At 42.5% G+C, this 72,089-nt stretch overlaps 1 protein-coding gene across 1 annotated transcript; it reads left to right on the plus strand.

Moving 5' to 3' along the window:
* The first annotated feature begins 14,517 nt into the window (after nucleotides 1-14,517).
* On the plus strand, nucleotides 14,518-56,545 carry mei4 (meiosis-specific, MEI4 homolog (S. cerevisiae)). The gene is made up of 4 exons (XM_063057289.1): nucleotides 14,518-14,563; nucleotides 17,046-17,300; nucleotides 23,736-24,334; nucleotides 56,465-56,545. Exons 1-4 carry the CDS (start codon nucleotides 14,524-14,526, stop codon nucleotides 56,543-56,545), a joined length of 975 nt encoding a protein of 324 aa, XP_062913359.1. The 5' UTR covers nucleotides 14,518-14,523.
* The last annotated feature ends 15,544 nt before the right edge of the window (nucleotides 56,546-72,089 follow it).

The following is a 72,089-nucleotide window of genomic DNA, read 5'->3' on the forward strand; positions in this document are numbered from 1 at the left end:
CACACAGAATATGCAAAGTCCCTGAAACTGAGACTACAGCCATGGAGCCATTTCAGCGCTGCATCTGGTCCAGGAGCCCAGTGGCTGCAGTCCATAGCCATAGAGCCAGTTCAGCACTGAGGCAAGTGAAGCCGGCCCAGGAGCCTGATGGCTGCAGGCCACAGCCATGGACCAATTCAGCACTGAGGGAGTAAACCTTACCAAGTAGTGAGCTGAATATTGTTTCACCTTTTGCCCTTGCCCTTGATCTTTTTAATCTAACTCAGCACTTAAATCAGCCAAACATCAGTTTGCTTTTTGCTCTCAGGCCTGGGCCCCACTGCCTCAATCCAACCTCAAGACCACTCCAGCAATGGCCTAACATCGGTTCATTTTTCGCTCTTGGGCTTGGGCCCTGCCGCTTTGACCTAGCTCCAAGTCTACTCTAGCAATAGCCGCCGTGGCTGTAACTGCGTTTTCGAGAGTCCAGTTCGCTGAATCTTTCAGGATACCACAAAAATGCCAGGTTGTACAGGCAGTTGAAAAGCACAATGCCCAAAGGGAAATCTCTGGCTGTGGATTGCAGTAATCATAATTCAGGACCATGTAATTAATAGAATAGTTAGTAGTACTGTTTGCTGCCTGTAAAGCATCACCGTGTATTGCCAGCATCATCTTTAACAGCCAAATGGTAAGCATACCTTCACTCCATGAAATTTTGTGAGCGCAGTTCACTACAATCTGAAAGTTTGCCCCCAGTATATTCTACATGCTCCAGATAAATTTCTGATGTATTTGTATTTTGCCCACGTTTCCCACCTCCCCCATGCCTCTAAATTTGTTGCATGTAAAGCTATAGTACAACTGGTGAGGTTCATGTGCTTCCTACTATTCATCTTACAGCAAACTTTCACCATGTGCAAAATGTGTGTTGCAAATAGTGCAAGTTCTACAACACCCTCTGTGTGAAAAATCTACCCCTCAGATCTCCTTTAAAAACTTGTCTCTCCCCTCAACATTAAACCTGTCTTGTCTACTTGTAGACTCTCCTGCTCTGACAAAAAGATTCTGACAATGTATACTAATGCCCCTCACAATTTTATAAACATCTATAAGGTCTCCATCCCTCCTTAAGAGAGATTGGACAGCTCTCCATTCCAAGCAACATCCTGGTGAATCCTTTCTGCACTCTCCCCATTGATAATTTACAATCCTGTTGTGCATATCATTCTAATATGCATGTCCTACAGCTCTAACTAATGTCCCAAAGGTTAAACTCAATACCCAATGCCTTCGTCACCACTGTGATCCATTTTCAGGGCACTATGGACTCTCTGATCATCAATGCTCCTAAGGCCCCTGCTATTTACTCTTTACATTTTACCAGAATTTGACCTTCCAAAACACATTATCTCACACTTACTTCTCTACGCTAAAGTCTATCTGCACCATTTGTTTCCTAAGAAATGCAATTACTTCTTACTTGCAATTTTATTCCAATCTGATAAAAACAGTAACTTGTTTTGTTCTTCAAAATACAACATATTTATTTTTATTTTATTTAGAGTTACAGTGTTGAACAAGCCTTTCTGGCTCATAGAGATGCAGCACCCTGCAACCCACCAATTTAATCCTAGCCTAATCACTGGATAATTTACAACGACCAATTAACCTACTAACCGTATGTCTTTGGAATGTGGGAAGAATCCAGAGCACCTGGAAGAAACCCACGCACTCATTGAAAGCTTGTACAAACTTCTTATAGATGGTGCTGGATTTGAACTCCGATGCCCCTAGCTGTAATAGTGTCGCGCTAACCGCTATTCTACTGTAGTCTGTCTAATAATTTATTTCGAAACGCCAGAATAAGAATCCAGCTTCCGATGGAAAACCTATGGAATTCGGAAAGTTGTTATCAAATCAGGTATCCCCAACATTGCCACTATAATTGGTTGTCAGTATCCTTTTGTTGCATATTTTCTTTCATGGTATTCTGTGTTAGGTCCTTAAATGAAGACCTTCAATGCCATAAGTAAGTTGTCATTATTATATTCTTCAGATGTAAAAATTTTATGTATGTTGTTCAATGCTGATGTTGTTTCAATCTGACAATTTAAATTGAGCTTCACAGTACAATTCAATTAAAGATTAAAGATTAGCTTTATTTGTCACATGTATATCAAAACTAACAGTGAATTGCGTCGTTTGCATCAAATCAAATCAACGAACATTGTGCTTGGAAATCCCCAAGTGCTGCCACACTTCTGGTGTCAACCCATGCCCACAACTAACGCTAACCTTATGTTTTTGGAGTGTGGAAGGAAACGGGAGCACCCAGAGGAAACCTACATGGTCATGGGGTTTCAGTGGTGGGAATCGAACACTGATCTTACAGCTGGCACTGTAAAGTGTTGGGCTAACTGCTACACTACCTCGCTGTTCTCAATACAAATGCTGCTTTTCTGCATTGTAAAATTGCTTCCAAAGGTTATCATGTCTGACATACAAATGTGTTTTAACAGAAACAAGATGAAGAGTGTTGAGTCAGGAGAGGGGCTCTGACATGTCTTGAGAGTACATCCCAGATAAGCCTGAGCCAAATCCAGCTCTCAAACTGGTAATATTTGATTTCTTTCACCTGATGCCCTCAAATCGTATTTCAGTGAGATTGCATTCTTCTACCTAAATGATATTTGAAAAAGGCTGTTATGAGCACCATACTTGATGGAATTTAAATGAGGGGCTAGGCACTGCATTTTACACCGTTACCATGGAGAGCATTCTGACTGGATGTATCACTGCCAGGTATGGAGAGGCTACTACACAGATCAGAAAAAACTGTAAACTCACCCAGCTTCATCATGGGTACAAGCCTTCCTGGCATCTGGGACATCTTCAAAAGATGATGCCTTAAGAAGGCGGCATCCAACATTATGGACTCTCATCACTCAGGACATGCTTTCTTCTTATTGTGACCAACAGAGAGGAGGTACAGGAGCCTGAAGGCACACACACAATGTTTTAGGAACAGCTTCTTTCCCTCTGCCTTCAGATTTCTGAATGGATAATGAATCAAACCATGAACACTATCTATTTTTGTTCTCTTTTGCAGTACTTATTTAATATGATATATATTTCTTCATGTAATTAATAGTTTTTTATCTATTGCACTGTACTGATGTCACAAAACAACAAATTTCACAATATTTGTCAGTGATATTAAATCTGATTCTGATTCTCTATATATCTGCTGCCTTGACAATTTTAAGGCTATGCCTCCTTTACATCAGGTGGAATTGGGACTATGCATCTTTGCACTCAGCAAGGATACTTCTGTGTCTGCAGTGGTCTTGGTGGTTTTCTCTGTTCTCTGCAAAGTTAGGAATCTGCGATCTCTGCACTCAGTTATAAATGTCTGCTGTGAAATAGATTTTGTGTGTCCAGCATGACAGCTACAGTTAAGTATGCCTTCTCTGTATTTGGCAGTGTCAAGGCTAACTATGAATGGGTATGCATTCTGAGAATTCTGCAACATTAGGGACGTGTTTTCTGCACTTGGCCCCATAAGAGTCATGCATTCTCCACCTTGAATTCACTGCATTCAGCAGGAGCAGTGCCTTCCCTGAACTTGACATGCTAATGCACTACAGTCTCTGCACTCGACTGCATCAAGGTCGTGCATTCTCCAGACTCGGCACAGCTGGTGCTACACATTGTCTATATTCAGCAACAGCTATGTATTCCCTGCACTCTACTGGAGTAAAAGCTAACATTCTCAGCAAAAAGTCATATACAGCAGGCCCTTTGGTCCATCACGTCCAGGTCCACCACCCAGCTATACTAAACCCATCTCCATCAATTTAATCTCTTCACCTCCCCATTGCCATCCATCCCACCATGAAGCTATAGTTTGTATGGACTACACCAATTTTAACTAATCCTAACTGCTTTCACATGGTCTATGTCCCTCTGTTCTCCGCCTATTCTATACATACAAGAACAAAAGAATAACTTTGGAGAGGGTAGGATGGCTCAGGGATAGTCATAGGGTGGTAAATCTGTGGAATTTGTTGCCATGAGCAGCTGTGGAGGCCAAGTCTTTGGGTGTATTTAAGGCACAGATAGACAGGTTCTTGATTAGCCAGGGCATCAAAAGGTATGGGCTGAAAGCAGGGGAGTGGGAATGACTGGAAGAATTGGATCAGCCCAATGGCGGAACAGACTCGATGGGCCGAATGGCCTACTTCTGCTCCTATATCTTATGGTCTTATAAAGGAGGGAACATGTGCTTGGGGATTAAGGATGAGGGCAAGGTCCTAAATGAGCACTTTGCATTGGTATACACCAAGAAGGAAGTGGGGGATAGTGAGATCAATGTGGATTATGCTAATATGCTAGACTATTTTGAGATAAAGGAAAAGATAGTACGGGCTCTCTTGAAAAACATTAAGGTGAGTAATTCCCCAGGGCCTGAGGGGATATACCCAGGTTATTGAGAGAGGTAAGAAATGAGATTGCTGGGGCCTTGACCAAGATCATTGTTTCTTCTCAAACCACATTCAATTCTGGTCTCTCCACTACAGGTAGTACATGAAGGCTGTAGAGAGGGTGCAGAAGAGGTTTACTGGGTTTCTACATGAAGTAGAGGACATGTGGTAGAAGGAGAGGTTGGATAAACTTGTATTTTTTTTCCTTTGGTGCAGGCGGGGACTAAGGGGTCATCTCACAGAAGTTATGAAATTATGATAGGCACCTGGAGAGGACACAGCTGGTATCTTTTTTTAGAATGTTTAACATTTAAGATAAGGGGATAAAGCTTAAAGCAGATGTGGGAACAAGTTTTTTTGCACTGGAATGCACTACCTGGGTTGAGGCAGATACGACAGAGGCATTTAAGAGGCTCTTATATAGGTACGTAAATATGCAGAGAATGGATGGATATGGACTACATGCAGTCGAAAGGAATTCGGTGCCATGAGCTCAAGTTATTTTGGCACAACATTGAGGGCCAAGGGGGCTGTGCTGTACTGTTCTATGTTCTGCTCATGTGTCTGTCTAAGTTACTTTTAAACATTACTATTGTTCAGGTAGTTCTGATAAAATGTGACAGTCACATTCAAAGCCCAGATTTAAACATATTTTCCTGATCATGATCATGCTATGACCAATGCAGCATACGTAAGTAAATCGTGTTTCTTCATCCATCAATCATGTTATACCAGGTTATACCAGAGCTCAAACAACAGGAATTCTGCAGATACTGGAAATTCAAGCAACACACATCAAAGTTGCTGGTGAACGCAGCAAACCAGGCAGCATCTCTAGGAAGAGGTGCAGTCGATGTTTCAGGCCGAGACCCTTCATCAGGACTAACTGAAGGAAGAGTGAATAAGGGATTTGAAAGTTGGAGGGGGAGGGGGAGATCCAAAATGTTAGGAGAAGACAGGAGGGGAAGGGATGGAGCCAAGAGCTGGACAGGTGATAGGCAAAAGGGATACGAGAGGATCATGAGACAGGAGGTCTGGGAAGAAAGACAAGCGGGGGGGACCCAGAGGATGGGCAAGGGGTATATTCAGAGGGACAGAGAGAGAAAAAGGAGAGTGAGAGAAAGAATGTGTGTATAAAAATAAGTAACAGGTGGGGTACGAGGGGGAGGTGGGGCATTAGCGGAAGTTAGAGAAGTCGATGTTCATGCCATCAGGTTGGAGGCTACCCAGACGGAATATAAGGTGTTGTTCCTCCAACCTGAGTGTGGCTTCATCTTTACAGTAGAGAAGGCCATGGATAGACATGTCAGAATGGGAATGGGATGTGGAATTAAAATGTGTGGCCACTGGGAGATCCTGCTTTCTCTGACAGACAGAGCGTAGGTGTTCAGCAAAGCGGTCTCCCAGTCTGCGTCGGGACTCGCCAATATATAAAAGGCCACATCGGGAGCACCGGACGCAGTGTATCACCCCAGCCGAATCACAGGTGAAGTGTTGCCTCACCTGGAAGGACTGTTTTGGGCTCTGAATGGTGGTAAGGGAGGAAGTGTAAGGGCATGTATAGCACTTGTTCCGCTTACACAGATAAGTGCCAGGAGGGAGATCAGTGGGGAGGGATGGAGGGGACGAATGGACAAGGGAGTCACGTAGGGAGCGATCCCTGCGGAATGCGGGGGGGGGGTGGGAGGGAAAGAAATGCGTAGTGGTTTGCCTCCAACTTTCACCCTGCCCTCAAGTTTACCTGGTCCATTTCCGACACATCCCTCCCCTTTCTAGATCTTTCTGTCTCTGTCTCTGGAGACAGCTTATCCACTGATGTCTACTATAAGCCTACTGACTCTCACAGCTATCTAGACTATTCCTCTTCTCACCCTGTCTCTCGCAAAAACGCCATCCCCTTCTCGCAATTCCTCCATCTCCGCTGCATCTGCTCTCAGGATGAGGCTTTTCATTCTAGGACGAGGGAGATGTCTTCTTTTTTTAAAGAAAGGGGCTTCCCTTCCTCCACTATCAACTCTGCTCTTAAACGCATCTCCCCCATTTCACGTACATCTGCTCTCACTCCATCCTCCCGCCACCCCACTAGGAATAGGGTTCCCCTGGTCCTCACCTACCACCCTACCAGCCTCCGGGTCCAACATATTATTCTCTGTAACTTCCGCCACCTCCAACAGGATCATACCAGTAAGCACATCTTTCCCTCCCCCCTCTCTCTGCATTCCGCAGGGATCGCTCCCTACGCGACTCCCTTGTCCATTCGTCCCCTCCATCCCTCCCCACTGATCTCCCTCCTGGCACTTATCTGTGTAAGCGGAACAAGTGCTACACATGCCCTTACACTTCCTCCCTTACCACCATTCAGGGCCCAAAACAGTCCTTCCAGGTGAGGCAACACTTCACCTGTGAGTCGGCTGGGGTGATATACTGCGTCCGGTGTTCCCGATGTGGCCTTTTATATATTGGCGAGACCCGACGCAGACTGGGAGACCACTTTGCTGAACACCTACGCTCTGTCCGCCAGAGAAAGCAGGATCTCCCAGTGGCCACACATTTTAATTCCACATCCCATTCCCATTCTGACATGTCTATCCACGGCCTCCTCTACTGTAAAGATGAAGCCACACTCAGGTTGGAGGAACAACACCTTATATTCTGTCTGGGTAGCCTCCAACCTGATGGCATGAACATCGACTTCTCTAACTTCCGCTAATGCCCCACCTCCCCCTCGTACCCCACCTGTTACTTATTTTTATACACACATTCTTTCTCTCACTCTCCTTTTTCTCTCTCTGTCCCTCTGAATATACCCCTTGCCCATCCTCTGGGTCCCCCCCACCTTGTCTTTCTTCCCGGACCTCCTGTCCCATGATCCTCTCGTATTCCTTTTGCCTATCACCTGTCCAGCTCTTGGCTCCATCCTTCCCCCTCCTGTCTTCTCCTATCATTTTGGATCTCCCCCTCCCCCTCCAACTTTCAAATCCCTTACTCATTCTTCCTTCAGTTAGTCCTGACGAAGGGTCTCAGCCTGAAATGTCGACTGCACCTCTTCCTAGAGATGCTGCCTGGCCTGCTGCGTTCACCAGCAACTTTGATGTGTGTTGCTTATACCAGAGCTACCTGCATATGCAGAGTTTTCCATGTACCTACTATTACAAATATTGCTTACATTTTCTCCCTCTCCCCTTAGATCTCTGCCCTCTCATATTTGATATTTCCATCCTGGGGGAAAAGACTCTGACTACCTGCTCTATCTATTCCTCTAATCATTTTATGTACTTCTATCAGGTCACCTCTCAACCCCTAAAGCTCCAGAAAAAATAATCAAGTTTTTTCAGCATCTCCTTATAGCTCTCTAATCCAAGCAGAATCCAAGTGAAACTCTTCTGCATCATTTCCAAAGCCTTTGAATCCTTCCTGCAATGCAACTATAATTGCATGCAAAACTTCAAATGTGGCTTAACCAACTTTTACACTTGACATCCTGACCAATGAAGACAAGTATGTGTCATACACCTTCTTTACCATCCTGTCTACTACCACTGCCACTTCCTTTGTAACTTACAGAGGCAGTGACAAAACTTCATTAATTCCCTGATGTATATGTGGAGAGTTGCATTTAAACTGAGGTAATTATATGTTCGAAAGCACCAGTACAGTTTAGTCATAAACCCTGATTGAGATTTAATACTGGCCTTCATTTTTAAATATGAGTATCACTTCACTGTCCTCAGAGAAAACATCAACATCTTTAACAAATGGAATGACTTTATAACACATTATTTTTGTACTCTGTCATAACAAAACTATGTAACATATGGCACACATTAGGAGTAACTTTTATGATGTCATTGCTAAGAGAATACAAATCTGTTTAGGAAACTAATTTGGTTGGCAGTCTCAGCAGGTGTTTGTAAACTTATGTACTTCACCAGACAGACTATAACTTCCATGAAAGATAAAATGCAATTGAACAGTTCACCTGAATACAAATGTGGAAACCTTGCAGTAAGTCACTCCAGGAACGAGCAACATACACAAAATGCTGGAGGAACTCAACAGGTGAGGCAGCATCTACATGAATAAATAATCAACATTTCAGGCTGAGACCCTTCTTCAGGACCGGAAAGGAAGGGGAAAGATGCCATAACAAAAAGGTGGGGGAAGAGGAAGGAGGATAGCTAGAAGGTGACACATGACACCAGGCGGACAGGAAAGCTAGATGGTTGAAGAGGAAGTAATCTTATAGGAGAGGACAATGCACCACAGGAGAAAGGGAAAGAGGAGGTGACCCAGGGGGAGCTGATTGGTCGGTGAGAAGAGGTAAAAAGTCAGAGTGGGGAACAGAATAAGAGAGGAAAGTGAGGGAATTTTTTTTTACCTGATGGAGAAATCAATGTTCATGTCATCAGGTGGGTGGAATATAATGCGTTGTTCCTCCGCCCTGAGCATAGCCTCACCATGGCACAAGAGAAGGCCATGGACTGACATGTTGAACATTGCAATTATTATGCAGAAATAATTGGAAGATTGGGAAGCCCAATTTTATTCAATGTAAATAACACAATCGTGGTGATAAAAGAAACAGGTTACCTGTCTATATTATTTTTTGAAAATTTAAGAGCAAAACATAAGTAAACAAACTGGGGATGATCTCAGTATAACAGTAGTATAGTAGAAGAAGATGGCGCCAGCAAACAACTTGACCGGGGCGACATCCTTCAGATGGTTCAAAAAATTACTTCCACTTCTTTTTCTTTCAAATGTGGTTCTGCTACTACTAGAGCCTGTGATCTACATTTTGTGTTGTGTTTTCGGGCTGAATGAATGGTTTCAAGTGAAGTGTGTGACTTGAGGCCAGGAAGCCTGGAGACCGTGATCGACTCCATTTCTTGCCGATCTCACTGATGAAGGGGGTTGATGTTTATTCTTTGACTGGGTTCCATGGTTTTCTTTGCTTTGTGGCTGTCTGTGGGGAAGACAGATCTCAGGGTTGTGTACTGCATGCATACTTTGATAATGAATGTATTTTGAATCTACAAAATGAATCAATATTTTCTATTTCTAAAATAACACCTTCATGAATAATAGAAATGATAGTGGTCATAAGCTAATGCAATAAAATTGTTAGAACATCTCCAGACCAATAATCAATTAAGCTGGCTGTTACGTACCCCATAACTGGGTTGCCAAACCAGCAGAAATGGAACACTCGTTGGAGTCTGTGATTACTAGGAACTAATAAAGTTTTATTAAAGAAATAAGTAATACAGTGCACTAACCGCAAGGATATAAATGTAACAGGTTAGCAATGATAGTGTACACATATACACAGAGATAGGGTAATAGGAATCAACCAAGCTCTATCGCAGTCTAGGGGTAAAATGATCAGTCTTAAGGTGAAGCAGAGTTCAGTTCAGTCTAGTGCAGTTCGAAGTAATCGCTGTTGTTGTACCGTTGGGGGGGAGGGGGAGAGAGGGAGAGGGAGAGGGAGAGAGGGAGAGAGGGAGAGAGAGAGAGAGAGAGAGAGAGAGGGAGAGAGAGAGAGAGAGATGCAGTTGGTTTCAGGCAAACCTTTTGATGCCTTCTGATTCAGCTGTGGTCACCAACTGTGACCCCTCTGTTCCGGATGCGATCATTCTTCCATGGTGAACCCGGCACCCAGGCAAGGGCGGACGCACACCAGGTTCCCACCGATCGTACCTTTACGCCCTGTGAGCCTCTGACCAATTCCCGCGAACCATCCTCTAAACTCTCACCAACTTGTGGGGGCACACTGCTCTTTCCAGGGTCTTGTGGCGTGTGTCGTACCTTAGCAAACCTGCTCTTTTTATCCCCCTGCTGGGGTATCACCTGTCCATCAAACTTCAAACAGTTCAGGTTCAAAGCAAACGGTCTGTCAATATCTGAATTGTGTTTCTTTCTCGTTAATCTCTCTCTCTCTCTTCTCTCTTATTAGCATTTTGAATGTTTCTCCATTGTCTTCCGTTATCTCTCTCATTAGCATCATCCGTCCGGTAGCTCTGCTTGGCGTCACACATGGCATGGTCAAAAGGAAGGACGTGTGAAATATCTTGTCAATATCCATCAATAAACCTGAAGCAATGGTGATATTGCAAATAAGACTTTACATTTATATAAAAGTTTAAAACATTCTACAATATTCCAAAGCATTTCTCAGCTAGTAGAGTTTTTTTGAACCACTTACAATTTACCTGCTAGTGCACACAGTAAGACCCCACAAAGCACTGTTGCCATACCCAGGGTAAGGAAATTAGGCATGTCCCTGTTAACCCTCACTGATTTTTATTGTCACATTACACAGTACAATGAGGTAGTACAAGGTAAAACAATAACAGAATGTAGAATAAAGTGCAACAGCAGTGCAGATAAACAATAGATTGCATTGTATAATTATCTGATTACTATGAATGTATACAAGACAAGCTTTTCAATTTATTACAGTACATGTGACAATAACAAACCAATTCAAAAAACACAACTCTTTACTCTTTTCTTGCAGGATACAAATAGGTAGTTCTCTGAAAGTGGAAACACAGGTAGGTAGGGTGGTGAAAGTGTATGTTATCCTTGCCTTCATCAGTTGAGGCATAGGAGTACAATTGCACAAGACATTGCTTAGACTACACTTGGAGTAAAGTGTGCAGTTTTGGTTGGCACGTCATAGGAAAGATGTGACTAAGGCAGAGAGAATGCAGGAAAGACTAACAAGGCTGTTGCCTGTATTGGAGGCCTTGAATTACAAAAGGAGATTGGATAGTCTGGTTCTTCCAGCATTTTCTGTGTTGCTTAGTTAACTGGGCCTATTTTCCTGGTGCAATGGAAGCTCAGAGATGACAAGATAAGAGGTATATTAAAATTATGGTTGGTATATTTAGGGCAAGTAGCAAGGTCTATTTCTTATAGTATGGGTGTCTGAAACTAGATGGCATAGGCTTAAGGAAAGAAAGAGGTGGACTAAAGGGGGATCTAAAGAGGAATTTTTCACACAGAGTAGTTGGCATCTGGAATGAGCTTCCAGTGGAGGTGATGGAGCCAGGAACAGGGCAACACTTAAGAAGTTATGGTGAACCAATGAGCCTGTTCTTCTGCTTTATGTGTAACTCCGCGATTCTCTGACCTATGGGAGATCTGCTCAGAAATGTGAGACTGAATGGCATGCAAAAGGTACTGACGATGATGTCATATCATATGTGAGCCAACATAGCAAACGAGTGTGCTGCTGCAGCAGGCAGTCAGATCATTTGTTTTCAAGGGTCAGAAAGCCAGCAAGGCCATTTCTAATGACACTGGTAACAAAGAACGGCAAAAATGTTGCAGCTGCCAAAAATCCTTTTATGGTGTGTGTGGCCTCCGTTGGTCATGGTCGACCATGGGTACTGCGCCTCTGGTAGTCACTGGCAGTGGCCTCTCCAGGGCGCAAGCCAGGGCAGAGTTGATATGGAGATCCGTCTATTGCCCATGCAGTGGGACCCCCCACTCCATGCTGATGACAGGTCCAAAGGAACGACGAAAGTCGATACAGTTTGGTGCCAGCAGCATTGCAGGAGTTGCCGTGCCGGTGCTAAGTACAGTAGTCAGCCGCCTTCGGGACTCCGACTCCATATTTTTCCTCAGGGTTTACTCCCAAAGTCCTTCCCGTGAGTGGGTATAGCCGCAAGGCAGCGGAGGTTTGAAATCGGAGTTTTCCCTCTCCCTTTATGGTAATAGACAGAAAAATGGGTAATGATAAAAACAGTGGGACCAGGAACATAAAATCTTTCCTTCCATTGTGTGAGGAATTTACTGTTAATCTTTGCTGTCTAAAATATACATATACATTAAATGTCAAATCGAACTTCCCTCCTCTGAAATGCTAACTCAGTAAATTCCCCAGTAAATAGGAGCACACGGAAGTTTTCAACAGCAATAGTGGAGCATGAAATAACTTTAGCCGGAAGTTTTTATAAGCACATTAGAAACAAGAGAGTAGCTAGGGAAGGAATAGGTTCCTTCATCAGTATTTAGCAGGGAAGGCAGTGGGTGAGGGGGAAGGAGAGGGGGAGAGGGAGAGAGAAACACACACACACTATGACCCAACTTGTCCATGCCGACCAAAATATCCATCCTAGTTAGACCAATTTGCTTGCATTTGGCCCACATCACTCAAAACCTTTTCTATCCATGTAGCTGTATAAATGTATCTTTAAACATTATAAAATTGTACCTGCTTCTACAGCTTACACTAGCAGCTCATTTCATATACTCACCATCTTCTGTGTAAAACGGTTTCCCCTCGGGTAACTTGGAAATCTTTCCCCTCTCATGTTAAATTTATGCACCCTCATCCTGCTAGCAACATCCTCATGTGTCTTTTTTTTCTGCATCCCTTCCAGCTTAATGACATCCTGCCTCTAGCTGGGTAACCAGAACTATACACAATACTCCAAGTGTGGCCTCATTGGTGACTTGCACAGTGGGGACCTGGCGTACCAACTCCTGTACTCAATGCCCTGATCGATGAAAGCTGGAATGGCAAATGCCTTCTTCACCACTCCCAAGAACTATGTACCCTTAAGTCTAAGTCTCTCTGATCTACAACACCTTACAGGTTCCTCCCATTTACTGTTAAGACCTGACCTGGTTTACTGAAATGTGACACCTTGTTTGTCCAAGCTAAATTCCTTTTGCTATTCCTTGGTCCACTTCCCCAGTTTATCTAGATATTGTTGTAATATTAAGTAACTTCCTTACTGTCCAATATATCGCCACCAATCAGGAAGGACGAAATGCCAAAAAATATCAAGAGCACATTGGGGTGGATAAATCTTCAAGGCATGGTGGGATCTATCCTGAGTTGCCAAATTAAGCAAAGGAGAAGATTTCTGTAGCTCTGTTGGACAGTTTTGCCGGGGTTGAGGTACCAGAAGACTGGAGAATGTCTAATGTTGCCTCCTTGTTCAAAAAGGACAGTAGGGATAAGCCTGGAAACTATAGGCCAGTGATTCTTACATCAATAGGAGGGAAGTTGTTGGAGAAGATTCCGAAGAACAGGATTTATGTCCACTTGGAAAGGCAAGCAACAATTGAGAACTATAAGTCATAGTTTTAAGGTGAAACTGGACAGATTTAATGGAAACCCGAGCAGCAACTTTTTCAACCAAAAGGATGATCAGTACTGTATATGGAATAATTTGCCAGAGGACCTCTTTTTCCCTTATTAGGGAGAGAGGGAGTGCCTGTACTGGGTGAACGAGTAGTCTTTGGGGTACAGTACTGCTTTGCTGCATGTTTAAGTGTTCGGTGGGGGGTTGCTGATGCTTTTTTTTGCCAGTGGGGGAGAGGGGGTTGGTGCTTTGCTGCGGCTTACACGTGGGAGGGAGGGAGGGGAGCTGTGGGGTGGGCTTTGGGGTTCTAACATTTAACTGTCATTCATTATTTGGGGCACTCCTCTGTTTTTGTGGATGGTTATGAAGAAAGGATATATATTGTATACATTTCTCTGTTTTTAAATGTACCTTTGAAATACTAACATGGATAGGAAAGGTTAAGTAGGATATAGGCAAATGGCACCAGCTCAGTAGTCATCATGGACTGTGTTGTGCTTTCTGTGACCACATGGGTTTACTCTAGACAAGCTGGTTAACAACTGCATAATGTAAATATTCATAAAGGAGAGTTGGCTGGCAATGGAAGAATAATCCATAGTTGCACAGAGAACCAAGGAGAAAGAAGGGGATAAATGGGATAGCTCCCATTAATGGCCCCGAATGGTCTTCTGTAGTTTTCTTCACTCAGGTCACCGGTCTCCATAACCACAAGCCACACAACTAGCCGAAGCGAAGCCAGGGGAGACCCCCGTTACTTCGAACGCTGATTACCTGAGGTGAACGTGGATTGAGACGCTGCCCCGTCAATGCGACCGTCCATCAAAGCGGCAACCAGCCGCAGCCGCGGGAACCGCGAAGGGCGCGGACGGGGGTGACGTCACACTTCCTACGTCATTGCGGGCGGCCCATGGCCAGCTGTGGGAGCACGAGAGCGGGTGCTTGGTGTCGCCATGGCGGCGGTTGCGAGGCATGAGGACCGGGCCTGCCAGAGTGAGTGGTGTTGTCTCAGTGCGGGGTCGGGGGGTCGCCTCCTCGCCACTCCATCACGACTCTTTCCTTTGACTCTTGTCGCCGTCTATTGCTTTACGTGGATTCCCAGCATTTGATGCTTCACTCACCCGAAGGTGCTGCTTTGCTCCTGGATTGCCAGAGTTGGGTGCGAAAGAGTCTTTGCCAATTCTGGGTTCCTGATAAGAATCTTTGCCACTTCTGATCTCCGAGATTTCTCATAGTTTTTTAATGGTATTTTCCACTCGTTGTTCCCTTAACCTCGCAAATCTCCCTAAAATCTTGCGATATCGCTAACTCCCCCCCCCCCCGTCATTAACCTGTTGGCTTGCTTCATGTTCTCAAGCCAACGAGAATATTTACAGCATTGCTTGTTCTTGTACTCATTTAAATACTTTATTGATTTTTTTCTTTGCTTTTCACTTCTAAATTTCCTACTTTATCTTGCCTACATACAGGTTATTTCACCTTAGGTTACAAGAAATTAGCCCTTACGGAATTCACAAACCTTGCTCTAATGGAATTTTGTGTGGGCGAAAGATTAAAAAAATACAAGATCTGGAAAAAAAATCAATGGATTTTGTCTATAATTTTTATTTGCTTTTTTTTTGCAGAAAATGAAGTCGTTTTTTTTTCGCATGTTTGGTTCATTTCAGTTTCAAGTAGTTTTTCCCAATAGATTTCCATACAAGATGTCTAAAATAAGGCTAGCAAGTCTAAGTGCAAGTTGTAAACCTAAATGACCATTTATTTGTTGTGAGTTATATCATTAAATTAACTTTCCTGCATTTTGATATGCATTTCTAGTGGACTAGGTGATAAACTTATACTTGCTTTTAAGCTGCCAGCAACTGAAGAAATTTGCTTCAGGAACTGAAAGGCAATCTCTTTAAGTGGCCTGCCATGGTAAACCAGCAGCTGTGGTACTCATCATTACTGATAGTAGTAAAACAACATGTAGGGATGAGTCTGTGTCTGTAAATTAGATTCAACAGGAAATCAGGTTTCACTTTACAGAAAATCACAATGCAGATAGATTTTCCAGGCATGAATAATGTGGAAGTTGCCTGTACCTTGGAAGTACAGAGCATTGCCAGAAATAAAGTGCTGCTTTGTCATTGAAATCAGTGAATGAAGTTTTATTTTAGAGTGATCTTTGAAGCTAATTTATGTAAAAGCATTTGTGTATGCGGAGTAAAAATGCTTTATTCAGTATCAGTGCTTTCCTATATCTTTTTAATTAAATTTTATAATATGAATCTGGCTAAAAGCAGCTGAAAATACTTTTATGCAATGGAAAATCACCTAATTGATGTGCAGAAAGCACAGCTGTAGTGATTTTAGGTTACAAGAAGCCCTTTTTTCCCCCACATATAATAAATCGCAAATTTAAAAAAGTAATCTCTTTGTCACAAGAAAAATTTTCAAGTGGAAGTTAGAAGCAGATTGGATCTGTTTGCTTCCGCTAATGCCCCACCTCCCCCTCGTACCCCATCTGTTATTTATATACACACGTTCTTTCTCTCACTCTCCTTTTTCTCCCTCTGACTATACCCCTTGCCCATCCTCTGGTTTTTCCCCACCCCTCCCCCTTTTCCTTCTCCCTGGGCCTCCTGTCCCATGATCCTCTCATATCCCTTTTGCCAATCACCTGTCCAGCTCTTGGCTCCATCCCTCCCCCTCCTGTCTTCTCCTATCATTTTGGATCTCCCCCTCCCCCTCCCACTTTCAAATCTCTTACTAGCTCTTCCTTCAGTTAGTCCTGACGAAGGGTCTCGGCCTGAAACGTCGACTGTACCTCTTCCTAGAGATGCTGCCTGGCCTGCTGCATTCACCAGCAACTTTGATGTGTGTTGCTTGAATTTCCAGCATCTGCAGAATTCCTCGTGTTTGTGTTCCTAATCTCATTAAAGTCACTTTAAGCTTCAGTTCCTACACAGCATTAGGGAAATAAAATGATGTATATCATGTGTGTCATAAAATGCACAAATGGTTTGGATTGAATTGCCAAAAGCAAGCAATGTTTTCAATTTGTTTTAACTTTGCATACTTATAGAACTCATAGACTTTTCAACTAACTAGTTTAGGATGTCATAGGCCATTGAAATGCATTCCTATGTGTTAGCTGTTCAATGTGCAGCACTGCTTAACAATTACTAAAATAGAAAATTTGTGCTCTGTATGTGGAGAAATGACATTGCCTAAAATTATATATGGCAAGATAGAGTAAGACTTTCTTCATGTTAATAGTGCATTTTTATATGTTGAAATGGATTATCACTAATCTTAACCATGATTTTAAAAATACCAGGCTGGGATCCTGTCTGAAATTTAAATAAGCTTTGCCTAGTAGGCAGTAGCTATTCAGTCTTAATGCAATTTCATAACATTATTTGAAGTTGATATTTCAGTTCTCGTTTAAATTTCTGTGATTGTTGAATATATCCCTTTGCCTTAATGACAGGACAGCAAATAATTGAAGATGTACTGCCATGGTACCTAAAAACATCAAAACTAGCACTCGCTCTGGCTATAATTGGCAGCACGCCCCCAGAAAAGAGCAGCAGAGAATATGCAGAGCAATTGGCTAATAGCTTATGTCAGAAGGGAGTCGAATGGAAGTTAAAGGCTGAAGCTTGGAAAGCTGAAGCATTACACCTGCGTCAGAAGTTATTTCTAACTCAAATGCAATCTGCAGCAAGGTCAAATGATGGCACTGGTAAGTACGTCATAATGCTTTATGCAAGTAATATCATCATCTTCAATGTGTTTCAATTGGGAAATAATGTTTTTTTTTGCAAGAAATTCAAAATTATTTAGTACTGAATATTCAACATTTTGCACCTTTATGATGAACAGATTCTTATTATACCCGACAGCTTTAAAAATGGGAAATGAATAAAATTCATGAGAAAGGTATTGCTCAGCGGGGCAATGGATAGTCCAGTTGGTAAGAACAGGATGCACACGCCTTCATCAATTGTGGAATTGAATTTAGGAGCCGAGAGGTAATGTTGCGGCTATATAGGACCTGGGTCAGACCCCGCTTGGAGTACTGTGCTCAGTTCTGATCGCCTCACTACAGGAAGGATGTGGAAACCATAGTAAGGGTGCAGAGGAGATTTACAAGGATGTTGCCTGGATTGGGGAGCATGCCTTATGAAAACAGCTTGAGTGTACTCGGCCTTTTCTCCCTGGAGCCTTGGAGGATGAGAGGTGATCTGATAGAGGTGTACAAGATCATGAGAGGCATTGATCGTGTGGATAGTCAGAGGCTTTTTCCCGGAGCTGAAATGGCTGCCACAAGAGGGCACAGGTTTAAGGTACTTGGGAGTAGGTACAGAGGAGATGTCAGGGGTAAGTTTTTTACGCAGAGAGTGGTGAGTGCGTCGAATGGGCTGCTGGCAGCGGTGGTGGAGGCAGATACGATAGGGTCTTTTAAGAGACTTTTGGATAGGTACATGGAGTTTAGTAAAATAGAGGGCTATGGGTAACCCTAGTAATTTCTAAGATAGGGACCTGTTCGGCACAACTTTGTAGGCCGAAGTGCTTGTATTGTGCTGTAGGTTTTCTATGTTTCTAAATGCATTAAGTTATATTGTCCTGTGTTCTACCATACAGAATTATGGAAGCTTTTGTTCTTTATAAACCAATGTATATTTTTAATGGAGAAATGCATTATAGATATTGTTGAAAAAGATGGAAAAATTAGCATAGATTAGGGCTGGAGGAGTGGGAGGAAAGCAACAGAATGGGAGAGACAGTGGGTGCAAATCATTTCAGCAAATGTTGGGTTAAGTTAAAAAATCATAACTTGAAATGTTGACCCTGGGGGTTTTTTAATTGGTGTACTCAGCAACAATGCTTTCAGCCCAGCTATCGATGGCACTTTTGACCTTGGTCACAGTGTTTTGAACTCTTAAGAATTTCATGTTTCATTCGTGAGTTGTTTTCATGTGTGTTTTTATTATTTTTCGTTCTATGTGCTTTGTCTATTTTATAAGATGATGAGGATTTAGTATTCAATGATGTTTCAATAATGTTTAACCTAGCAGAACAATGGCATTCCTTCAATTATGTCTTCCTTGTGATGATGCTACTCATTGGTGATGTGTTAGCTTTTAATCTCTTAAATAACATTAACTCTCTGATAACATAACACTCTAAGAAATCATTGGGAAACCACTTCCCTCAGGCCAAGCTACATGTTGTACTCCTAATTAAATTCTTGTTTGCGGAACAATCTACAATCAAGTCCATTACAATTCCATCATTTTTTCAAGATCATTTGTAGTATTCACGTTTCATTTTTTTATGAACGAACAAGTGCATAGACACTTTGTTCATTATCAAATTGCACAAGCAACATATAAACCATTGAACCAGAGATTAACATTTAAAGACCTGGATACGGTACTAAAACGGTTGCAGGAGCAGAGGCTAGGAGGCAGACAAATCATTGGAAGTGGCTGGATAAGTTAAGAAGGTAGTACATAAGGCAGTCACAATTACAGAGGGAGAGAGTACGAAAGTAGCTAAAACTTTTTTTAGGAGATGTAGCACAGTAACAGGCCCTTCTGTCTCCATATGACCAATTAACCCGTGCATCCTTGTGGGAGGAAACCGGAGCACGTGGGGGAAACCCATGAGGTCACAGCAGCAGAATTAAACCCCATTCACAGGTGCTGTAATAGTGTTACGCTAACTGCTTGGACACCCTCCATTAGTCGAGGTCGATCACGGATATTGCATCCTAACTTTCTACATGATATGCAGGCCAGGGCAGTATGATATAAAGAGCAAACTGTTGCCCATGCAGCAGGCTTCCCCTCCCCACGCTGCTGATAAATACGAAGGAGTGGGATTTTTTTCCGAAGCCTTCCCCATGAGTGGGTGTAGCTGAAAGGCAGCAGAGATTTGAGATAAGAGCTTTCCTTCTAGATAAGCTGTCAACCATGGTGTGTGAACAGTGGGAGGTTGTTTCTCTGGTGGAGGACCGGAAATCACAGATATAAAACAAAAGGTATGAGAATTAAGAATAGCATCCTGCAGATGTGATGGAGATTGGTGTCATTGCCTTCAAGAAGGAATTGGATAAATACAGTATATGGTGCAAGGGGAAGGACCAGTACATGAAATGTGAGAATCCATCTAGTGGAGAGCTAACAAGAATGTGATGGGTTGAATGGTTTCTCCTGTGCTGCATCCATTCTGTGAAACTATATGATGTATGTTTTGGGGCATTATCAGTTGAAACATGGCAGACTAGCAAATGTTTGTGGGCCCACTGCAGAAACATGCAAAAGCTCATGAGGCTGTGTGCAACAAAATAAATCCTTCAAGATCACAGGCCTTTCCTACACACATTTCACATTTCTGGCTGTAGCAGAGGTGGTTAGGCTGGGTTATCCTTTGAGAGGAGCAGAGTTCAGGTCAGTGGTTCTGTGTGTAGTTAAAGGGGACCTACCTGTAATGATCAGCCTCTAATGGACACCGCAGCCTGGACCTTGGTTTATGCACCCTGGTTCTCCGAGAATAGCCAGCAGTGTCTATAGACCATGACAGAAGTGGTTACAAGGCGTGCTTTCAGACATTGCTCTGTTAACCTAGACTCCTCAGTTGCACAGAGGCCACAATTAGAAAATCATAAGCTTCATCGAACTTTCTGTAATTAACCGACATTTCTTCCAATTGATTCTCCTTAAAATGGAATTGTAAAGATCACAAACCATGATACTGTGTGATTGAATTTTTAGACAAAAGAATCTTGAAATTGCTGTGGTAAGTGTCCTACCAATATACCTTTGAAGGTGGAACTCTGTGAAGTGTCTGTAGGATGTGATCAAGGTGCAGCATCTCTTTAGTGCTGTATGTTATAGCTTAATTTCAGTATATACGTCAAATTCTCTAAATCAAAATTGATTCCTTATCCAACAATGCGTAAATATGAGCATTTGGTGTGAAGATAAATCTTGGTTATGCATCATAGTTTCTATGTGTACTTGCTGGTCGTGCATCTTGGATTATTCAATTACTTTGAAGGATTCTGACTCAGTTTGATGATTGAAAACTGGCGATCTCAAGAAATCAGAGATTTGGAATAAATGGGTCCTTGTGAGGCTGGAAGGAGTAACTAGTGGAATACTGCAGGGATGAGTTCTTGACCTGCAATTATTAGCTATTTGCAATAATTAACTGAAGGAGGGAAACAATGAATGTAAGGTTTCCAAATTTGACCCAAAAATGGATGAAAGGACATGTTATGAACTGTCGTTTTGCCACAGGATATAGATTGAGTGAGTAAAAGACAGACAAATGAGATTTAAAAACATGAGAAATTCTGCAAATGCTGGAAGTCCAAAGCAACACACACAATGCTGGAGGAGCTCAGCAGGTCGGTATCTATTTCAGCCTGAAACGTCAACTGTGTATTCACTTCCATGGATGCTGCCTGACCTACTGAATCCCCACCCCACCCCACCCAACACCGTTACAGTAATCTCACTAATAGATGGAAGTGTGAGGTCATGCAGTTCAGTAAGAGAAATTGAAAGGCAGTTCTAGTACCGTAATCACAAAATATTAGCTGGCAAGTCCAATGAGTAGTTAGGAAGGTAGGCATATTTTGGCCTTTACTGCAAAGTGTTTTGTAATTCCAAATGGGATTCCAAAATGTGAGTCTTACTTCATTTTTTATTTTAAGTGAAGCGCCCACATATCACATAATGGTGCCATGACATATGCAATTCACGTATTTTACATATAATCCATGATAAATTATTTAATTGAGCAAGAATTCTTAAACAATGCTTACAATATTACTGAAATGCTAAAATATTAAATGCACAACACAAAGAGGTTGAAGTTTAAAAGCAGAAGTTTGGTTGCAATTGTACAGGGTGTTGAAGCCTCATCTGGAAAGCTACATACAGTTGTGGTCCCCTTGCTTAAAAATATGTTTAGCAATATTGAAGGAAGTACAAAAGGGATTCAGCAGGCTAATTCCTGGGATGAAGAGTTACTCAACAAAGAGAGAGTAAATATTTCAGTCCTGTATTCCTTGGACTTTAGAAGAATGAGAGCTGACCATAATCAAACAAAATACCAAGAGGTCTTGACAGGGTAAGTGTCAGAAATTTCACTGGTGGAAGACTCTTGAACAAGGGGCCATAACTTCAAGACAGGGAGCTGGTCTTTTAAAACTGATGTGTAGAAATTTCTTCCTAGAGCATGGTGAATTTTTGGAATTCAGTGTCCCAGTGGGTGGTGTAATGCTGAATTGTCAGAAGTATTTAAAATGGAAATAAATGAATATTTGAAGGATGGAGGAATAGAGGGGTATGCAGAAATGGCGTAGAAGAGGTGCTGGAATCAGCATTAACTTCCTTATTGCCCGTTACATCGCTGGCATTTAGGGTAGTAATGGAGGCCCTCCATCTCTGTCTGTCCATACAGTCGCACACAGATAGAGAAGGTTTCTTCATTGCTGTTTCTGTAACAATGTTGTTTTACCAGTCAGGGTTGTTAGCCCTGAGATGAACCCTCAAACCTGGAGGACCAGCAGACCACTCTTAGTCAGGCCTCTGCCCTTTGACCTGTTTGGCATGGGTGACCCTACCAAGAGCCAAAACACAAGGCCCTGTCTCCAGCCAACATAGCTCTCTGGATCATTAAAACATGCAAGCCTACAAACCCTATGACAAGGTTATGATCCTCTTGGAGGTCAGCATTAGCAAGCAAGATCATATTACGTTTGTAAATGGCAGGGCAGGCTTGAAGGGCCTGATGGCTTATTCCTGCTCATAATTTTTTAGGTTCTAAGATAGCCTTTTCATTGCTGATTGAAACTTGAAATTATTGCCATGTGATATTTTTCCCTTACTAAAGCTTCTTAACAAAATCTTGGATTCTGATGGAAAAGAAGTCCTTTTTGCTCAGGAAGAGCTCAATGGTTTTAAGTAAAACCCTTAAGGACACTTGAAACTTGCAGTCCTGCCAAATCCAATGGATGTGAAGATGCCTGCTGTGCCTTCTCTGGGGAGTCAACCATGCCCCAATGAACAGAACATGTAGTTTGAAGCTTCCACACAGTGATGCTTGCAATATAATCACTGAGGCACCGTTACATTACTCAGAAATTAAGTTCTTTGGAAAGCACTATTTATTAGTTTGAGTGCAATCTTAGCACTCTGGGAGATGTTTAAGCGGTCTCCAGTGAGTTTTGAAACAGTCTAGGCACACTTGAAATCAAAGTGTCCTGTTACACAGGATCTGAATGTAGAAGGCAGCATATTTTGTGCTTTGTTTAGTTGCAGCTGCTAAACTGTTAAAGTTTCAGTTTGTGTAAGGAAAGCTTTAATTATGGATTGCACAATTGATGTCATTAAGTGCATGATGTTGGGAAATCGTCAAACATTTATTGTGGACTCGACTGGAATTGCCTGACTCAATTTAGCAGTTGTCATAATTTTGCCCAGAATTGATTGGAAATATGATTTATTCCCGGGTAGATTGATATTGAATTGCATTGCACTGAGGAAGAAATGCTCTGTGACCCAGTTTCTAAGTATACAATTTGTACATCAAAACATCATTTTTATGACAAATTTCTATATATGACAAATGATCTGTCCTGCCTTCATAAAACAAGATTAATTTAACTTATTTAATCAACAATACATTTTATTGCCACTATTCCAAAAGATCAAACCTAGATGAAGTATCACTCTTGGTTTAATAGGTCATATAATGGTATCATTGGACTCTGGTTTTAAATGTAATAATCTGTATCATGAATTTGGTGAATGATGAAGAGCTAGATTTGCCCTGCCTGCCTTTTGTTGTATATCACCACCTCAAGTAAGAACATTTGACAGATCATAAGCTAAACAGTAGAATATTTTGTTTTTACAGGGTAATAAAGGGTTATGTTTATCAAAAAGTACAAATTATGATCAACACCTTTAAGCCACATGCCATAGGACAAGTCACCTTTCAAAGGAAGTTTATATGCACTGAAATGTTTCCATGTAATGCATTGTAGCTTAGACTTCATTATTAAATACAACGTAATTGGAGTTGTAGAGATGTCATATTATTATAAAATATATATTTTTAACCAATATTTGACTTCATAATTTGTTTAATTTTCCAGGAGCCAACTCTTCTACCTGCCTAGAATTTCCAACTCAAGATCCCGTGAGCTTTATAAATGAGTCTGCTGTTCTAGAGGATTCTGGTTGTGATGTATCTAATGGTCAAGGATCAGATACGCAGGACCTATTAACAAACTGCAGATTGAAAATCGTTGGTTCTTATTCATTAACCAGTGAAGAAACATTGCCATTAGTTAATTCCACATTGCTCCCTGCTGCATCAGATGCTGCCAGAGGGGATGAATTACAAGTGGTTAAGAAAATGCTTAATTTTCACACTCAGTTTTTACAGAGTTTAATACGCATGAGGAAGATTGCAGCTGATAGAACTCCAACAGCAGAAACATTGACTTTAGCTATTGACTACTCAATAGTAATAGACTCAGTGTCGCATTTTGCTGAGAGTTTGCTAGTTTTCTGTACAAACCCCAAATCTCTACCTCCACCTTCTATGCTGATGCAAGCAACTGAGTGCCTTGTCAGCGTAATGCAAGACGGTAAATTGCCATTGCCTGTCCTTGAGCAGTGTGTCAAGAGGGTAGAGGAACTTGTAAAGAAGTTGGTGAAAGTTATTTTGGACAATGCAGGAATAAATCGGGTAAGCACATTTTGAATAAGCTTCTGTTCCTTTGAGAACTGCCTTTAATCAAATACATGTCTACAGCTTAACTAATTTGGACTGTGTGACAGCTTTCCCTTATTGTTTGTTCTAAGTAACACTGTATATTTTAATTTACCCAATGTTATTGCAAGCAGCCTATTAATGAAAGTACTATATTCACTCTAAAAGATGCCTTTGTATATTTTAATATGATGTTTTAATTAGGCTACTAATCAATTTCAAGAAAAGGTGAATACAAAAATCAGAATAGAAAGGCCTGCAAGATATATTATTGGATCAGCTTTGCTTAAACTTCTTGAGTGAATTATCTTTTAGTGAGATGTGACATCAATTACTTTCAATATCTGAATATTGTTTGACTGAAGGAGCTAGTTTCAAAGAGTTAGATAAATCCTTTTTTCCTGAATCTCTCTTTCCTTTCGGGTTTGAGTAGCAAAGCATACTTAGATTTTTAGTTAATAGAATATTTATGTAAGTGTTGCGGTGTGCTACACACAGCGCTAGAATAATGACACGTAGTCGGTGAGTTGGAGTTGCGATAAAAGAGGTTTATTCAAATTTCGCGGCCTCCTTTAAAGCCTTCCCATTCCCGCCCTCCCCGGGCAGGACTGCTGTGGGGAATGCATATTCGCAGACCCTCCCCGCGTGCGGGATTCTCCCCCTGCTGGTGAAGATGGCCTGGCGCCCTTTTTGGGGCCGGCCTCTCTGCCGGTGTGCGCCGGTTCGTGTGTGCTAGAAAGTGGGTCGCCACATAATCCCCCCCCCCAGAACCGGCGATACATCCCCCAATGTCCACAGTTTGGATCAGCCTCTGTTTCGGAGGTCTGCCTCTGCGCTGCGGTGCCTGAGCCCAGACCGGCTGCACCAAGTCCATGTGGGCTGGTTTGAGTTGGTCCACCGTGAGGGCAGTAGGAACATCCATTCTGGGGTGCACTAGCATCGCAGCGTTTGTCAAGGTTTCTTTGGTTTTAACGAAAGCGGCTGCGGCCTCTTCGTCCCAGGTAATGTCCTTGCCTTTACCCGACATCAGGGTGAACAGGAGGCGCATGATTCGGGCTGCTGAGGGGAGGAAACGGTGGTAGAAATTCACCATACCCACGAATTCCTGCAGGCCTTTGATTGTGTTGGGTCGGGGGAAGTGGCAGACCGCGTCTACCTTGGCGGGCAGAGGGGTTGCCCCGTCTTTAGTAATCCTGTGGCCCAGGAAGTCGATGGTGTCGAGTCCGAACTGGCATTTGGCCGGGTTGATTGTAAGGCCGAATTCACTTAGTCAGGAGTAGAGTTGACGGAGGTGGGACAGATGCTCCTGATGACTACTGCTGGCTATGAGTATGTCGTTCAAATAGATGAATGCAAAGTCCAGGTCACGTCTCACTGCATCCATTAGCCGCTGGAATGTCTGAGCGGCATTCTTTAGGCCGAACAGCATTCGGAGGAATTCGAAAAGGCCGAACGGGGTGATGAGTGCTGTTTTGGGGATGTCGTCCGGATGTACCAGGATTTGATGGTATCCCTGGACGAGGTCTACCTTGCAAAAGATCCTTGCGCCATGTAGGTTTGCTGCGAAGTCTTGAATGTGCGGCACACGGTAGCGGTCTGGCGTTGTAGCCTCTTTCAATCTGCAGTAGTTGCCGCATGGTCTCCAGCCCCCCATTGCCTTGGGCACCACGTGCAGGGGGGAGGCCCATGGGCTGTTGCACCGTCGTATGATCCCCAATTCCTCCATCTTCTTGAACTCCTCCTTCGCCAGTCGGAGCTTGTCCTGGGGAAGCCTTCGAGCACGGGCGTGGAGGGGTGGCCCCTGGGTCAGGATGTGGTGCTGTACTCCTTGTCTGGGCATGGCTGCCGTGAACTGCGGTGTCAGAACTGATGGGAAATCCGCCAGGACCCTGGTGAATTCATCGTTGGACAGCGTGATGGAGTCCAGGTCTGCGTCTGGCAACTTGGCTTCACCCAGGGAGAACATTTGAAAAGTCTTGGCGTGGACTAATCGCTTCCCTTGCAGGTCAACCAGCAGGCTGTGGGCTCGCAGAAAATCCGCCCCCAGCAGTGGTTGGGCCACGGCAGCCAGTGTGAAGTCCCACGTGAACCGGCTGGAGCAGAGCTGTAGCTGCACCGTGTGGTTGCGGTAGGTCCATATTGTGCTGCCATTTGTAGCCCTCAGGGTGGGTCCCAGTTCTCTGTTGCGGGTGTCGTAACTCATTGGAGGTAAACCGCTGATCTCCGCTCTGGTGTCAACCAAAAAGCGGCGTCCCAACTGCTTGTCCCAAACATACAGGAGGCTGTCCTGATGGCCAGCCGCCATAGCCATCAGCGGCGGCTGGGCCTTGGTGTTTCCCGGGAATTTGCTGGGTGGTCTACAGCGGCGGGCCTCTGTGCCCCACCGCTGGTGGTAGAAGCACCACTGTTCGTTGGGCTCATCACTCCCGTCGCTGGGTTTTGTAGGCTCTGCTGTCGGGCCTAGTCTGGCCTGCCGTTGGGCACCCGGCTTGGTGATCTGTGCAACGGGCCCCCCTCTCTCCTTCCTGGCATTCCACAGCACATCTGCCCGGGCCGCCACCTTCCGGGGGTCGCTGAAATCTGTGTCGGACAGCAGCAGGCATATGTCCTCGGGCAGTTGCTCTAGGAATGCCTGCTCAAATGTGAGGCAGGGTTTGTGTCCTTCAGCCAGGGCCAGCATTTCGTTCATTAATGCTGACGGTGGCCTGTCTCCCAAACCATCCAGGTGCAGTAAGCGGGCAGCTCACTCGCGCCGTGAGAGTCCAAAAGTCCTTATGAGCAGGGTTTTGAATGCTGTGTATTTGCCGTCCTCTGGGGGTGACTGTATAAACTCCTCAACTCGTGCAGCTGTCTCCTGGTTGAGGGAGCTCAGCATGTAGTAGTAGCGAGTGGACTCCGAGGTTACCTGCCGAATGTGGAATTGTGCTTCTGCTTGTTCGAACCATAAGTGGGGTCGCAGCGTCCAGAAGCTTGGCAGTTTTAACGAAACTGCGTGAACAGATGCGGCGTCGGTCATCTCTGGTCCAAATATCGTTTGGGCCGTCGGGGTCACCAATTGTAGCGATGTGTTACACACAGCGCTAGAATAACCACACGGAGTCGGTGAGTTGGAGTTGTGATAAAAGAGGTTTATTCAAATTTCGCAGCCTCCTTTAAAGCCTTTCTGTTCCCTCCCTCCCCAAGTGGGACTGCTGTGGGGAATGCATAGTCGCAGACCCTTCCCGCGCGCGGGATTTTCCCCCTGCTGGTGAGGATGGCCTGGCACCCTTTTTGGGGCCGGCCTCTCTGCCGACGCGCGCCGGTTCGTGTGTGCTAGAAAGTGGGTCACCACATAAGAACAGAAATATATCTGACCCGTAATAGAGTTTTAGTTGGGACTTTATTTTTGTAATGTTATGTTATTTGAAATTAAGATAAACATACTAAAGTTTTCCTATTGAGTGAAAGTTTGTCAATTAGATGATTAGATTTGACTTCCAATAGACACTTTTTTTTATGCCGTTGCATTGGAAATGGATGTCAATGTTGCATTAAATTCCCACTTAACACTTCAAAATCAAAGTAAATTTATTATCACAGTACTTGTATGTTAGCATATACAACCTTGAGATTTATTTTCTTGCAGGCATACTCTAAACCCATCATAGAATAATAACCACAATAGAATCAATGAAAGGCCATACCAACTAGGTGTTTAACCAGTGTACAAAAGATAACAAACTATGCAAATATAAAAAAGAAATAATAAATAAGCCATAAATATTGAGAATATGGAATGAAGGTGTTTTTAAAAGTGAGTCCATAGGTTCTGGGATCATTTCAGTGATGAAGCAAATGAAGACATTGCCTTTGGTTCAAGAGCCTGATTGTTGAAGGCAGTAACTGTTCCTGGACCAGGTGGTGTGAGTCCTGAGGCTCCTGTACCACCTTCCTGATGGCAGCAGTGAGAGAGCATGAACAGGGTGGTGGGATCCCTGATGACGGATGCTGCTTTCCTATGACAGCACTTCATGTAGATGTGCTCAGTGAAGGGAAGGGTTTTACCTGTGATGGACTGGGCCGTATGCACTATTTGTAGAATTCTCCGTTCAAGGGCATTGATGTTTCCATACCAGACTGTGATGCAGCCAGTCAATGTACTCTCTGCTGCACATCTATAGAAGCTTGTCAAGTTTTTAGATATCATGCTTTCTCCGTAGCTGCACTTGTGTACTGGGCCCAGGACAAGTCCTCCGAAATAATAACACTACGGAATTTAAAGTTGCTGATGCTCTCTACCTCAGATCCTTTGATAAGGAGTGGCTCAAGGACATTTGATTTCCTCCTGCAGTCAATTATCAGTTCCTTGGTCCTGCTGATGTTGAGTAAGAGGATATCATTATGGCACCACTCAGCTAGATTTTCAATTTCTCTCCTATGTCCTGATTTGTCACCACCTTTGATTTAGTCTATGACAGTGGTGTTGTCAGCAAACTTGAATATGGTATTGGAACTGTCCTTAGACATACAGTCAGAAGTGTAAAGCAAGTAGAGTAGGGGGTCTAAGCACACAACCTGGTGATGCACCTGTGCTGATGGTGATCATGGAGGAGATGATGTTGCCAATCTAAATGGACTACGGTATGCAAGTGAGAAAATTGAAGATCTAGTTGCACAAGGTGGTTTTGAGGCCAAGGTCTTGAAGTTTATTGATTCGTTTTGAGGGGATGATGGTATTGAATGGTGAGCTGTATTCAACAAAGAGCATTCTGATGTATGCATCATTGCTGTCCAGATGTTCCAGGGCCAATGAGATGGCATCTGTTGTGGACCTGTTGCCCTGGTAGGCAAATGAAGTGGATCCAAGTTTCTTCTCAGATTGACATGATTCATCACCAACCTCTCAAAACACTTAATTGCAGAAGACGCTAGAGCTACTGGGCAATAGTCATTGAGGCAGATTACCATGTTCTTCCTGGGCACTGGCATTAAGTGGAGCCTGCTTGAAGCAGGTGGGTACCTTAGGAGCGAGGTACCAACTGAAGTGAGAAGTTAAAGATTTCAGTGAACACTCCAGCCAGTTGATCAACACAGGTATTTAGTACTTAGCCAGGTACTCCATCTGAGCCAGATGCTTTTCGTGGGTTCACCCTCCTGAAAGATGCTTACACGTCAGCCTCATCCTGAAGTTGCAGGATCATTGGGGCTGTGGGAGTTTGAGATGGTTCCCCCACGTTTTGACGGTCAAAGTGAGCATCGAAGCATTGGGCTCATTGATAAGCGAAGCCCTGTTGTTGCCTATGTCGCTTGATTTAACTTCATAAGAGGTGTGATCCTTTGTTGATTGAAGTTTAGTCCAGAATTGCCACCACCCATGGGATGGCTTTCTGGAGGTCATATTTACCTCTTGTAAATATCCTGCTTGTTAGAGTTGAATGCCTCTGATTTCGGCCCTCAGCAGATTGTAGATTTTATGGTTTATCCAGGGATTCTTCTTGGGGAAGTCTTTGAATGATTTTGTGCGTACACACTTGTCTACAACTGTTCTTATAAAGTCCGTGACAACTATAGTGTATTCATTTAGACCAACAGATGAGTCCTTGAACTGGGCCCAGTCCACCTACTGGAAGCAATCCCGTAGCACTGCTGTGCCTCCTGCGACCACCTCTTTGTTGTCCTAATCTCTGGAGCTTTGCTCTTTTAACCTCTGCCTGTATGTGTGTAGAAGGACAGCCATGTGATCAGATTTACTGAAATGCAGTCTGGGCATTTCTTATCTTAGTATAACAGTGGTCTAGTGTGTTGGAACTTCTGGTGCTACAAGTTATATGCTGATAGTAATTGGGCAGTAATTTCTTCAAACAAGCCTGGTTGAAGTCTTGAACTATGATTTGAAATGCATCGTAGTGGACTGTTTCTTTTTTGGTGACAACATCATTCAGTATGCTTGATTATAGTTGGCCACTGGTGATCACAGGTGAGACCTGCCTAGGTAAATAGAATGGATGGTATTTGATTGTTAGCTGTTCAAGATCGGGAGCACGACTTCGACAAACCTCCACATTGGAGCACTACTTTTTGCCTTTTCTGAAACACCAGTTTGGTCCATTCTGTGAATTGAGAAGCCTTCGGGTCGGATCACCATATGTGGTGTGCTGGGAGTAAGCCATGTCACAGTTAAACACAGAACTCAACAGTCTCTGATGTCACTTCAATACGGTAATCTTACCTTCAGGTCCTCAATTTTGTTCCCCAGTGACTGCACATTTGCCTTCAAGATGCTGGGTTGAGGGTCTTGTTCCTCTGTTTCAGCCTGACTTGGAGTCCCCTCATTCGCTTACAATTGATTTATGGGAAAATAAAGAAATACAATTTATAAATAAACAAAGCCAACTTCAATGTGCAATAGACAAATTTTGAAAATTTAAAAAATTATTAATACTGAGAATGAGTTGTAGAGGCCTTGAAAGTGAGTCTGTAGGTTGTGGAATCAGTTCAATGTTGAGGTGAGTGAAGTTATCCACACTGGTTCAGGAGTCTGATGAATGAAGGGTAATAACTGTTCCTGAACGTGGTGGTGTGGGACCTAAGGCTTCTGTTCTGCCTGACTAATTGTAGTAGCAAGAAGAGAACATGGCCTGCATGGTGAGGGTCCTTGATGATGGATGCTGCTTCCTTGTGGCAGCACTGCTTGTAAATGTATTCAGTGATGGGGAGTGCTTTGCCTGTGATAGACTGAGCTGTGTCCACCACTTTCTGTAGACTTTCTGTTCCTGGGCATTAGTGTTTCTGTACCATGCTGTGATGCAACCAGTCAGGATACTGTCCACTGTCATCTACAGAAAATTGCCAAAGTTTTAGATCACATTATGAATCTAAATTTCAGAAACTACTAAGAAAGTAAAGGCGCTGCTGTACCGCCTTTGTAATGAGACTTGCGTGCTGGTCCCAGGACAGATACTTTAATATGGTACTGCACTTTGGGGCAAATGTCAATGAAATTTATTTTGATAATGGAACAATAGTCAAATTTGCGGTGGTGTAATGGTTGGTGTAATGCTTTACAGTGCCGGCAGCATGGGTTCAATTCCCACCACTGTCTGTAAGGAGTTTGTACATTCTGCCTGTGACCAAGTAAGTTTCCTCCGGGTGATCTGGTTTCCCTTCATGTCCCAAAGACATGGATTAATAGCTTAATTGTTACCTGGGTATAATTGGGCTCTGTGAGCTCGTTGAGCTGGAAGGATCTGCTACCATGCTGTATCTCTAAATAAGTAAAAATCAAGTAAATCAGCTAGGATTTTTGGAACTAATAGGTGCTTGTTATGTTTTGATATATTGCTGGAGCTGCTTGGCAAGGTGTTAATTCTTGTGTATCTTGTGGAGAAATTTAGTCTTTTACTGACTCTGGCTATAAAGTGTGTGATATAATTGTTCAAAAGAAACAAGAAATCGAGCTATGTTACCCCCACAGGTCTTCTCAGCCAAATTATGCTGTGTTTGAAATCACTGGTGTGCAGCCTTAGTCATAAGAAGTAAATTTTGGATCTATTTTGAGTTTGGGATCAGCTGACAAGATTTGAAGTTGCCAAACTAGACAATCAACATAAAATAAAATGGTGGAACTGTTCAGCTTGCCAGATAATTCTGTGGGATAAGAATAGCTAGATTCTGCCCCTCCCAATGTAGAGAAGTGAGAGGAAAAGGAAGGGTGATATCAGGGAGTGGGGTGAGGAGAAGAGAAAGAACAAGTGGTTAAGGGAGAGAGAGGAGAGTTGCTGTTGGAAGAGAGTATTGGAGGGGAGCAGGAAGGATTCGGATTGATCTGGAGAGAGCAGGATGGGAACTGAGTAAGGTGGAAAGAGGAGCAGAAGAGAAATTTCCATTCCTCTTGTTGGAGCAGCAGGGATGTCTAAGTCCTAATCTGCTGTCCTGGTCCAATATGCTAAGTAAGGAAACTGGCTCTGACAAAATCAAGACTGTGAGAATGAGAGGGGTGGGTGAGTGTCTGCTGCCTGGGGTATGAGATCAGGGATGGTGTTTGACCTTCTAACTGTGAAGGCATTTCTGAGCTCCATGTTGGCCAGCAGTGGTGGACTATAAGCCATAGCAAAATTAGGTAATTTGGCCCATCAAGTTTGCTCCAGCATTTGACCACAGCTAATTTATTTTCCCTCTCAACTCATTCTCCTGCCTTCTCCCTATGACCTTTGATCCTCTTACTAATCAAGAACCTATTAGCCCCTGCTTTAAATACACTCAGTGCCTTCAGCTGTCTGTGGCAATGAATTCCAAAGATTCGCCACCCTCTGGCTAAAGAAATTACTCTTCAACTCTGTTCTATGTTCTCTCTCTCATACACATTTCTTGCAATATTTTCAGGTTAGACATTTTTTACAAAAATATGTTTCTACGTTTCTATATATGCAAGAATCTGATTTGTTGGATACTATTTTGAATATGAATCCTTTAGTGAGAGGTCCCATTGGTAGAATCTATAATTTATTTTTACTACAAAAAGGTAACCTCTCACTAAAGATTAAACAAGACTGGGAGAGAGAACTTAATATGACTTTTGTTAACGAAGATTCGTTGCAAGTTCTGAAAATGGTTAATTCCTCTTCGATATGTGCCAATCGTTGTTTAATTCAATTTAAAATTGTTCACCGTTATTATTTAACAAAGGAGAGGCTATCCAAAATATTTCCTAATATAGACAATTATTGTGATAGGTGTACAAATGAAGTATCTACTTTATCACATATGTTCTGGTCATGTCCGTCATTGAAATCTTTTTGGAAATCTTTATTTTCTACAATTTCTAAAGCTTTAAAAATTAATTTACAAACGTTTGTACAACCTAATACATTGACTGTTCTATTTGGAATAGTTGCGCATAATTGCATTCATTACATTGTTGGCAAGAAGGGCTATTTTATTGAAGTGGAAAGATACCTCTGCTCCTACACTAATTCAATGGTTTTCCCAAGTAATGTTATGTATTAGTTTTGAAAAAATTAGAAGTAGAACTTTTGATCCCCGATTTGATTTTAAGAGAAGGTGAGGCTTTTTTGCCAAATATTATCATTTAATTTGAATTTATTTATATGGTTTCTTTCCAATTTTGTGTTTATGTAAATGTGATTTGGCGATTGTTGTTTTTTTTCTCTTTTTTATATATAGATTATTGTAAGACGTACTGCTCCGGGAGTTGGTTCCTAATGGGTTTTTTTTGTAGTTAGTGGGTTGTTTTTTTTTTAGTTGGGGGTTCTGTTTTTTTTCCTTATATAATTTTTTTTCATTAGCATATACAACTTTTTTTCTTCAGCTTTATTAATTATATATATACTAATTTGTTGAATTTTTGTATTTTATAGCTGTAGAAGATTATATGTCAATAAAAAGATTTAAAAAATGAAAATGAAACTCTGTTCTAAAGGAACATCTTCTATTCTGAGGCTCTGCCCTGTGGTCCTCCATCATAGGAAATGTTCTGTCCATGTCCACTATGTAGGCTTTTCAATTTTCAATAGATTTCAGTGGGATTCCCCCACATTCTTTTAAACTCTATTGAGTACAAGCCCAGACCCATCAAATACTCCTATGTTAACCTTTTAAATCCCTGGATCATTCTTGTGAACCTCCTCTAGATCTTTTCCAATGCCAGCACAACCTTTCATGGATAAGGGGCCCAAAACTGCTTGTAGTACTCCCAAGTGTGATCTGAGCAAATCCTAACGCCTCAGCATTACATCCTTGCCTTATGGAGTCCTTTCGAAATTAATGCTAACATCAGCTTAGTGTTCATTATGACTTGACTCAAACTGCAAGTCAAACTTTGAGGAACCATGCATGCCAAATCCCTTCGCATCTCCTGATTTTTTTTTGAATTTTTACCCCATTTAGAAAATAGTATGCACCTTTTATCCTTCTACAAAAGTGAATGATCACATGCTTCCCTACACTATGTTCCATCTACCACTTTGCCTATTCTCCCAGTCTAAGTCCTTCTGCAGACTCCCTGCTTCCACAACACTAACCTGCCCCTCCACCCATCTTTGTAGAGACCCCAAACTTGGTCACAAAGCCATCGTACAAATCTTTGATTTCCAAAGTGAAAAGAAGCGGTCTGAGCATCAACTACTGCTGAACGCCGTTAGTCACCGGCCATCAACTTAAAAAGGCTCCCTTTATTTCTACCTATTTGCCTTCTGCCAGACAGCCAATCTTATTTCCATGTAGTGAGAGTCCTAATGAAGGGTCCCAAAACATTGACTCTATTCCTTTCTGTGGATGCTACCTGACCTGCTGAGTTCCTCCAGCATTTTGTGTGTTACTTCTACCCATGGTAGTGCCTTTCCTGCAATACCATGTACTCTTACCTTGTTTAGCAGCCTCATGTGCTGCACCTTGTCAAAGGCCTTCTGAAAATCCAAGTAAACATCTACTAACTCTCCTTTGTCTATCTTGCTTGTTATTTCTTTTTTTAAAAACAAAATCCAGTAGGTTTGTCTGGCAAAATTTCCCCTGAAGGAAACCATTTTATCATGTGCCACCAAGAACCCGGAAACTTCATTTTTACTGATAGACTCCAAAATCTTCCCCATCACTGAAGCCAAGCTATTCGCCTATAATTTCTTCTATTTTGCCTCCCTCCTTTGAAAAGTGGAGTGACATTTGCAATTTTCCAGCCCTCCGGAACCATTCCAGAATCCAGTGTTTCTTGAAAGATCATTTCTAATGCCTCTACAAACTCTTAAGTTTCCTCTTTCAGAACCCTGGGGTTAAGTCTGTCTGATCCAGAAGAGCTAAGCGAGTAAAAGGTGAACTGATTTCCAAAAGAAAACTTTTTTATTTCCATCTTTTACAGTTTCAAAATAACAAAAAAGGAAAAGGGCCCGAAGCAAAAGTTTGGGCACCCTGCATGGTCAGTACTTAGTAACATCCCCCTTGGCAAGTATCACAGCTTGTAAACACTTTTTGTAGCCAGCTAAGAGTCTTTCAATTCTTGTTTGGGGGATTTTCGCCCATTTTTCCTTGCGGCCAAAAACTTCTATTCAAAAGGTTCAAAGGAACATCTAAACAAGCCTGATGCATTTTGGAAACAAGAACCCCTCTCCAACTGTTAAGCACGGGGGTGGACCGATCATACTTTGGGCTTGTGTTGCAGCCGGTGGCATGGGGAACATTTACTGGTAGAAGGAAGAATGAATTCAATTATATACCAGCAAATTCTGGAAGCAAACATCACACCATCTGTAAAAACAAAAAAGCCGAAGATGGAAAGAGGATGGCTTCTACAACAGGATAATGATCCTAAACACACCTTAAAATCCACAATAGGCTACCTCAAGAGGCGCAAGCTGAAGGTTTTGCCATGGCCCTCACAATCCCCTGACCTAAACATCATCGAGAATCTGTGGATAGACCTCAAAAGAGCAGTGCATTCAAGACAACCCAAGAATCTCACAGAATTAGAAGCTTTTTGCAAGGAATGATACCATTAAGAAAGTCTTTGACTACAAGTACCTCGGGTCAAGAATGATGAGTTCGGAGAAGGACATAAAGATACTGAAGGCGCTGGTGTGGAGGGCTGTGAATGACACGAAAGAAATCTGGAAGTCGAGCCTGACCAGAGGGCTTAAAAAGAGGATTTTCATAGCAGTCATAGAGTCCATTCTCACGTACGGGTGCGAGACGTGGACACTCACCAAGACTATGCGAAAGTCTCTGGATGGTTGCTATACACGAATGCTCCGGATGGCTCTTGATGTGAGTTGGCAACAGCACATGACGAACGTTGAGCTCTATATCAATCTACCGATGCTCTCCACTAAAATCGAGGCAAGAAGACTGCAACTAGCGGGGCACTGTCTACGCCACCCTGAGCTACCTGCCAGCCTAGTCATCATATGGGAGCCCAAGCACGGGAGGATGAACCCTGGGTGCCCTCTCAAGACTATGGTCAACACGCTCCTAGAAGAGAGCGGCGCGGCTAATGTAGATGAACTGAACACACTATGAGGGAGAGGGAGAAGTGGAGAGTCTGTCATCGTGCCCGACGCCGGCCCCCTAGGTCTGAGTCGACGTAGTAGTAGTAGTTTGCAAGGAAGAATGGGCAAAAATCCCCCAAACAAGAATTGGAAGACTCTCAGCTGGTTACAAAAAGCGTTTACAGGTTTCCCCTGCCATCCGAAGGTAGAGCATTCCGATGAAACGGTTCGTAAGCTGGAATGTCGTAAAGTGAAGAAGCAATTACCCTTTATTTATGTGGGGAAAATTTGTGAGCGTTTGCAGACCCAAAAAATAACCTACCAAATCATGCCAAATAACACATAAAACTTAAAATAATAGTAACATATAGTAAAAGCAGGAACGATATGATAAACACACAGCCTATATAAAGTAGAAATACTTTTCCACAATCATTGCTGCACTGTTCTCCATAGCGAAAATCTCATGCAAGCGCTCTCAGCGGAAACACTCTCTCCAGTAACCTTTAAGCTATGAAGCTGCCAAATCATACCAAATAACACAAAAATAGACAACCTATATAAAGTAGAAATAATGTATGTACAGTGCAACCTCACTTACTGAAATTAGGAAGACAGCACTGAGCACACTGATGATGGTGTGTTAGGCTGAGTCGTCGGAGGTTGGGGTGGTGCAGTGGTCCCTAACATCCAGGCAGGGGAATGATACTGATCCGTGCAGAATGCAGTGGTGCAGCGGTTGCCGGGACGCACCCAGCACACCTTTAAGAAAAAAGCCGAAATAAACAAGCTAATTAATTAGGCGCCACTGGGCATGTAAATGTCGGCCCAGATCAGAGGGGATTGCTGATTGCGTCGCCTCTGATCTGGTCTGACATTTACGTGCCGGGCGGCACCTAATTAGCTTGTTTATTTCGGCTTTTTTCTTAAAGATGTGCTGGGTACATGTCGGATACCACTGCATTCTCCGCGGCAATGTATCGGTCCGTGGCCCGGGGGTTAGGGTGGTGGGACACTGGGGTGTCATCTCATCGTCATCTGTTTCCATCAGGGCAGGCAGGTCATCTTCATGTCTGCCTGCCTCGATGTCGAAGATCGAGGCTGTGGCTGATGTGAAAGGCTTGAAAAACGACAGTATGCTTGACTGCTTAGCCTCGCGCATTTTTCTATCATACAGTTCTTTGAAAGCACTCAAACCATCCTGCAAATTTGCCCTAAACCTACGTACCCTTTCAAAATTAAGGTCGTACTTTTCTGCAGTCATTGCAGCGAAAATCTCATGCAGTTGCTTCACGTTCAGTTCCTGGACGACTTCATTTTCAGTCCGTTTGCTACTGCATTTGGTTTCGATTGTTATCCTTTCCTCTTCCAATTGCATCAGCTCTTCATCTATCAGTTCTTGGTCATGGGATACTAAAACCTCTTCAACGTAATCTTCGCCAACTTCCACAAGCCAAACTCACTTTGTCCTTACTTGGTTCACCACGATCGAAGTACTTAATTATGTCTAGTTTTGCGTTAAGTGTAACACCTTTACGAGCTCCTTTAGGCTTTTCCGATACCATAGAACTCATCTTACTAATGGATGCTCACAGGCACGTGGTTAACCAATGCTGGCTAGAATGCAGTTCCGGGGGAGGAGTTTGGCTACTCAGGGTGCACGCTGCCTTTTATCGCGCGCTGCCTTTCATCGCACGCTGCCTTTTTCGTAACGGTGAAAACACCTTCTGTTAGCGAAAACAGGGAACTAATGTAGGTCTTTAGTAACAGCGAGATTTTGTAAAGCGAACGTTTAAAAAGCGGGGGACACCTGTACAAGCTGTGATACTTGCCAAAGGGGGTGTTACAAAGTACTGACCATTCAGGGTGCCCAAACTTTTGCTTCGTCCCCTTTTTCTTTTTTGTTATTTGTTTGTAAAAGATGGAAATAAAAGTTTTCTTGCTTAAAACATTAAAGAAGTGTGTCATCTTTAACTTTATGCCTTTTGGAAATCAGTTCATCTTTTACTTGCTTAGCTATTCACAGTAACAGAAATTTTGACTAGGGGTGCCAAAACTTTTGCATGCCACTGTACCTTCAGATCTTTCAGCATCTGCTCCTTAGTAATTGAAATGACACTCACTTCTGTCCCCTGACACTCAAATTTCTGACGTACTGCTGAGGTCTTCCACAGTGAAGACTGATGCTAAATGCTTATTAAATTCGTCCATCATTATTTTGTCCCTCATTTCTACCTCTGCAGTATGAATTTTCAGCAGTCTGATATCTACTCTTACCTCTTTTACTCTTTATATATCTGAAAAGAACTTTCAGTATCCTATTTATTATTATTGACTGGTTTATCTTCATATTTCATCTTTTCCTTCAATGTTTTTTCAGTTGCCCTCTGATTTTTAGAGCTTCCCAATCGCCTAACTTCCTACTGATTTTCTGCTCTTTTGCTGTCTTTATTTCCCTTGTTAGCCACTGTTGCCTCATCCTCCCTTTAGAATAATACTATTTTCAGATCTATCTTGCACCAGAATTGCTTCCAAAAACTCCAGATGTTGCTGTTTTGTCGTTATTCCTGGTAGTGGTTCCTTCCAATCAACTTTGGCCATGCCTCCCATGCCTCTGTAGTTCCTTTTACTCCACTGATACATTTGGCTTTGGATTGTGATTCAATCACAAACTACTCTAAAAAGCCATTTTGTAGGCATTCTACAAATTTCTTTTCTTGGAATACAGCACCTACCTGATTTTTCCAGTCTAGCTGCATATTGAAATCTTCCCATGACAATTATAGCATTGTCCTTTTCACTTGCCTTTTCTACCTCCTGTTGTAATTTGTACCCCACATCCTCGCTACTGTTCGGAGGTCTGCATATGATACGAATCAGGGTCTTTTTACTTTTGCAGTTTCTTAATTCTACCCACAAGGTTTCTATATCCTCTGATACTATGTCACCTCTTTCCAAAGATTTGATTTAATTTTTTTTAATCAACAGGGCTACCCCTCTGCCTATGTGCCTGTCCTTTCAATAGAATGTGTATCATTGGACGTTAAGCTCCCTACTGTGATTTTCTCTCAGCCACAATGGTGGAGGTGCATTCAAGGGCAGATACTGCCTAGTTTTGAATGTGATTAATTTTTTGATGACCTTGTTCTTTTATTTTCTTTATTATGTGTTTCTCCATAGTGTGAGTTCCCATACAACATAACCCCAATGCGAGCAGACTTTAGATGACTCTCCTAATGATTTATATTGCTCTTCTCATCAACACAGTAATATTGCTAACGTAAGCACCCCTAGTCTAAATGTTTGTTGTTTTTTTTGGAAAATAGAGAATTATCACAAGTAAAGGGAAAGATTTGGGAAAGGGATAAAAAAAAATGAAAAAATTAAGTAAATAAGTACATAGGGATTGGATAATTATGTCTGCGGGCAGGAACAAGCACGAACAAATTGGGATATAAACACCTACAATGGTTGGTATATAGGCTTGTATGCAGCATTTTGGACCAGTGGAAATGGTCCAGAAGGGTTGTATGGAAACTATTATTACCATTTTTCTTAACAACTAATTTCATTACTTAGCCTAATAGGTTAGATTTACCACAGTACATAATTATCTATTTAAATGTTTATTTTGCTTTTATATCATCTCAATGTGTACTTAAGAATGTATAAATAATTGTAGTTTTATACATATAAAAAAACGGAAAAGGTTATATGTGTGAAAAAAGTACATGATAATTGTGAACTCCTTATCCAAATAAAAATAAAATTAAAAAAAAAAGAAAATGGGTGCAGGAGTGGGCCATTCGGCCCTTCGAGCCTGCACTGCCATTCAGTATGATCATGGCTGATCATCCAACTCAGAACCCTGTACCTGCTTTCTCTCCATACCCTCTGATTCCCTTTAGTCACAAGGGTCATATCTAACTCCCTCTTAAATATAGCCAATAATCTGGCCTCAACTGTTTCCTGTGGCAGAGAATTCCACAGATTCACCACTCTCTGTGTGAAGAAGTTTTTCCTCATCTCGGTCCTAAAAGGCTTTTCCTTTATCCTCAAACTGTAACCCCTCGTTCTGGACTTCCCCAACATTGGGAACAATCTTCCTGCATCTAGCCTGTTCTATACATTTCAATAAGATCCCCCCTCAGTCTTCTAAATTCCAGCGAGTATAAGCCTAGTCGATCCAGTCTTTCTTCATGTGAAAGTCCTGCCATCCCAGGAATCAATTTGGTGAACCTTCTTTGTACTCCCTCTATGGCAAGAATGTCTTTCCTCAGATTAGGAGACCAAAACTGCACACAATACTCCAGGTGTGGTCTCACCAAGGCCTTGTACAACTGCAGTAGAACCTCCCTGCTCCTGTACTCGAATCCTCTTGCTATGAATGCCAACATACCATTTGCCTTTTTCACCACCTGCTGTACCTGCGTGCCCACTTTCTTTCTTTTTAAATCTTTTTATTGAATAAGTATACAAAAAGGTAAGCCATATAGACACTAATACACTGTTAGAATGTAATAAAATTACAAAAGATATTAATACAAAAAAAATACTACAAACAATGTAATTTAAACATAACATACCAAGGTAACATAATAGTATACTAATTTTTGTATATATATCAATAGAGAAAAGGAAACCCCCCCCCAAAAAAAAACCCACCGTGCAACTAACTAAAAGCAAAGCAAAGCAATGGGCTAACTTGAAACCAAACAGAGTTAAACTTAAAATCACGTCCTCAATCCCGACCTCCATTAAAAACAGTAAAAAAAAACAAGAAGGGTATATATTACATTAAATGAAAATATTGAATAAAAGATCTCCAAGTCTGTTCAAATTTAAATGAAGAGTCATAAAGATTGCTTCTAATTTTCTCCAAATTCAAGCATAATATCGTCTGAGAAAACCAAAAAAAGGTAGTTGGAGCATTAAGCTCTTTCCAATGTTGTAAGATACATCTTTTCGCCATTAAAGTAAGAAATGCAATCATTCTACGGGCTGAAGGGGAAAGATTACTGGAAATTTTAGGTAGTCCAAAGATAGCAGTAATAGGGTGAGGAGAGATATCTATATTCAATACCTTGGAAATAATATTAAAAATGTCTCTCCAAAAAGTTTCCAAAGTAGGGCAAGACCAAAACATATGAGTTAAAGAGGCTATCTGCCCCGGACATCTATCACAAAAAGGATTAATATGAGAATAAAAGCGCGCTAACTTATCTTTGGACATATGTGCTCTATGAACAACTTTAAATTGAATTAGGGAATGTTTAGCACAAATAGAGGAAGTATTGACTAATTGTAAAATCTGCCCCCAGTCATCCACGGAAATGGTAAACCCCAATTCCTGTTCCCAATCTACCCTAATCTTATCAAATGGAGCTTTCTTAAGTTTCATAATAATATTATAAATCATAGCCGATGCACCTTTCTGACATGGATTAAGATTAATTATAGTATCTAAAATATATGTAGGAGGAAGCATTGGAAAGGAAGAAAGTATAGTACTTAGGAAATTTCTAACTTGTAGATATCTAAAAAAATGTATTCTTGATAAGTTATATTTATTAAATAATTGTTCAAAAGACATAAGGGAACCATCTAAAAATAAATCCAAAAACCGTGAAATACCCTTAGTCTTTCAAATTTGAAAAGCACGATCCGTAAAAGAGGGAGGAAAAAATGTTACCTAAAATAGGAATCACTAACCCAAATTGATTAAGATCAAAAAATTTTCTGAATTGAAACCAAATACGTAAGGTATATTTAACTATTGGGTTAGACACCTGTTTAAGGTGTTTCAAATCAAAAGGAAGAGAGGAACCTAAAATAGAGCCAAGTGTAAAACCCTGAACAGATTGTAATTCCAATGCTACCCATTTAGGAATGGATAGTATATCCTGGTCAAGCAACCAGAATTTCATTTGTCGAATATTAATTGCCCAATAATAAAATCTAAAGTTAGGTAATGCTAAGCCTCCATCTCTCTTAGCTTTCTGTAAATGTATTTTACCCAGTCGTGGGTTTTTATTCTGCCAAATAAATGAAGAAATTTTAGAGTCAACTTTGTCAAAAAAAGATTTTGGAACAAAGATTGGTAATGCCTGAAATATATATAAAAATTTTGGCCAAAAAAACATCTTAACTGCATTAATACGACCAATCAAAGTTAAATATAAAGGAAACCATTTAGATGAAAGTTGAATAATATGGTCTATTAATGGTAAAAAGTTAGTCTTAAATAAATCTTTGTATTTACAAGTAATTTTAATCCCAAGATATGAAAAATAATTATTAATCAATTTAAATGGAAATTTATAATATAAGGGAAGTTGTTTATTAATCGGAAAGAGTTCACTCTTACTAAGATTTAATTTATAACCTGAAAAAAGACCAAATTGTGATAATAGCTCTAAAACAGCTGGGATGGATTTTTGAGGATTAGAAATATATAAAAGTAAATCATCAGCATAGAGTGATATTTTATGGGACTTTAAGCCCTGAGTTATCCCAGTAATATTTGGAGATTCTCGAATGGCGATTGCAAGAGGTTCTAATGCAATATCAAATAATAAGGGACTAAGAGGACAACCTTGTCGAGTACCTCGAAAAAGAGGGAAAAAAGGTGAACTTAAAGAGTTAATACGGACCGAGGCCACAGGAGAATGATATAACAATTTAATCCAGGATATAAATTTCAAGCTAAAATTAAACATTTCAAGCACCTTAAATAAATAAGGCCATTCTACTCTATCAAAAGCTTTCTCAGCATCTAAAGAGATAACACACTCAGGAACATTTTGTGAGGGAGTATAAACGATATTTAACAGTGTGCGAATATTATAAAAAGAGTAACGACCTTTAATAAAACCCGTTTGGTCTTCCGAAATAATAGAAGGAAGTACTTCTTCTAATCTATTTGCTAATAACTTAGAAAAAACTTTAGAATCAACATTTAATAAAGATATTGGTCTATAAGATGCACATTGAGCAGGATCTTTATCCTTCTTTAATATTAGAGAAATTGACGATCTATTGAAAGATTCAGGAAGTTTACCAAGTTTTAATGAAGCCTCAAAAACCCTACAAAGCCAAGGGATTAATGAAGGAGCAAAACATTTATAAAATTCTACAGTAAACCCATCAGGGCCAGGAGCTTTCCCCAAATTCATAGAGAAAATAACATTCTTAATCTCATCCATGGTAATAGGAGTATCTAACATAGAAGACATATCCTGTGAAATCTCAGGGAAGTCTAAATTATCTAAAAAATCATTCATATATTTAGAATCTCGAGGAGACTCTGATTGATATAAGGAAGAATAAAAATCACAGAAGGTTTGATTAATCCCCACATGATCAAGTATCAGTCGATCATTTTGGTTATAAATCTGATTAATTTGAGATTTAGCATAATTAGACTTCAATTGATTAGCCAACAGTTTGCCAATTTTGTCGCTGTGTACATAAAATTCACTTCTTGTTTTCTTTAATTGGTTTACAATCGAGGACGAGAGTAATAAACTGTGTTCCATTTGAAGTTCCGTTCTTTGTTTATATAACTCCTCAGAAGGAGCTATAACATATTTCTTATCAATTTCCTTAATCTTGTCCACAATTACCAACTCCTCCTGCTTCAGCTTCTTCCTCAAAGCAGCAGAATACGAGATAATCTGACCATGAATATAAGCTTTAAAAGTGTCCCAAAGAATGTTGACAGAAATATCCTCTGTATAGTTAATTGTAAAAAAAAGATCAATCTGTTCATTCATAAAGTTAACAAAGTCCAAGTCCTGAAACAACAGCGAATTAAAACGCCATTGTCTATTATTTTGTATATTGGCCAGAATTTTAATAGAAAGCTTAAGTGGAGCATGATCCGAAATGGTTATAGAGTCATAATCACATTTAATCACTGAGGAAATAAGACGAGAATCAATAAAGAAATAATCAATTCTTGAATAAGAATGATGAACATGTGGAAAAAAAAGAAAAATCTTTTTCCTGAGGATGCAAAAAACGCCAAATGTCCGTCGACCCAGAATCAGAAAGGAATGAATTAATCAAAGTTGCAGATTTATTAGGTAAGGTCCGTAGAGGAGCCGAACGGTCCAAAGCTGGAGACAAACAGGTATTAAGATCTCCGCCCCAGATCAATGAAAACTCCTTCAAATTCGGAAACTGATTAAATAATGATTTATAAAATTCCGGACAGTCCATATTAGGAGCATAAACATTAACCAAAACTACTTTTTTATTAAATAGTAAACCACTAACCAATAGAAATCTACCATTCGGATCAGAAATAATATCATGTTGTATAAAAGTAACTGAGGAGTCTATAAAAATAGAGACGCCTGGAATCTTAGCATTGGAGTTCGAATGAAACTGTTTCCCTTCCAGAATTTAAAAAAACATAGTCTGTCCCCCCTCCGCACATGGGTCTCTTGTAAAAATAAAATTTGTGCTTTAAGTCTCCGGAACACTTTAAAAACTTTTTTCCTTTTAATAGGATGATTAAGACCATTAGTATTCCAGGAGACAAAATTAATAATAGACTCCATAAACCCTAAAGTCAACCCGCTATATTTTAATGGTTAATTAAAATATAGCTGATCATAAGAAGAAAAACTCAGAGGTAATGGAGCGAGTCAAGAACGCGACTTTACTCCATGAGCGCTACCGGAAGTCCCCCGCATACCCACTTTCAATGACTGGTGTACAATGACACCCAGGTCTTGTTGCACCTCCCCTTTTCCTAATCGGCCACCATTCAGATGATAATCTGTTTTCCTATTTTTGCCACCAAAGTGGATAACTTCACATTTATCCACATTAAATTGCATCTGCCATGAGTTTGCCCACTCACCCAACCTATCCAAGTCACCCTGCATCCTCTTAGCATTCTCCTCACAGCTAACACTGCTGCCCAGCTTCGTGTCATCTGCAAACTTGGAGATGCTGCATTTAATTCCCTCGTCTAAATCATTAATATATATTGTAAACAACTGGGGTCCCAGCATTGAGCGTTGTGGTACTCCACTAGTCACTGCCTGCCATTCTGAAAAGGTCCCGTTTATTCCCACTCTTTGCTTCCTGTCTGCTAACCAATTCTCTATCCACACCAATACCTTACCCCCAATACCGTGTGCTTTAAGTTTGCACACTAATCTCCTGTGTGGAAACTTGTCAAAAGCCTTTTGAAAATCCAAATATACCACATCCACTGGTTCTCCCCTATCCACTCTACTAGTTACATCCTCAAAAAATTCTATAAGATTCGTCAGACATGATTTTCCTTTCACAAATCCATGCTGACTTTGTCTGATGATTTCACCACTTTCCAAATGCGCTGTTATCACATCCTTGATAACTGACTCCAGTAGTTTCCCCACCACCGACGTTAGGCTAACCGGTCTATAATTCCCCCGGTTCTCTCTCCTTTTTTAAAAAGTGGGGTTACATTAGCCACCCTCCAATCCTCAGGAACTAATCCAGAATCCAAAGAGTTTTGAAAAATTATCACTAATGCATCTACTATTTCTTGGGCTACTTGCTTAAGCACTCTGGGATGCAGACCATCTGGCCCTGGGGATTTATCTGCCTTTAATCCCTTAAATTTACCTAACACCACTTCCCTACTAACATGTATTCCCCTCAGTTCCTCCATCTCACTGGACCCTCTGTCCCCTACTATTTCCGGAAGATTATTTATGTCCTCCTTAATGAAGACAGAACTAAAGTAGTTATTCAATTGGTCTGCCATGTCCTTGTTCCCCATGATCAATTTACCTGTTTCTGACTGTAAGGGACCTATATTTGTCTTAACCAATCTTTTTCTTTTCCCATATCTATAAAAGCTTTTACAGCCAGTTTTTATGTTCCCTGCCAGCTTTCACTCATAATCTTTTTTCCCTTTCCTAATTAAGCCCTTTGTCCTCCTCTGCTGGACTCTGAATTTCTCCCAGTCTTCGGGTGTGCCACTTTCTCTGGCTAATTTGTATGCTTCTTCTTTGGAATTGATACTATCCTTAAAGTATAAAGTTTTATATTTTAAAGTCATGCACAATTATGCCAGTAATGCAAAATGAAAGCATATGGATATTTCAAGAAGTGGACGTGGTTGTCTTTTTAGAAACATTAAGTGATGTTCTCCACCCCTCCCTCCACTGTTACTCGGCAAATCTGTGCACTGAAATTTCCATAGACTTAGAGCCATTCTGATGAAGCTGTCCACCTGAGTTAGTCCTATTTGCCTGCATTTGGTCCATGTGCATCTGAACCATTTCTATTCATGTCTAACTAAATGCATTTTAAACATTTTTATTTTATCTACCTTTATCACTTCCTCCTGCAGCTTGTTTCATAAGCCCACCATTCTTTTTGTGGTAAAATCAATCACGTGTTCCCTTTAAATCATTACCCTCTTACCTAGAATCTGTCCTTTATTTTTTAGACAACCGTACTCTGGTTAAAAGCATTTATTTAGCTTATCTATGCCCCTAAATTTTCCATTTCTCTCTCTGGTCGCTTCTCAGCCTCCTATGGAAAAGGGGGGAAAAGCCTCAGCTTATCCAGTCTCTTTATAAATCAAGCCCTCCAGCCCCAACAACGTTGTTCTGAATCTTTTTCTGCTCTGTCCAGCTTCATGACATCTTTCCTATTATAGCTGGATGACCAGATGTGTACGCCACTCTCCAAGTGCGGTCTCAGTAACATTTTGTACAGCTGTAACATGATGTTGCAACCTTGGCCAACATTTCTTTCTTACTTTTGGGAAAGAAATGGATCATGCTCAATAATCTCTGTAGACCTTCTGGTTGGGAGGTCTGGTGCTTTGACCCAGTGATGAAGGAATCATGTATTTCTAAGTGAGTTTATTATGTGAATCAGAGTGGATCCAATACCTGCTGCCCTAGTCCTTAATGGTAGGGTCTACAGAAATTCAGAGGTGCTCTCAGATTAGTCCAGATGAGATGGCTCGCAGTGCAACCATGGTGCGGTGTTTAGGCCACTGATGGGATGCCAATCAAATAGGCTGCTTTGCTCTGAATGGCATCAAACGTATTGAATGATGTTGAAACTATTCAAACAGACCAATAGAGAGTACATTGCCCTGCTGACTTCTGCCTTGTAAAAGAAAAGGCTTTGGGGCATCAGGTGGTGAGTCACTCACGTCAGAATATTCTGCCTCTGACCTGTTCTTATTGGTATGTATAAATCCAATTCAGTTTCTACTGAATAAGAACTCCTTTGAGAGGCTGATGTAACTCAATGCCCTTGAATGCAGAGGGTGGGTTGTTAGACACTCTGGAGATGGCCCTTGTCTAACTCCCATACAGCAAAAATGTTACTTAACATTCAGCCATGGGCTAATAAGTGATGTCTAATCTGCTGAATGCAGACAAGCATTGTTTGCTTTTGAGGCGTTTTGACTGGAATTAAACATTGCAGAGTCATTAGTGAATTCCCACATCTAGTAGAAGGAAGGTGATTGATTAGGCTGCTGAAGATGATTGGATATGGCTCACCAGGAGAAACAACTCATGATATCCTGGAGGTGGAATGAATGGCTTCAGCAACCACACCATCTTTGTAGGTTTGAATCCAATCATTAAGTGCAATCATTTTATTTGAAAAACTATGTTGGAAAATGTTACTTTGTTTCATCAGAACCAGCGTCTTTTCATCTCTAGTTGATTCAACTAAAGATTAGGTTCTGAAAGCTTGACTGTTTTGTTCTGTTTGTAACAATGTAGTGCATTGGAAATACCCCCAGCAGATTTCCTTCGTATGGACGCCATAAGCATTAGAAATTGTTGGTATGTTTTTTTCCCAGTGTTCTAGATTTCAGCTTTACTTTGTAGGAGTTACTGAAAACAGGCTATATCCACCTCCCCCCCCCCCCACACTTCCTACCTCCATTCTAAATTTTAAAGGATGAACAAATTAAGTCTTACGATAATGATGAATTTGTATTGCTAGAGTTATAGAACACAGAAACACGTCCTTCAGCCCATGAATTTGTGCTGAACTAATTAACCTAAATAACCTGACGAGTGCTACAATGACTTCCTCATTGGGAGACCACATTCAGTGCTGATCAGAAATACATCTTCTCACAAATCAACACAGGCGCACTTCAACGATGCATGCTTAGACCAGGGGTCCCCAACCTTTTGCACCGTGGACCGGTTTAATATTGACAATATTCTTGCGGACCAGCTGACCGGAGGGTGGGGGGGGGCGGGTGTGTTCAAGTAGGGTTAAACTCACCTCAACATATCTTTTACAGTTAGGGTTGCCAACTTTCTCACTCCCAAATAAGGGACAAAAGTAGCAGTCAAATCCCAGGACACTTTACCCCAGGAAAGACTACCATAACCATGAGGCCTTGTGCGGGCACCTGTGTGCGCATGTGTGACGTGTGCATGTGTGTACAAGCCGATTTTTTTTTTTCCCCCACAAATCGGTTTTGGCTTAATCTTCCCGACTATACTGTACATACATTATTTCTACTTTATATAGGCTGTGTATTTATCATATCATTCCTGCTTTTACTATATGTTAGTGTTATTTATTTTCGGTTTTATGTGTTATTTGGTATGATTTGTTACGTTATTTTTTGGGTCTGGGAACGCTCAAAAATTTTTTCCCATAAAAATTAATGGTAATTGCTCCTTCGCTTCACGCCAGTTCGGCACGAAGGGTTTCAGAGGAACGCTCTACCTTAGCGGGGGAAATACAGGACAAAGGCGGTCCTGTATGAGACAAACCAATTTAGTCCAATATACGGGATGTCCCGGCTAATACGGGACAGTTGGCAACCCTATGTTCAAGTTCCTCAGTGCGTGACAGGGAATGAGGAAAGGTGCAGCTGACTCATGTTGTTTCCTCACTGCCCGGTACCAGTCTGCGGCCCGGTGGTTGGGGACCACTGGCTTAGACCACTGCTGTACTCTATCTACACTCATGACTGTGTGGCCAGGCACAGATTAAATTCACTGATGACTCAGCTGTTGACAGAATTTCAGATGGTGATCAGGAGGCATACGTGAGTGTGCAGCAACAACCTTGCACTCTGCACAAGTAAGACCAAAGACATAATTGTAGATTTCAGGAAGGGTAGTTGGGAGAACACACATCAGTCCTCATTGCGGGATCAGCAGTGGAAAGGGTGAGCTGATTCAAGTTCTTAGATACACACACAAAATGTTGGAGGGACTCAGCAGGCCAGCCAGCATCTATGGAAAAGAGTACAGTTGCTGTTTCATCAGGACTGGAAGGAAAAAAAAGCTGAGTCAGAGTAAGAAAGTGCAGGGAGGAGAGGAAGAACCACAAGGTGATAGGTGAAACCGGTCTAGGGGGAGGGATGAAGTAAAGAGCTGAGAAGTCAATTGGTGAATGAGATACAGGGCTGGAGAAGTGGGAATCTGATAGAAGACAGAAGGCCATGGAAGAAAGAAAAGGGAAAGGAGCACCAGAAGGAGATGATGGACAGGTAAGGAGATAATGTGAGCGAGGGGAATGGGGAATGGTGTGGGTGGGGGGCATTATTGGAAGTTCGAGAAATCAATGTTCATGCCATTAGGTTGGAGGCTACCCAGACCCCCCCCCAACTTTCTGCTTTTCGCAGGGATTGGTCCATTCAGGGCCCCAAACAGTCCTTCTAGGTGAGGCGACACTTCACCTATGAGTCTATTGGGATCATCTCTGTATCTGGTGCTCCAAGTGTGGCTTCCTGTATATCGGTGAGACCCAACGCAGATTGGGAGACTGCTTCACCAAACACCCACCCTCCATCCACCAGAAAAAGCAGGATCGCCCAGTGGCCACCCATTTTAATTCCACTTCTCATTCCTATTCTGACATGTCAGTCCTCCTGTTCTGTCGCAATGAAGCCACACTCAGGTTGGAGGAGCAGCACCTTGTGTTCTGTTTGAGTAGCCTCCAACCTGATGCCATGAACATCGATTTCTCAAACTTCTGGTAATATGCCCCACTCCCCCTTCACAATTCCCCGTTCCCATTTTCCCCTATCACCTTACCTCTTTACCTACCTATCACCTCTCTCTGGTTCTCCTCCCTTGTTTCTTTCTTCCATGACCTTCTGTCCTCTATCAGATTCCCTCTTCTCCAGCCCTGTATGTCTTTCACCAATCAACTTCTGAGCTCCTCACCCCTCCCCACCCCCTGCTCTTGGTTTCATCTATCACTTTGTGCTTCTCCCTCCCCTCCCCCCCACTTTCTTACTCTGACTGATCTTTTTTTTTAAAACAGTCCTGAAGGGACTCAGCCTGAAACGTCGACTGTACTCTTTTCCACAGATGTTGCCTGGCCTGCTGATTTCCTCTAGCATTTTGTGTGTGTTGCTTGTTTTTCCAGCATCTGCAGATTTTCTCAAGTTCTTGGTTGTCACCTCTGGGGCCAACATAATTGCCGTAAATTTCTTTCGATCTACCTGATGCAAAGACACCACGTACTACGGTGAATATAACTTTAACTCTTTATTAGCAAGTTACCAGAGAGACCCCTCCTTAAGCGCTCTCTTGGGCTGCTCCAGGGGTCTCTGGCTTCTGAAGCAAATGCAGTGCTTTTTATACATATGCAGTCATGTACATAGATACAGGTGGGTTCACCCCCTTAGTTTCTGTACAGATGAGTATTGTTTAACTTATCAGCCATAAATTGTTTGTGTAACAGCTCAACCACCCTTATGTCTGGGAACAGCCAGACATAGGCTTACCCCTCAGAGCTTCCCACCCTTGAAACAAGCATTCATTATAATGCTTATCTAGCAAGTGCTATGTTTCTTACAGAGGAGTTAATCAAACAATGGTACAGGTTGTTCTTAAGCAAGGACTGAAGTTACAGGGTTGCATACCAAGAATAATATCACTTGCCCAGCTTATCTTGTGAGAAACACCTGTGCTTCTATGCTTTTTGTTAAAGTCTTAGCCGCTATGACCCTTACAAAATAGCCAGGGTCACAAGAGGCCTGCGAGATGCTAAGTTCTTAACATTATATTACATATTGTTGAAGTTATGAAAGGCATGCCAGCAGCTATATGTCATGAGAAATTTGAGAAAATTTAGTATGTCACCAAAAACTCCAGCATATTTCTACAGATGTACCACGGAGAACATTCTGATTGGTTGTATCACCATTTGGTATGGAGGCGCCAATATATGAGATCTGAAGATCTGCAGAGAATTGTAAACTCAACCAGTCAGGAGAACTTCAAAAGATGATGCCTCAAGAAGGCAGCATCCATTGAGAAGGATCCTCACAATCTAAGATATGCCCGCTTTTCATTACTACCATCAGGGAAAAAGTACAGGAGCATGAAGGGACAAGCTTTTCTCCCCCTCTGCCATCAGATTTTCTTTTAATGGTCCAATGAGCACTACCTCACTGTTTTGCTCTCAGTTTGCACAATTTTTCATTGTCTTATAGTTTATAGTCTTCGGTTGTCCATCAAAATCTGATGACGATATCCACTCCTTTAACGGTGAGATCTTTGATGACTATACAGTCCTCTCCTGGACCCACAAGCTCTGTTGCAGGTGGGACATGTATATGTAGTAGTGGTGGTGGTGGTAGTGGTGGCAACCATGGCTGCATTTCTCCTGGCTCTCTTCTGCTGTCTTCTGGTTGTTCTTTCCATGTGCAGAATACAAACCCCATCCCTACACAGCTGTCACCAAGTGGTATGGTCAGCAGCAGCTTCCTCCAGGTCCTCGGGTCTGACCTTGCACTTCCTTAAAGCATTCTTCATCTGATCCTTGTAGCGCTTCTTCGGCCTTCCAGCTGAGTGTCGACCATGATGTAGCTGGCCGTATAACACTCTGCGGGGTAGCTGACATGGGAGCATCCTTATCACGTGCCCCAACCACTGCAGCTGACGCTGGGTGATCATGGCCTTAATACTCCTGCAGTTGGTTTTTACAAGTATTTCAATGTGAGGCACCCGCTCACACCAGGTAATTCCCAGGATGAGCTGGAGGCAGCTTATGTGGAAGTGCTCCAAGGTCTTGATGTGACAGCTGTAGGTTACCCAAGCTTCACAGCTATAAAGGAGGGTGGTGACACAGACCGCTTGGTATACGGCGACCTTTGTGGAGGGATGTAGGCTCCCGTTCTGAAAGACTCTACGCCGAAGTCTCCCAAAGGCAGCTGATGCCTGTTTAATGTGGCTCTGGATGTCGTCGTCAATGCCACTATCCTCAGAGAAAATGCTCCCCAGATATTTGAAAGATGGCACTGCTGACAGCTTTTCATCACCAACAGTGAAGGCAGGTAGAGTGGGTGGGACGCTGGTACTCCACTGGCAAACCTCTTCTGTCTTGGTGGTATTGACAGGCAGCCCCATCCTGCTGTACGCTTTCACCGCCACAGCAAGGACAATCTGAAGATCCTCTGGAGTATGGGCCACAAGAGCACAGTCATCTGCATACTGCAGCTCCATGACCCGCTCTCTACAGAGTTTGGTGGTTGCGTAGAGCCTCCTGATGTCAAAGAGGTAGCCATCTAATCTGACGTCCACTGCCACACTGCTGCTGTCTTCAGTCTCGTTGTGGAGAAGCTTGGTAACACACAAGAGGAAGATGTTAAAGAGCACTAGTGCTAGTAAACACCCCTGCCTCACCCCTGTGCGTACAAGGAAGGGCTCAGACTCTTGTCCTCCTATGGTCACCCGAGCACTCATCCCGTTGTGGAACTGGCGGAGGATGTTAACAAATTTATTGGGACAGCCAAACCGAAGGAGGACTTCCCATAAGAGCTCTCTTTGCACAGTGTTGAATGCCTTGGAGAGGTTGACAAAGGCCATAAACAGGTCCTGATGTTGCTCCCGACAATTTTCCTGAAGCTGTCGAACTGTGAAGATCATGTTGATCGTGCTGCTGTTCTTCCTAAATCCACACTATGATTCAAATATTGAAAGGTTCAGATAGAAAGGCATGTGTATAGGATGTTTCCTATAGTGGGGGAGTCTAGGAACTGAGGGCACAAGCTCAGAATAGAATGGAGATGAGGAGGAACTTACTTAGCCAGAGGATGATGGATCTGTGGAATTTGTTGCCACAGGTGGCTATGGAGGCTAGTTCATTGGGTGTATTTAAGGCAGAAGTTGATAGGTTAATGATTAGTCAGGGTATTAAAGGTTACAGGGCAAAGGCAGGAGAATGTTTTGAAAAGGAAATAGAGTAGCCATGATAAAATGGTGGAGCAGACTGGATGGGATGAATAGCCTAATTCTGCTCGTATATCTTATGGTCTTATGGATTATTTTTGAGTTATGAAATTACGGATAGGGAATTTTAACCAAAATGAGAACTAGTTTTAAGGAAATAGTACCTGTCCACAATTTAACATTAACTGAGACTTCAAGGTTATAGAAACTAATCATTGGGTATGGGACATTCTGATTCTGATCTATTTAGAAACTACACAGGGGAAGACAATAAATTAATATTCATGTTAATTGGTGGCCATGGAAACTTCAGAATGAGATCAGGGAAGGCTGAAAGTGGCCATCTCCTATATTACGTATTGTTAAATGTATAACACTGAATGCACTGTTCAGGACAGATCTGTTTTATCACTTAATATTCTGGCTGGTTGTTATTCAGGGAGCTATCCCTCAAACTGTAACAAAAGAGGGTTATTTTTGGTGTTGGGAATTTGGGTTGAGAAAATTCAAAGTTCTGCTAGCTGAGATGTGCTACTATTGTAAACATGTCATTCTGCAAAGTTACCCGTCTGCATTGAAGATGTTCAGGTTAAGTAGCACATAATCTGCTCAAAGAACTCAGAAATTCAAGCAGCAGCCTCCGTGGGAAGAACTTGTTCTTTCCCTTGAAATTTATTCTTTTGACTCCACTCACTTTGTACAAATCAAAGGCAGACCATGGGCTCTAATTATACCCGTCCTTTTGTTGGCCACGTGGAACAGTCCCTGTTCCAAACTACTCCCCAACTCTTTGCCAATTGAAGACTGTATCAGTGCTGCTTCTTGTAAACACTCAAATCTCATCAATTTTATCATCTTTGCCACCAATTTCCACCCTGTTCTCAAATTCATGTGGGCCATTTCTGATACTTCTCTCCATTTTCTACATCTCACTGTCTCCATCTCAGGAGACAAACTATCCACTGATGTTTACTATAAACCCACCAAGACCCACATTGTGGTCGTCGTCAATGCCGCTATCCTCAGAGAGAATACTCCCCCGATATTTGAAAGATGGCACTACTGACAGCTTTTCATCACCAACAGTGAAGGCAGGTAGAGTTGGGTGGGACGCTGGTACTCCACTGGCAAACCTCTTCTGTCTTGGTGGTATTGACAGGCAGCCCCATCCTGCTGTACGCTTTCACCGCCACAGCAAGGACAGTCTGAAGGTCCTCTGGAGTATGGGCCACAAGAGCACAGTCATCTGCATACTGCAGCTCCAGGACCCGCTCTCTCCAGAGTTTGGTCGTTGCGTGGAACCTCCTGATGTCAAAGAGGTAGCCATCTCATCTGACGTCCACTGCCACACTGCTGCTGTCTTCAGTCTCGTTGTGGAGAAGCTTGGTAACACACAAGAGGAAGATGTTAAAGAGCACTAGCGCTAGTAAACACCCCTGCCTCACCCCTGTGCGTACAAGGAAGGGCTCAGACTCTTGTCCTCCTATGGTCACCCGAGCACTCATCCCGTCGTGGAACTGGCGGAGGATGTTAACAGCCAAACCAAAGGAGGACATCCCATAAGAGCTCTCTTTGCACAGTGTCAAATGCTTTGGAGAGGTCGACAAAGGCCATAAACAGGTCCTGATGTTGCTCCTTGCACTTTTCCTGAAGCTGCTGGGCCATAAAGATCATGTCGATCGTGCTGCTTTTCTTCTTAAATCCACACTGCGATTCAGGCAGCATTGACTTGGTGATGTTGCTGATGAGCCTCTGAAGCATCACCTTAGCCAGGACCTTTCCAGCAACAGAAAGGAGTGATATGCCCCTACTATTGCCGCAGATAGCCTTGTCACCCTTGTTCTTATAAATGACAACGATGTTTGCATTTCTCCATTGCTGTGGGATGTTCTCATCAGTCCAGGCCTTGGTGATGTAATGGTAGAGGGTGCGCATACACATGTACCCTCTGTTCTTCAGTGACTCAGCAGAGATATTGTCAGTGCCAAGGGACTTGTTGTTCTTAAGGGTAGAACAGCTGATAGAACCTCCTGGAAGGTTGGTGGTAGACTGAGGTCGTGGGTAGGAGGAAGTTCAGGCAGTTCATCTAGTTTGGTGGGTCTACGTCAGAATCCTGATTAAGCAGGGTATTACAATGCTCGGCCCACCTCAGCAGTATGGTATTCTGATTCTTCAGAAGTGTTAGACCATCTGCTGTTTTCAAGGGAGTAACGCATTGATTTATTGGGCCATAGATGGTTTTGGCAGCATTGTAAAAATTATGCATGTCATTATTATCGGCAAAGGACTGGATTTCATGTGCCTTTTCAGTCCACCACTCATTTTGCATGGCCCATATTCCCTTTTGCATTTTCCTCCGAGCTGCCTGCCAATGCTGGTGGATGAAGGGGTTGTTTAAAGTCGCCCGGTGTGCTTTGTGCATGTCCTTAAGCAAGTTGTGGATGGTGTCTGAGTTATTGTCAAACCAGTCTTCGTGGTTCCTGCTCTTATGGCCGATGGATTGGGCTGCTGCCTCATAGAGCGCAGAGTTGATATAGATCCACTTGTGTTCCATGGTATTTTCTGAACTCAGACAAGGTTCCAACTCCCTTAGTTTCTCAGCTAGGATGCATCGAAACTCACTTCTTGCTTCTGTGTTTCTCAGGCAGTTGCAATTTAGCCGCTTTTTATCGGGTTTTTGCAGCCACAAGGGGGGACGCACTTTCATATGGAGCTTGGCCACAATCATACGGTGGTCAGTCCAGCACTCTGCATCTCTCATGGCAAGGGTGATAAGAACTTCAGGTGATAATTTATAGTAATTTTTAAGTATAGCACAGCACTGCTTCAAGACAAAAAATTTCATGAATATATTGGTGATAACGAAACTGATTCTCAGGGGTTCCCAAACTTTTTTATGCCGTGGTACTATCCCAGTGTTTCCCAACCTGTTATAGCCTAACAGCCCCCAGAGTGCTTTCATGCTCACTGGCAGCGCCCCCTCCCAGGGTGCTTTCGTGCTCGTTGTTGCCCACTAGAGCACCCACTCACCTGCTCACCCCCCCACCCCCCGCCACAAAAGTACTTTCATACTTGCCAATATACTTTTAGGCACAATATACTATAATTCACATAGCTACCATATGCTAACATGAGAAAAACAATTCCGCTTTAAATTTTTGTCTTTAAACATAGTTTAAACAGCACCTGTGCACTGTACAGCAGTTTCAATATCAATGTGGGAGGAGAGAGTGCAGTGCAGTGCGCTGCATGTGCGCAGCCTTCCAGTGAAAAATGATGTCGTATCTGTTAAATAGGGGCTGTGGATAATTCTGATTTGGTGGAGACAGACGTGAAAGCACAGAGGAACATCTGGAGAAATTTCTGAAACGCCCCTTCGCTGCTGTCGTTACTGCGCGATTGTGAATCTTCCGGAAGGGAAGGCCTCAAAATCCCTGGCTTTGCCTGCTGTTGGCGACCGAGATTGAGGTCAAATCGCTCTGATAGAGATGGTGCTCGGTACTCGGTGTCGGAGAGCTGATCAGAGGCTCAAAGTTTTCAGAAAACTCAGAGTCAGACTGTGGTTGGGCATGGCAGGGAGAGTTTTTCTTCCTTCTCCCGTCTGCATGAGATGTAGGACATTTGAGAGACTTTGAACTTTTTACTGTGCTCATGGACTGTTCTTCAAGTTATGGTATTGTTGCACTGTTGTAACTATATGTTATAATTATGTGGTTTTGTTAGTTTTTTCATTCTTGGTCTGTCCTGTGTTTTGTGATATCACACCGGAGGAAATATTGTATCATTTCTTAATGCATGCATTACTAAATGACAATAAAAGAGGACTGCGTGTCTTCATAATCTAAAATGTGTTCCTTGAGCTTGATGGGTTTTTTTAAACAAGATTTGAAATAATAGTTCAAGTTGTGACAGCAAAAGCCTCAAGTTCCCACGCATAACAATGTTCAAGCGGTTTCTGTTTTTTGAGTATATGTGGTTCCATAAGAATAAGAGTAGAATTAAGTCATTCAGCCCATTGAGTCTGCTCCACCATTCTATCATGCTTGATCCCAGATCTCACTCAACCACATACACCTGCCTTCTCGTCGTATCCTTCGATGCCCTGACTGATCAGGAAACTGTCAACTTCCACCTTAAATATACCCACGACTTGGCCTCCACTCACTACTCTCTAGCTGAAGAATTTCTCCTTACCTCTGTTCTGAAATGTCACCCCTCAATCTTGAGGCTGTGCCCTATAGTTCTGAATACTCCCACCATAGGAAACATCTCCACATCTACCCTGTCTAGTCCTTTCAGCATTCAGTAGGTTTCAATGAGATTCCCCTGCATTCCTATAAATTTCAGTGAGTATAGGCCTAGAGCTGCCAAATGCTCCTCATATGTTAACCCCTTCATTCCCAGAATCTTCTTCATGAACTTCCTCTGTACTCTCTCCAATGACAACACATCCTTTCTGATATGCATGGCAAAAAACTGTTGACAATATTCCAAGTGCGGCCTGACTAGTGTCTTATAAAGGATCAGCATTATCTCCTTGCTTTTATATTCTCTTCGTCTTGAAATATATGCCAACATTGCATTTGCTGCCTTTACCACAGACTCAACCTGTAAATTAACCTTCTAGGAGTCTTGCATGAGGACTCCTAAGTCCCTTTGCATCTCTGATGTTTGAACCTTCTTCCCATTTAGATAATAGTCCACACTGTTGTTCCTTTTACAAAAATGCATTTTTGTACATTTCCCAACACCGTAGTCCATCTGCCACTGTTTCACCCATTCTTCCAATTTGACTAAGTCCTGCTGCAATCGCATTGCCTCCTCAGCACAGTCTACCCCCCCCCCACCTATTTTCGTATCATCCACAAACTTCACAAAGTCATCAATTCCATTATCCAAATCAATGACAATGTGAAAAGTAATGGTCCCAATACTGACACCTGATGAACATTAGTCACTGGCAACCAACCAGAAAAGGCCCCCTTTATTCCAACTCGTTGCCTCCTACCTGTCAGCCATTCTTCTATCCATGCCAGTATTTTTCCTGTATCGCCACAGGATTTTATCTTGTTAAGCAGCCTTGTGTGGCACCTTATCAAATGCCTTCTGAAAATCCAAGTAAATGACATCCCTGCCTCTCCTTTGTCTGTCTTGCTTGTTAATTCATCGAACTTCAAGAGATTTGTCTGGCAAGATTTCCCTTTACAGAAACCATGCTGACTTTGATTTATTTTATCATTAGTCTCCAAGTACCCCTTAATAATGGACTCCAATACTTTCCCAACCACTAAGGTTAGGCTAACTGGCCTATAATTTCCTTTCTTTTGCCTTCCTCCCATCTTAAAAAGTGGAGTGACATTTGCAATCTTCCAGTCCTCCGGGACCATGCCAGAATTAAGTGATTCTTGAAAGATCATGACCAATGCATCCATTTCTTTTCAACAACCTGTCTCAGGACTCTGGGATGCAGTCTCTCTGGTCCAACTGACTTATCCACCTTAAGACCTTTGAGTTTGCCTTGCACTTTTTCCTTTCTAATAGCAATGGCACTCACTCCTACTCCCTGACACTCATGGACCTCTGCACAGTGCTAGTGTCTTCCACAGCGAAGAACAATGCAAAGTACCTATTAAATTCATCTGCCATTTCTTTATTCCCCCATTACTACCTCACAGTATCATTTTCCAGTGGTCCAATATCAACTCTCACCTCCCTTTAACTCTTTGTATAACTGAAAAAACCTTTAGTATCCTGCTTTATATTTTGTCTAGTTTGACCTCATATTTCATTTTTCCCCTGTAGCTTTTAGAGTTGCCTTTTTGTTGGATTTTAAAAGCCTCCCAATCATCCAACTTCCCACTCACTTCTGCTACCTTATATGACTTTTATGCAGTTCCTAACTTCCCTTGTCAAACACGGTTGCCTACCTCTACCTTTGAGAACTTCTTCTGTGGAATGTATCTATCCTACACCTTGTGAACTATTCCCAGAAACTTCAGCCATCTCTGCTCTGCCGTCATCCCCACCAGTATCCTCCTCCAATGCACCTGGGCAAGTTCCTCTCACATGCCTCTGTAATTCCCCTTATTCCATTGCAATACTGATACACGTGACTTGTGCTTCCCCTCTCATATGGCAGTATGAATTTAAACATATTATGATAACTGCTTCCTAAGGGTTCTTTTACATTAATACACAGTACTCAATCTAAGATAGCCTTTCCCCGAGTAGGCTCGAGCACAAGCTGCTCTTAGAAAGCCATCTCGTAGGCATTCAACAAATTCCCTCTCTTGCGATCTGACACCAACCTAATTTTTCCCATTCCCCTTGCATATTGTAATGTTCTCCAGTACAGTTGTGTCATTACCCTTATTACATGCCTTTTCCAGCTCCCTTTACTATCTCAACTCCACATCGTGGCTACTATTTGGAGGCCTATGTATGCTTCTAATAGTGTTTTTTTCACTCTTGCAATTTCTTAACTCCACCTACAAAGATTCAACATTCTCTGATCTTATGTCAACTCTTTCTAAAGATGTAATTCCGTATCTTGCCAACAGAGCTACACCACCGACTATGCCTTCCTGCCTATCCTTTCCCTATAAAGTATATCCTTTAGAAACATAGAAAACCTACAGCGCGATACAGGCCCTTCGGCCCATAAAACTATGCCAAACATGTCCTTACCTTAGAAATTACCTAGGGTTACCCATAGCCCTCTATTTTTCTGAGCTCCCTGTACCTGTCCAGGGGTCTCTTAAAAGACCCTATCATATCCGCCTCCACCACTGTTGCTGGCAGCCCATTCCACACACTCGCCACTCTCTGCGTTTAATAAAAAAAAACTTACGCCTGACGTCTCCTCTGTACCTGCTTCCAAGCACCTTAAAATTGTGCCCTCTCGTGCTAGCCATTTCAGCCCTGGGGAAAAGGCCTCTGACTATCCATACGATCAATGCCTTTCATTGTTAAGCTCCCAACTATGGCTTTCTTTCAGCCACAACTCTGATGCCCACAACATCATATGGACCAATCTCTAATTGAGCCACGAGTTCATCCACCTTATTCCGAATGCTACGAGTATTTAAATACAGCAGTACCTTCAGTACTGCATTCTTCGTCCTTTTGAATTTTGCCTCTGTCTGCATTTGTACCCAATCATTGGCTTGCCCTTCCTTACATTCATGTTACATCCATCATCTACTTGTAAACCTGCTGGCTCATCCTCAACTCTATCATACTGGCTTCCATTCCCCTGCCATATTAGTTTAAACAGTCCCAACAGCTCCAGTAAACCAGACCACGAGAATATTGGTCCCCCTCAGATTCAAGTGCAAACTGCCCTTTTTGTATAGGTCACACCTGCCCTAGGAGAGGTCCCAATAATCCAGAAATCTGAATCCCTGCCCCCTGCTCCAGTTCTTCAGTCACCCATTTATCTGCCACCTCATTCAATTCCTATTCTCACTGTCGTGTGGCACTGGCAGCAATCCCAAGAGTACTACCCTTGAGGTCCTGATTCTCAACTTCCTTCCTAATTCTCTGTATTCATTTTTCAGGAGCTCCTCTCTTTTTCTGTCTATGTCATTGGTACCAATATGTACCATGGCTTCTGGCTGCTCACCCTCCCTTTTCAGGATATTGTGGACGCATTCAGAAACATTATGGATCATGGCACCTGGGAGGCAAACTGCCATCTGTGTTTCCTTTCGGGTCCACAGGGACACCTAACTATAGAGTCCCCTATTACTGCTGCATCCTCTTCAGTTCCCTACCCTTCTGAACCATAGGGCCAGACTTGGGGCCGGAGGCACAGCCGCTGTTAGGTAGGTTATCCCTCCCCCCAACAGTACTCAAAATGGGGTATTTATTGTTGAGGGGGATGGCCGCAAGTGTACTCTCCACTATCTGATGTTCTCCCTTCCCTCTCCTGACAGTCACCCATTTATCTGTCTTTTGTAGCCTTGGGGTGACTGCTACCTTGTAGCTCCTGTCTATCACTAACAAGGCAAAGATCATCAAGCTGCAGCTCCAGTTCCCTAACGCTGTCTCTGAGGAGCTCCAGTTCGATGCACCTGGTGCTAAGTGGCCACTGGGGAGGCTGGTAGTCTCCTGGAAATCCCACATCTGACACCCAGACCAGAACACTGGCTCTGTAGACATACCTGCTATTCTTTCAAGAGTTAATACAGAAAAAAGAAATAAGGAATGAACTTAACTACTTACCTTGCCTCTGCCTGTTTTCTGTGAAGCCCTGTGATAGCCGCTCTGCTAGACGGTACCTCTCTGTCATAGAGACTGAATTTTTAAAGCTGTTCACCGGGAACACTTCTGTTGCACTTGTGGAGAACTCCAGTGCACTGCACTGAAGCCTCTTTCAACAAGGTAGAATAGAAATGCAGTGAAGAGCAGTTTGGCTCTTCTCCAAAGACCAGTAAATTTTGTATGACTGCATAGCCACATATCACAAAAGCTGACATTTTTTGAGAAGCAGTTTTACTACTTCATTCTGAATTTCGATCATTTCTTCTAGCAAGCTGTCTTCCTGTTCTTCCACCTTGTAAAGAAATGGGTTACTTCCCAGTCCAGAATTTCTAGATCTTTCAAGTCTCTGAATTGATTCTGAAAAATCCTTCAGTGACCGCAGGTAATAAGCAGTTCTCTTCCAGATCACCGTCTGTGAAAGAGAGTGCCATACTTTCCATGCAGGATTCTCCCAATGTTTTGCTTATGTATTTCCAATTTTCCAATAAGTGGACACTGCACTTTTTGCCTGGATTAACTTGAAGTTCTCACCCTGCAGATTCATATTTAGAATGTTCATTTTGTCATGCAGATTGGCTAGGTATGTCACATCTCCACGTAGATCACTATTGCTTCCCAAGCTCTTGTCGGCTTTAAGCAAAAATTCAACTACAGTGTCAAAAAGATGAAAGAAACATTTTAAGCACCGGGCCTTTTGACAGCCAATGCACTTCAGTGTGAAGAAGCAAATGTTCGAACTCTTCATCATTATCTTGGTATAACTGGCAAAATATTCTGCAATGTAATGGATGAACTTTAATTTTGCTGGTGGCAGATTTTTCAAGCATTACTCTTGCAATAAGTTATTGGCTGAGGTTTTGTCTGCGTGATCACACTGGATTGCAAACAGACTTGGAATTTCTTTTTTCATAAATGCCACTGAACCAGCATGGCGACCTGTCTTGTCTGGTGCTCCATCTGTTGTAAAAGAAATCGTTCCTAATTGGAATAGTTTTATCTTCAATGTACATTTTGAGCTCGTCATAGATTGATTCTCTGTTGACATTTGTTTTTAACTTTACAAAAGAGAATCTCTTCATAAACTTTACCATTGACACTAGCAATGCCACAGTTGACTCGTCCAGTTGTATCCCAAATTCTGTTTATTTTTGTAACTCTATGGATAGTTGATACTCAGTGTCTTCACTCATTGCATCAATACGAGATACAGAAAGATCACTTGAACTGATTTTAAAATCCATTTTGAGAGCAATGGTGAGCACTTCTGATACAGCAGGCATTATAAATCTGGTCTAATCTGGTCTAACCTGGTCACAACATATCGATGCAGTTATAAAGAAGGCAAGACAGCGGCTATACTTTATTAGAAATTTGAAGAGATATGGTTGTCAACAAATACACTCAAAAACTTCTATAGATGTATCGTGGAGAGCATTCTGACAGGCTTCAACACTGTCTGGTATAGCAGAATATCTTCAAGGAGCAGTGTTTCAGAAAGGCAGCGTCCATTATTAAGGATCTTCACCCAGGGCATGCCCTTTTCTCTCTGTTACCAACAGGTAGGAGGTACAGAAGCCTGAAGGCACACACTCAGTGATTCAGGAACAGCTTCTTCCCCTCTGCCATCTGGTTTCTAAATGGACATTGAATCCTTGGACACTACCTCACTTTTTTTAAATATATAGTATTTCTGTTTTTGCACAATTTTTTATCTGTTCAATATATGTATACTGTATAAAGTATACTGAATAAGATTTACTTTATTTATTGTTATTTTTTCTTCTAAATTATGTATTGCATTGAACTGCTAAGTTAACAAATTTCATGTCACATGCCGGTGATAATAAATCTGATTCTGATTAATCTTGCACCAAATAGTATGAGATTTTACACACTTTGCTATCATTTTGGAAATGTTATAAGAAGCAATGAGACCTCTATCAAGGTCGTTTTTAGCTTTCTTGGCAAATGACTTGAGTGTGCAATGCTTTTCAAATGTTTCATCTTCTGGAACTGAGTAATACCATAAGTAGTCTTTTCAGGGTGTCTTTTAAGCAAGTATTCCTGCAGTCTTGATGGTTTCATGACTTCATTAGACAGGACTGTACTGGTTTCCCCTGCTATCCGAAGTTAGGGCGTTCCCATGAAACAGTTTGCAAGCCGGAATGTCGTAAAGCGAAGAAGCAATTACCATTTATTTATATGGGAAAACTTTGTGAGCGTTCGCAGACCCAAAAATAACCTACCAAATCATGCCAAATAACACATAAAACTTAAAATAACAGTAACATATAGTATGATAAATACACAGCCTATATAAAGTAGAAATACTTTTCCACAATCATTACCTGCACTGTCCACCGTAGTGAAAATCTCACGCAAGTGCTCTTGGCAGAAACATGGCACAAGCGCCGTTGGCAAAAACACAGCGCAAGCGCTCTCGGGAGAAAGTCTTATGCAAGCACTGTTGGCAAAAACACTCTCTCCAGTAAACTATAAGCGATGAAGCTGCCAAATCATACCAAATGACACGTAAAAATACACAGCCTATATAAAGTAGAAATAATGTATGTACAGTGTAGTATCACTTACAGGAATGGGGAAGTCAGCGCTGAGCACACTGATGATGGTGTGTTAGGCTGAGTCATCGGAGGTTGGGGTAGTGCAGTGGCTCCCACCCTCCGGGCAGCTAACTGATACCAATCCGCGAAGCATACAGGGGTACAGCGGTAGCCAGGACGCACACAGCACATCTTTAAGAAAAAAGCCGAAATAAACATGCTAATTAATAAGGTGCTGCCCGTCACGTAATTGTCGGCCCAGATCAGAGATGATTGCCGATTGCATCACCTCTGATCTGGGCCGACAATTACGTGCCGGGTGGCACCTAATTAATTAGCATGTTTATTTCAGCTTTTTTCTTAAACATGTGCTGTGTGCCTCCCGGCTACTGCTGCATTCTCCACAAATCGGTATCTGTCCGCGGCCTGGGGGTTGGGGTGGTGGGACATTGGGGAGTCATCTCATCGTCGTCTGTTTCCATTAGGGCAGGTAGCTCATCTTCTCCTATGACTGCCTCGATATTGAAGGTCGAGGTTCGTCGTCTGCTGTGGCTGATGTGGAAGGCTTGCTTGACTGCTGAGCTTCGCGCATTTTTCTATCACACAGTTCTTTGTAAGCACTCAAACCATCTTGCAAATATACCCTAAACCGACGTACCCTTTCAAAAATAAAGTCGTACTTTATCATTGCAGCGAAAATCTCACGCAGTCACTTTCGGTCGGTTCGCCACTGCATTTCGTTTCGATTGTTATCCTTTCCTCTTCCAATTGCATCAGCTCTTCGTCTATCAGTTCTTGGTCATGGGATGCCAAAACCTCTTCAACATCATGTTCGTCAACTTCCACAAGCCAAACTCACTTTGTCCTTACTTCGTTCACCACGATCGAAACGCTTAATTATGTCTAGTTTTATGCTAAGTGTAACACCCTTATGGGCTAGTTCAGGCTTTCCCGATAACTTAGAACTCATCTTGCAAACGGCTGCTCACAGGCACGTGTTTAAGCAATGCCGGCGAGAATGCCATTCTGAATCCGGGGGAGAGCAGCTGCTCGGGGCACGCGCTGCCTTTTTTCATAATAGTGAAAACACCTTCTGTTAGCGAAAACAGGGAACTAATGTAGGTCTTTCGTAACAGTGAGGTTTCGTAAAGCGAACGTTCAAAAAGTGGGAGACACCTGTATTACAGATAAGACACGCAGGGTGTCACTGATCTGATGGGCACAGAATGAAATCATATTGCAGGTATGTTACATTGTATCAATGCACTTTTGTAGTTTCTGTTTCTTAAGAGGATTAGATTTCAAGGCTTCACTGCCTTCAGGCACAGAGATTGCGCTGCATGTATTTATCCATTAGTAATAGGGCTAAATTAAAATAAAATATTAACACAAACGGAATGTTTGTTGGGTGGTGACAACTGCAGCGAGTTGACATGGTCAGTCAGGTCTCGTGCTTCAAGATAGGGTGCTGGTTACCGCCCACCCCAAGAATCTTGAACACCCCCTAGAGACTTCTATTTCCCCTAACGCCCTATTAGGACACATAACCGCCCCTGTTGGGAATCACTGACCTATACTATAAAGCCAGGGGTCCATGAACCCCAGGCTGGAAACTGCTGTTCTAAACTAATCCATTCTATCCGCGCAATGTCCATATCCCTCCATTCCCAGCACATTTATGTGCCTTTATAAGAACTTCTAAATACCTGTTGTATTTGTCTCCCCTGGCAGTACAATTCTAGGCACCCACCATGCTTTGTATATAAAAAAAATCTAGCCTTGTGCATATCCTTTGAACTTAGTCCCTCTCATCTTAAATGCATGACTTCTAGCATTAGACATAATGACCCTGGGTGAAAGAAACTAGGGGTCTATCTATGCCCTTCATAATCTTATGAACTTCTGCCAGCTGTCACCTCAGCCTTAACTGCTCCAGAGGAAACAGCTGAAGTTTATCTAACCTCTCCTTGTAGCACATGCCTTTTAATCCAGGCCACATCCCAGTAAACCTAAAAGTTGCTGGTGAACGCAGCAGGCCAGGTAGCATCTCGAGGAAGAGGTACAGTCGACGTTTTGGGCCGAGACCCTTCATCAGGACTAACTGAAAGAAGAGATAGTAAGAGATTTGAGAGGGGGAGGGGGAGATCCAAAATGATAGGAGAAGACAGTGGGGGGTGGATGAAGCCAAGAGCTGGAAAGTTGATTGGCAAAGGGGATATGAGAGGATCATGGGACAGGAGGCCTTGGGAGAAAGGAGGGGGGAATCCCAGAGGATGGGCAAGCAGTATAGTGAGAGGGACAGAGGGAGAAAAATAGAGAAAAAAATACATATATAAAATAATAATAAATAAATAACGGATGGGGTATGAAGGGGAGGTGGGGCATTAACGGAAGCTAGAGAAGTCAATGTACATGCCATCAGGTTGGAGGCTACCCAGACGGAATATAAGGTGTTGTTCCTTCAGCAAAACGATCTCCCAGTCTGCGTCGGGTCTCGCCTACATATAGAAGGCCGCATCGGGAGCACCGGACGCAGTATATCACCCCAGCCGACTCACAGGTGAAGTGTCGCCTCACCTGGAAGGACTGCCTGGGGCCCTGAATGGTGGTAAGGGAGGAAGTGTAAGGACATGTGTAGCACTTGTTCCGCTTACAAGGATAAGTGCCAGGAGGGAGATCAGTGGGGAGGGATGGGGGGGAAGAATGGACAAGGGAGTCACATGGGGAGCGATTCCTGCGGAAAGCAGAGGGGGTGGGGAGGGAAAGGTGTGCTTAGCGGTGGGATCCCGTTGGAGGTGGCGGAAGTTACAGAGAATTATATGTTGGACCCGGAGGCTGGTGGGGTGGTAGGTGAGGACAAAGGGAACCCTATTCCTAGTGGGGTGGCGTGAGGATGGGGTGAGAGCAGATGTGCGTGAAATGGGAGAGATGCGTTTGAGAGCAGAGTTGATGGTGGAGGAAGAGAAGCCCCTTTCTTTAAAAAAGGAGGACATCTCCTTCGTGCTGGAAAGAAAAGCTGTTTCCAGAGATAGAGACAGAAAGATCCAGAAAGGGGAGGGAGGTGTCGGAAATCCTTATACTGGTATCTGTCCCCCACTTTTCCTTCGCTACATCGATGACTGCATTGGCACTGCTTCCTGCACTCATGCTGAGCTCATTGACTTTATTAACTTTGCCTCCAACTTTCACCCTGCCCTCAAGTTTACCTGGTCCATTTCCGAGACCTCCCTGCCCTTCCTGGATCTTTCTGTCTCTATCTCTGGAGACAGCTTATCTGCTGATGTCTACTATAAGCGTGCGGACTCTCACAGCTACCTGGACTATTCTTCTTCTCACCTTGTCTCTTGCAAAGATGCCATCCCCTTCTCGCAATTCCTCCGTCTCCACATTTCTTTCCAGGACGAAGGAGATGTCCTTTTTTAAAGAAAGGGGCTTCCCTTCCTCCACCATCAACTCTGCTGTCAAACGCATCTCTCCCATTTCACGCACATCTGCTCTCACTCATCCTCCTGCCACCCTACTAGGAATAGGGTTCCCCTTGTCCTCACCTACCACCCCACCGGCCTCCGTGTGCAACATATAATTCCCCATAACCTCCGCCACATCCAACGGGATCCCACCACTAAGCACATCTTTCCCTTCCCCCCCCCCCGTCTCTGCTTTCCGCAGGGATCACTCCCTACGTGACTCCCTTATCCATTGGTCCCCCCCATCCCTTCCCACCGATCTCTCTCCCGGCACTTATCCTTGTAAGCGGAACAAGTGCTGCACATGCCCTTGCACTTCCTCCCTCACCACCATTCAGGGCCCCAGACAGTCCTTCCAGGTGAGGCGACACTTCACCTGTGAGTCAGCTGGGGTGATATACTGCGTCCGGTGCTCCCAATGCCGCCTTCTATATATTGGCGAGACCCGACGCAGGCTGGGAGGCCGTTTCGCTGAACACCTACGCTCTGTTCACCAGAGAAAGCAGGATCTCCCAGTGGCAACACATTTTAATGCCATGTCCCATTCTCATTCTGATATGTCTATCCACGGCCTCCTCTACTATCAAGATGAAGCCACACTCAGGTTGGAGGAACAACACCTTATATTCCGTCTGGGTCACCTCCAACCTGATGGCATGATCATTGACTTCTCTAACTTCCGTTAATGCCCCACCTCCCCTTCATACCCCATCCGTTATTTATTTATTATTATATATATTTTTTTCTCTATTTTTCTCCTTCTGTCCCTCTCACTATACTCCTTGCCCATCCTCTGGGATTCCCCTTCCCCCTTTCTTTCTCCCTCAGCCTCCTGTCCCATGATCCTTTCATATCCCCTTTGCCAATCAACTTTCCAGCTCTTGGCTCCATCCCTCCCCCTTCTGTCTTCTCCTATCATTTTGGATCTCCCCCTCCCCCTCCCACTTTCAAATCTCTTACTAACTCTTCCTTCAGTTAGTCCTGACGAAGGGTCTCGGTCTGAAATGTCGACTGTACCTCTTCCTAGAGATGCTGCCTGGCCTGCTGTGTTCACCAGCAACTTTTATGTGTGTTGCTTGAAATTTCAGCATCTGTAGATTTCCTCGTGTCCCAGTAAACCTTTTCTGTACCCGTTCCAGAGCCTCCACATCCTTGTATTATGGCAACTAGAACTGAATGTAATGCTCCAGTTGCAGCCTAACCAGAATTTTAAAATATGTAACATAACTACTTGACTCTTGAACTCAATACCTTGACTAATAAAGATGAGCATACTATATGCCTTCTTTACCACCCAATCAGCCTGTGCATCCACTTCCAGGGATCCATGGACTTGGAGCTCTAGGTCCGTCTTTCCATTAATGCTATTAAGGATCTTGTCATTACTATCAAAAGCACTGTCCCTTTATATTTGGTCTCCCAAAGTGCAACACCTCACATTTGGATGGATAAAATTCCATCTGCTGTTCCCCTGACTGAATCCGCAACTGATCTATATCCTGCTGTTTTCTCTGTCAATCCTCTGTATTTATCCACACCACTAATTTTGTTTTGTGAATTCTTTAGTAGGGAGATGGGACCAAAGCAAACCCATGTGACGAATGAACATGCCTTTTTTTATAATGAACATAAATCTTCTCCCTTTTCATCTGCTACATCTCAGCCTTTCAATTTTTTGATAGAATGTTTCCCTTTTTCACATTAATTTTTGAATCAATCTAAGCTATTACCTCTACAACTTCCTGCAAAGTTTTAATCACTCGGAGTAAAGGCTTTCTCCTTCTGTCCCATTTGATTTATTCATGACTATCTTCCTGCCCCCCTGACTGAAAACGTTCTTTGCACACCTATCCTGTCAACCCATTGATGAATTTGAAGAGCTAAGCTGTCTTTTTAAATCTTTGCCAGTTGTAATCATTCAGTTTTGACACAATCTTTGTAAATCCTCTTTTTGCACCTTACCCAGCAATTTTTTTTATCCTTTCTTTCAGTAAAGGGATCAGAAGTGTAACATGTTTATAATAAACCTCATTTATTTATTCATTGTTATACAATGGGGAAACAGGCTGAAGAGCTACGAAGATCATATGAATTCTGTTGTAACTCATTTTATTCTCCTCACATTTGTGTATCTACAAACAAAGCTCAAGATGATCATTACAGGGATGGTTCCATTCTAGTTGGAATGTAGGGTATATTGTTAACCAGATTTTTTACTTGGCATTTTTCAAATCTTCATTATTTTTAAGAGCATTTAATAAAGAAATGTGGTACATAAACACTTTGGAACGGAACTGATTCCACAACCTATGGACTCGCTTTAAAGGACATTAAATTCATCTTCTCCATATTGTTTTTTTTTATTGCACGGTTTGTCTTACTTGTATTGCACATTGGTTGTCTGTCTTTGTGTGTAGATTTTCATTGATTCTGTTGTATTTCTTTGTTCTAGACTCATAGAACAGAACAGTACAGCACAGCACAGAAACAGGCCCTTCAGCCCATCTAGTGCTGAATTGTGCTGAATCATTTAAACTGTGTTCTCCCTTCGACCAGCACCGGGACCATAGCCCTTCCTACTTCTACCATCCATGCGCCTGTCCAAACTTCTCTCAAATATTGAACTCGAGTTTGCATGCACCACTTGTACTGCCAGCTCATTCTGTACTCTCACGACCCTCTGAATGCTGTCTGCGTGAAGCCCCCCAGGTTAAGTGTGGATGTCTGGGAACTACAGTGCAAGTTTGAGTTATCAAAAAAGGCTGGGGTCAGGAGGAGGAGCTGTGCTGTGTAGCCTGCATAATAAGGAGGGCAAGAATCTGGTGTAGGAGGAGAGCAGGGATTAGGAAAACTGACCTTAAGATAAGAAGTAATTAAAGTGACAGCATTTCTGAGAAGTGAGTGCAGAGCTAGACCAGAGATCAAGGGTGATGCAATATAGTTAACTGTTCTACACCTTTAAGTCTCCAGGAAGGTGGTTGCTGTAGTACCAAATGCTTGGTGGTACCCAATTAAGAATGTTGCAGGAGAATCTGGGCAACTCCCTTGCTGTTCTCTCAAACGAGGTATGATCTCATCCTGTCTCTTGCTGATGCAGGATTTCATTGAAGCCAAAAAAAAAATCATGTGTCCATATGAATTTTCCCAGTGGCATCCTTTAAACCAGAAATGAACAGTAATTTGGTATAACCTGGAGCAAGTCAGGTAATCATTGTTATTGACTGGGTTGTTCAGGGATTTTGATGACATGAAGACAGTCAAAGAGCCATTACCTTGGTTCTTATCCTAATTTAAAAAAAAATCCCTCCCCTTCCCCTCTTCTTCTATTTTCCCACTCTGACCTCTTACCACTTCCCGCCTGCTTATCACTTCCTCCTCTTGCCTCTCCTATGGTCCACTATCAGGTTTCTTCCTCTCCAGCCCTTTTACTTTCCTACCCACCTGGCTTCACCTATCACCTTCTAGCTATCCTTTCCCTCCCCCACCCTTTTATTCTGGTGTCTTCTGCCTTCCTTTCCTGTCCTGAAGAAGGGTCTTGGCCCGAAATATGACTGTTCATTTCCACAAATGCTGCCTGACCTGCTGAGTTCCTCCAGCATTTTGTGTACATTGCTTTGGGTTTCCTGCATTGGCAGAATTTCTTGTGTTCATGTCAGAAGAATAAGTAACTTAGAAAGGGATTTGGGCATGCCTGACACTGTTTTTGTGGAATAGGGAAAACTGCTTTGGATGGCTCTGCTGAAGAAATTTGGGCTATTGAATACACTGTAGGTTGTTTACATTGCAGCCACTGGGATGTAGAGTGAATGTTTAAGTGGACTTCTTTGTCCAGGATGGTAAAGAGCTGCTTATTAGTGTAGGTGAAAGGGGAAATGGGTAGCATTGCACTTCATTCCTGACATATCTTTCGTTTGTAGAATTGAGACTTGTGGACCTTGACATGAAATGATCATCATGGAAATCCAATAGCAGCTTCTGAACCGCTTGGTGAAAGCCATAGCATTGTTCCCCTTGATTCCTTTTTAATTCAGTTCTGCTAAAATTCCTTGATGAGACACTAGATCAAGTATTAGCTTGATAGCGGGAACTTTCACTTGCAAATAATGGTTTAGCACCTGGGTAGATGATTTGATCTGGTTAATTTAATAATGCACAGCAGAGAACAGGTTTTGAGCTAATAATTAAATTGATATAGTAGTACTGGACTTGACTTCCACCTGAGAATCACCAGCTTAGGTTTGCAGGTGGCTACACTTACATAGCTCTTG

The sequence above is a fragment of the Mobula hypostoma genome, chromosome 8, assembly GCF_963921235.1.
Source record: "Mobula hypostoma chromosome 8, sMobHyp1.1, whole genome shotgun sequence".
In the NCBI taxonomy this organism is placed as follows: domain Eukaryota; kingdom Metazoa; phylum Chordata; class Chondrichthyes; order Myliobatiformes; family Myliobatidae; genus Mobula; species Mobula hypostoma.

Bases quoted from the DNA above. Each gene is read 5' to 3' on its own strand.
- mei4 (XM_063057289.1), top strand. From the start codon at position 14,524: ATGGCGGCGGTTGCGAGGCATGAGGACCGGGCCTGCCAGA. The intron at 14,564-17,045 runs GTGAGTGGTGTT...CCTTAATGACAG, and splicing joins TGAGGACCGGGCCTGCCAGA to GACAGCAAATAATTGAAGAT. The intron at 24,335-56,464 runs GTAAGCACATTT...AACCTGTTATAG, and splicing joins ACAATGCAGGAATAAATCGG to CCTAACAGCCCCCAGAGTGC.